Here is a 72,089-nt window from a genome sequence, read left to right on the forward strand (position 1 = left end):
AATTTAATTCATAAAACACAGGGTTCTATTCATAGAACACAGGGTTACATTTGTAGAACACAGGGTTCTATTCATAGAACACAAGGTTTTATTCATAGAACAGATGGTTATATTTATAGATCACGGGTGGTTTCCATTCAGAGAACACATAATTTCATTCATAAAACACAGGGTTATATTCATAGAACCCAGGGTTCCATTTATAGTACACAGGGTTCTATTCATAGAACACAAGGTTTTATTCATAGAACACATGGTTATATTTATAGATCACGGGTGGTTTCCATTCAGAGAACACATGGTTTCATTTATAAAACACAGGGTTCTATTCATAGAACACAGGGTTCCATTCATAGAACACAGGGTTCTATTAATAGAACACAAGGTTTTATTCATAGAACACATGGTTATATTTATAGATCATGGGTGGTTTCCATTCAGAGAACACATAATTTCATTCATAAAACACAGGGTTCTATTCATAGAACACAGGGTTCCATTCATAGAACACAGGGTTCAATTCATAGAACACAAGGTTTTATTCATAAAACAGATGGTTATATTTATAGATCACGGGTGGTTTCCATTCAGAGAACACATGGTTTCATTCATAAAACACAGGGTTCTATTCATAGAACACAGGGTTCCATTCATAGAACACAGGGTTCTATTAATAGAACACAAGGTTTTATTCATAGAACACATGGTTATATTTATAGATCACGGGTGGTTTCCATTCAGAGAACACATAATTTCATTCCTAAAACACAGTGTTCTATTCATAGAACACAGGGTTCCATTTATAGAACACAGGGTTCTATTGATAGAACACAAGGTTTTATTCATAGAACAGATGGTTATATTTATAGATCACGGGTGGTTTCCATTCAGAGAACACATGGTTTCATTCATAAAACACATGGTTCTATTCATAGAACACAGGGTTCCATTCATAGAACACAGGGTTCTATTAATAGAACACAAGGTTTTATTCATAGAACACATGGATATATTTATAGATCACGGGTGGTTTCCATTCAGAGAACACATAATTTCATTCCTAAAACACAGTGTTCTATTCATAGAACACAGGGTTCCATTTATAGAACAAAGGTTCTATTCATAGAACACAAGGTTTTATTCATAGAACAGATGGTTATATTTATAGATCACGGGTTGTTTCCATTCAGAGAACACATGGTTTCATTCATAAAACACAGGGTTCCATTCATAGAACACAGGGTTCTATTAATAGAACACAAGGTTTTATTCATAGAACACATGGTTATATTTATAGATCACGGGTGGTTTCCATTCAGAGAACACATAATTTCATCCATAAAACACAGGGTTCTATTCATAGAACACAGGGTTCCATTCATAGAACACAGGGTTCTATTCATAGAACACAAGGTTTTATTCATAGAACAGATGGTTATTTTTAAAGATCACGGGTGGTTTCCATTCAGAGAACACATGGTTTCATTCATAAAACACAGGGTTCTATTCATAGAACACAGGGTTCCATTCATAGAACACAGGGTTCTATTAATAGAACACAAGGTTTTATTCATAGAACACATGGTTATATTTATAGATCACGGGTGGTTTCCATTCAGAGAACACATAATTTCATTCCTAAAACACAGTGTTCTATTCATAGAACACAGGGTTCCATTTATAGAACACAGGGTTCTATTCATAGAACACAAGGTTTTATTCATAGAACAGATGGTTATATTTATAGATCACGGGTGGTTTCCATTCAGAGAACACATAATTTCATTCATAAAACACAGGGTTATATTCATAGAACACAGGGTTCCATTTATAGTACACAGGGTTCTATTCATAGAACACAAGGTTTTATTCATAGAACAGATGGTTATATTTATAGATCACGGGTGGTTTCCATTCAGAGAACACATGGTTTCATTCTTAAAACACTGGGTTCTATTCATAGAACACAGGGTTCCATTCATAGAACACAGGGTTCTATACATAGAACACAAGGTTTTATTCATAGAACACATGGTTATATTCATAGATCACGGGTGGTTTTCATTTAGTGAACACATGGTTTAATTAATAAAACACAGGGTTCTATTCATAGAACACAGGGTTCCATTCATAGAACACAGGGTTCTATTAATAGAACACAAGGTTTTATTCATAGAACACATGATTATATTTATAGATCATGGGTGGTTTCCATTCAGAGAACACATAATTTCATTCAGAAAACACAGGGTTATATTCATAGAACACAGGGTTCCATTCATAGAACACAGGGTTCCATTCATAGAACACAAGGTTTTATTCATAGAACAGATGGTTATATTTATAGATCACGGGTGGTTTCCATTCAGAGAACACATGGTTTCATTCATAAAACACAGGGTTCTATTCATAGAACACAGGGTTCCATTCATAGAACACAGAGTTCTATTAATAGAACACAAGGTTTTATTTATAGAACACATGGTTATATTTATAGATCACGGGTGGTTTCCATTCAGAGAACACATAATTTCATTCCTAAAACACAGTGTTCTATTCATAGAACACAGGGTTCCATTTATAGAACACAGGGTTCTATTCATAGAACACAAGGTTTTATTCATAGAACAGATGGTTATATTTATAGATCACGGGTGGTTTCCATTCAGAGAACACATGGTTTCATTCATAAAACACAGGGTTCTATTCATAGAACACAGGGTTCCATTCATTGAACACAGGGTTCTATTCATAGAACACAAGGTTTTATTCATAGAACAGATGGTTATATTTATAGATCACGGGTGGTTTCCATTCAGAGAACACATGGTTTCATTCATAAAAAACAGGGTTCTATTCATAGAACACAGGGTTCTATTCATAGAACACAGGGTTCTATTAATAGAACACAAGGTTTTATTTATAGAACACATGGTTATATTTATAGATCATGGGTTGTTTCCATTCAGAGAACACATAATTTCATTCATTAAACACAGGGTTATATTCATAGAACACAGGGTTCCATTTATAGTACACAGGGTTCTATTCATAGAACACAAGGTTTTATTCATAGAACAGATGGTTATATTTATAGATCACGGGTGGTTTCCATTCAGAGAACACATGGTTTCATTCATAAAACACAGGGTTCTATTCATAGAACACAGGGTTCCATTCATAGAACACAGGGTTCTATTAATAGAACACAAGGTTTTATTCATAGAACACATGGTTATATTTATAGATCATGGGTGGTTTCCATTCAGAGAACACATAATTTCATTCATAAAACACAGGGTTCTATTCATAGAACACAGGGTTCCATTCATAGAACACAGGGTTCAATTCATAGAACACAAGGTTTTATTCATAAAACAGATGGTTATATTTATAGATCACGGGTGGTTTCCATTCAGAGAACACATGGTTTCATTCATAAAACACAGGGTTCTATTCATAGAACACAGGGTTCCATTCATAGAACACAGGGTTCTATTAATAGAACACAAGGTTTTATTCATAGAACACATGGTTATATTTATAGATCACGGGTGGTTTCCATTCAGAGAACACATAATTTCATTCCTAAAACACAGTGTTCTATTCATAGAACACAAGGTTCCATTTATAGAACACAGGGTTCTATTGATAGAACACAAGGTTTTATTCATAGAACAGATGGTTATATTTATAGATCACGGGTGGTTTCCATTCAGAGAACACATGGTTTCATTCATAAAACACAGGGTTCTATTCATAGAACACAGGGTTCCATTCATAGAACACAGGGTTCTATTAATAGAACACAAGGTTTTATTCATAGAACACATGGTTATATTTATAGATCACGGGTGGTTTCCATTCAGAGAACACATAATTTCATTCCTAAAACACAGTGTTCTATTCATAGAACACAGGGTTCCATTTATAGAACACAGAGTTCTATTCATAGAACACAAGGTTTTATTCATAGAACAGATGGTTATATTTATAGATCACGGGTTGTTTACATTCAGAGAACACATGGTTTCATTCATAAAACACAGGGTTCCATTCATAGAACACAGGGTTCTATTAATAGAACACAAGGTTTTATGCATAGAACACATGGTTATATTTATAGATCACGGGTGGTTTCCATTCAGAGAACACATAATTTCATCCATAAAACACAGGGTTCTATTCATAGAACACAGGGTTCCATTCATAGAACACAGGGTTCTATTCATAGAACACAAGGTTTTATTCATAGAACAGATGGTTATTTTTATAGATCACGGGTGGTTTCCATTCAGAAAACACATGGTTTCATTCATAAAACACAGGGTTCTATTCATAGAACACAGGGTTCCATTCATAGAATACAGGGTTCTATTAATAGAACACAAGGTTTTATTCATAGAACACATGGTTATATTTATAGATCACGGGTGGTTTCCATTCAGAGAACACATAATTTCATTCCTAAAACACAGTGTTCTATTCATAGAACACAGGGTTCCATTTATAGAACACAGGGTTCTATTCATAGAACACAAGGTTTTATTCATAGAACAGATGGTTATATTTATAGATCACGGGTGGTTTCCATTCAGAGAACACATAATTTCATTCATAAAACACAGGGTTATATTCATAGAACACAGGGTTCCATTTATAGTACACAGGGTTCTATTCATAGAACACAAGGTTTTATTCATAGAACAGATGGTTATATTTATAGATCACGGGTGGTTTCCATTCAGAGAACACATGGTTTCATTCATAAAACACTGGGTTCTATTCATAGAACACAGGGTTCCATTCATAGAACACAGGGTTCTATACATAGAACACAAGGTTTTATTCATAGAACACATGGTTATATTCATAGATCACGGGTGGTTTTCATTCAGTGAACACATGGTTTAATTAATAAAACACAGGGTTCTATTCATAGAACACAGGGTTCCATTCATAGAACACAGGGTTCTATTAATAGAACACAAGGTTTTATTCATAGAACACATGGTTATATTTATAGATCATGGGTGGTTTCCATTCAGAGAACACATAATTTCATTCATAAAACACAGGGTTCTATTCATAGAACACAGGGTTCCATTCATAGAACACAGGGTTCAATTCATAGAACACAAGGTTTTATTCATAGAACAGATGGTTATATTTATAGATCACGGGTGGTTTCCATTCAGAGAACACATGGTTCCATTCATAAAACACAGGGTTCTATTCATAGAACACAGGGTTCCATTCATAGAACACAGGGTTCTATTAATAGAACACAAGGTTTTATTTATAGAACACATGGTTATATTTATAGATCACGGGTGGTTTCCATTCAGAGAACACATAATTTCATTCCTAAAACACAGTGTTCTATTCATAGAACACAGGGTTCCATTTATAGAACACAGGGTTCTATTCATAGAACACAAGGTTTTATTCATAGAACAGATGGTTATATTTATAGATCACGGGTGGTTTCCATTCAGAGAACACATGGTTTCATTCATAAAACACAGGGTTCTATTCATAGAACACAGGGTTCCATTCATTGAACACAGGGTTCTATTCATAGAACACAAGGTTTTATTCATAGAACAGATGGTTATATGTATAGATCACGGGTGGTTTCCATTCAGAGAACACATGGTTTCATTCATAAAAAACAGGGTTCTATTCATAGAACACAGGGTTCTATTCAAATAGCACAAGGTTTTATTCATAGAACAGATGGTTATATTTATAGATCACGGGTGGTTTCCATTCAGAGAACACATGGTTTCATTCATAAAACACAGGGTTCTATTCATAGAACACAGGGTTCCATTCATAGAACACAGGGTTATATTAATAGAACACAAGGTTTTATTCATAGAACACATGGTTATATTTATAGATCACGGGTGGTTTCCATTCAGAGAACACATAATTTCATTCCTAAAACACAGTGTTCTATTCATAGAACACAGGGTTCCATTCATAGAACACAGGGTTCTATACATAGAACACAAGGTTTTATTCATAGAACACATGGTTATATTTATAGATCACGGGTGGTTTTCATTCAGTGAACACATGGTTTAATTAATAAAACACAGGGTTCTATTCATAGAACACAGGGTTCCATTCATAGAACACAGGGTTCTATTAATAGAACACAAGGTTTTATTCATAGAACACATGGTTATATTTATAGATCATGGGTGCTTTCCATTCAGAGAACACATAATTTCATTCATAAAACACAGGGTTCGGTACTTGTGAGTTATCTGGGCGTCCGATTTTGGATCCGATATCGTATGCGATATCGTATGCGATATCGCATGCAAATCGCATGCAAATCGTAAGTACAAAATCGGGAGCCTCACAAGTACCGATTTGCTATTCATTTCATTACCCCACTATCCCCAAAGTGTGTCTATCAACGTGAACCCGAAGCGTAGCGAGCGCAGCGAGCCCGCGAGGGGCGGCGGTACGCGTCCTCCGACCTTTTCATGCCCTACTATCCACTAGGGCGTGGAGTGAGAATAGAATAGTGTGGCGAGCGCAGCGAGCCACCGAGCCCGAAGCGTGGCGAGCGCAGCGAGCCCCGCGAGGGGACGCGGACACCTTCACAGGTATACGCGTGCCCTTGCGGGCTTCACAGGTGTCCGCGTCCCCTCGCGGGGCTCGCTGCGCTCGCCACGCTTCGGGCTCGGTGGCTCGCTGCGCTCGCCACACTATTCTATTCTCACTCCACGCCCTAGTGGATAGTAGGGCATGAAAAGGTCGGAGGACGCGTACCGCCGCCCCTCGCGGGCTCGCTGCGCTCGCCACGCTTCGGGTTCACGTTGATAGACACACTTCGGGGATAGTGGGGTAATGAAATGAATAGCAAATCTTATGCAAATCGCATGCTAAATCGCATGTAAATCGCATGTAAATCGCAAATCGGATCCGATATCGTATGCGATATCGGATGCGATATCGCATGCAAATCGCATGCAAATCGTAAGTACAAAATCGGACGCCCGGATAACTCACAAGTACCCAGGGTTCTATTCATAGAACACAGGGTTCCATTTATAGAACACAGGGTTCAATTCATAGAACACAAGGTTTTATTCATAGAACAGATGGTTATATTTATAGATCACGGGTGGTTTCCATTCAGAGAACACATGGTTTCATTCATAAAACACAGGGTTCTATTCATAGAACACAGGGTTCCATTTATAGAACACAGGGTTCTATTCATAGAACACAAGGTTTTATTCATAGAACAGATGGTTATATTTATAGATCACGGGTGGTTTCCATTCAGAGAACACATAATTTAATTCATAAAACACAGGGTTCTATTCATAGAACACAGGGTTCCATTTGTAGAACACAGGGTTCTATTCATAGAACACAAGGTTTTATTCATAGAAAAGATGGTTATATTTATAGATCACGGGTGGTTTTCATTCAGAGAACACATGGTTTCATTCATAAAACACAAGGTTCTATTCATATAACACAGGGTTCCATTCATAGAACACAGGGTTCTATTAATAGAACACAAGGTTTTATTCATAGAACACATAGTTATATTTATAGATCACGGTTGGTTTCCATTCAGAGAACACATAAATTCATTCCTAAAACACAGTGTTCTATTCATAGAACACAGGGTTCCATTTATAGAACACAGGGTTCTATTCATAGAACACAAGGTTTTATTCATAGAACAGATGGTTATATTTATAGATCACGGGTGGTTTCCATTCAGAGAACACATGGTTTCATTCATAAAAAACAGGGTTCTATTCATAGAAAACAGGGTTCCATTCATAGAACACAGGGTTCTATTAATAGAACACAAAGTTTTATTCATAGAACACATTGTTGTATTTATAGATCACGGGTGGTTTCCATTCAGAGAACACATAATTTCATTCATAAAACACAGGGTTCTATTCATAGAACACAGGGTTCCATTTATAGAACACAGGGTTCTATTCATAGAAGACAAGATTTTATTCATAGAACAGATGGTTATAATTATAGATCACGGGTGGTTTCCATTCAGAGAACTCATGGTTTCATTCATAAAACACAGGGTTCTATTCATAGAACACAGGGTTCCATTCATAGAACACAGGGTTCTATTAATAGAACACAAGGTTTTATTCATAGAACACATGGTTATATTTATAGATCATGGGTTGTTTCAATTCAGAGAACACATAATTTCATTCCTAAAACACAGTGTTCTATTCATAGAACACAGGGTTCCATTTATAGAACACAGGGTTCTGTTCATAGAACACAAGGTTTTATTCATAGAACAGATGGTTATATTTAAAGATCACGGGTGGTTTCCATTCAGAGAACACATGGTTTCATTCATAAAACACAGGGTTCTATTCATAGAACACAGGGTTCCATTCATAGAACACAGGGTTCTATTAATAGAACACAAGTTTTTATTCATAGAACACATGGTTATATTTATAGATCACGGGTGGTTTCCATTCAGAGAACACATCATTTCATTCATAAAACACAGGGTTCTATTCATAGAACACAGGGTTCCATTTATAGAACACAGGGTTCCATTTATAGAACACAGGGTTCTGTTCATAGAACAGAAGGTTTTATTCATAGAACAGATGGTTATATTTAAAGATCACGGGTGGTTTCCATTCAGAGAACACATGGTTTCATTCATAAAACACAGGGTTCTATTCATAGAACACAGGGTTCCATTCATAGAACACAGGGTTCTATTAATAGAACACAAGGTTTTATTCATAGAACACATGGTTATATTTATAGATCACGGGTGCTTTCCATTCAGAGAACACATAATTTCATTCATAAAACACAGGGTTCTATTCATAGAACACAGGGTTCCATTTATAGAACACAGGGTTCTATTCATAGAACACAAGGTTTTATTCATAGAACAGATGGTTATATTTATAGATCACGGGTGGTTTCCATTCAGAGAACACATGGTTTCATTCATAAAACACAGGGTTCTATTCATAGAACACAGGGTTCCATTCATAGAACACAGGGTTCTATACATAGAACACAAGGTTTTATTCATAGTACACATGGTTATATTTATAGATCACGGTTGGTTTTCATTCAGAGAACACATAATTTCATTAATAAAACAGAGGGTTTTATTCATAGAACACACGGTTCCATTTATAGAACACAGGGTTCTATTCATAGAACACAAGGTTTTATTCATAGAACAGATGGTTATATTTATAGATCACGGGTGGTTTCCATTCAGAGAACACATGGTTTCATTCATAAAACACAGGGTTCTATTCATAGAACACATAGTTCTATTCATAGAACACAAGGTTTTATTTATAGAACACATGGTTATATTTATAGATCATGGGTTGTTTCCATTCAGAGAACACATAATTTCATTCATAAAACACAGGGTTCTTTTCATAGAACACAGGGTTCCATTCATAGAACACAGGGTTCTATTCAAATAGCACAAGGTTTTATTCATAGAACAGATGGTTATATTTATAGATCACGGGTGGTTTCCATTCAGAGAACACATGGTTTCATTCATAAAACACAGGGTTCTATTCATAGAACACAGGGTTCCATTCATAGAACACAGGGTTCTATTAATAGAACACAAGGTTTTATTCATAGAACACATGGTTATATTTATAGATCACGGGTGGTTTCCATTCAGAGAACACATAATTTAATTCCTAAAACACAGTGTTCTATTCATAGAACACAGGGTTTCATTTATAGAACACAGGGTTCTATTCATAGAACACAAGGTTTTATTCATAGAACAGATGGTTATATTTATAGATCACGGGTGGTTTCCATTCAGAGAACACATGGTTTAATTCATAAAACACACGGTTCTATTCATAGAACACAGGGTTCCATTCATAGAACACAGGGTTCTATTCATAGAACACAAGGTTTTATTCATAGAACAGATGGTTATATTTATAGATCACGGGTGGTTTCCATTCAGAGAACACATGGTTTCATTCATAAAACACAGGGTTCTATTCATAGAACACATAGTTCTATTCATAGAACACAGGGTTCTATTATTAGAACACAAGGTTTTATTTATAGAACACATGGTTATATTTATAGATCATGGGTTGTTTCCATTCAGAGAACACATAATTTCATTCATAAAACACAGGGTTCTTTTCATAGAACACAGGGTTCCATTCATAGAACACAGGGTTCTATTCAAATAGCACAAGGTTTTATTCATAGAACAGATGGTTATATTTATAGATCATGGGTGGTTTCCATTCAGAGAACACATGGTTTCATTCATAAAACACAGGGTTCTATTCATAGAACACAGGGTTCCATTCATAGAACACAGGGTTCTATTAATAGAACACAATTTTTTATTTATAGAACACATGGTTATATTTATAGATCACGGGTGGTTTCCATTCAGAGAACACATAATTTCATTCCTAAAACACAGTGTTCTATTCATAGAACACAGGGTTCCATTTATAGAACACAGGGTTCTATTCATAGAAAACAAGGTTTTATTCATAGAACAGATGGTTATATTTATAGATCACGGGTGGTTTCCATTCAGAGAACACATGGTTTCATTCATAAAATACAGGGTTCTCTTCATAGAACACAGGATTCCATTCATAGAACACAGGGTTCTATTAATAGAACACAAGGTTTTATTCATAGAACACATGGTTATATTTATAGATCACGGGTGGTTTCCATTCAGAGAACACATAATTTCATTCATAAAACACAGGGTTATATTCATAGAACACAGGGTTCCATTTATAGTACACAGGGTTCTATTCATAGAACACAAGGTTTTATTCATAGAACAGATGGTTATATTTATAGATCACAGGTGGTTTCCATTCAGAGAACACATGGTTTCATTCATAAAACACAGGGTTCTATTCATAGAACACAGGGTTCCATTCATAGAACACAGGGTTCTATTAATAGAACACAAGGTTTTATTCATAGAACACATGGTTATATTTATAGATCATGGGTGGTTTCCATTCAGAGAACACATAATTTCATTCATAAAACACAGGGTTCTATTCATAGAACACAGGGTTCCATTCATAGAACACAGGGTTCAATTCATAGAACACAAGGTTTTATTCATAAAACAGATGGTTATATTTATAGATCACGGGTGGTTTCCATTCAGAGAACACATGGTTTCATTCATAAAACACAGGGTTCTATTCATAGAACACAGGGTTCCATTCATAGAACACAGGGTTCTATTAATAGAACACAAGGTTTTATTCATAGAACACATGGTTATATTTATAGATCACGGGTGGTTTCCATTCAGAGAACACATAATTTCATTCCTAAAACACAGTGTTCTATTCATAGAACACAGGGTTCCATTTATAGAACACAGGGTTCTATTGATAGAACACAAGGTTTTATTCATAGAACAGATGGTTATATTTATAGATCACGGGTGGTTTCCATTCAGAGAACACATGGTTTCATTCATAAAACACAGGGTTCTATTCATAGAACACAGGGTTCCATTCATAGAACACAGGGTTCTATTAATAGAACACAAGGTTTTATTCATAGAACACATGGTTATATTTATAGATCACGGGTGGTTTCCATTCAGAGAACACATAATTTCATTCCTAAAACACAGTGTTCTATTCATAGAACACAGGGTTCCATTTATAGAGCACAGGGTTCTATTCATAGAACACAAGGTTTTATTCATAGAACAGATGGTTATATTTATAGATCACGGGTGGTTTCCATTCAGAGAACACATGATTTCATTCATAAAACACAGGGTTCTATTCATAGAACACAGGGTTCCATTCATAGAACACAGGGTTCTATTAATAGAACACAAGGTTTTATTCATAGAACACATGGTTATATTTATAGATCACGGGTGGTTTCCATTCAGAGAACACATAATTTCATTCCTAAAACACAGTGTTCTATTCATAGAACACAGGGTTCCATTTATAGAACACAGGGTTCTATTCATAGAACACAAGGTTTTATTCATAGAACAGATGGTTATATTTATAGATCACGGGTTGTTTCCATTCAGAGAACACATGGTTTCATTCATAAAACACAGGGTTCCATTCATAGAACACAGGGTTCTATTAATAGAACACAAGGTTTATTCATAGAACACATGGTTATATTTATAGATCACGGGTGGTTTCCATTCAGAGAACACATAATTTCATCCATAAAACACAGGGTTCTATTCATAGAACACAGGGTTCTATTCATAGAACACAAGGTTTTATTCATAGAACAGATGGTTATTTTTATAGATCACGGGTGGTTTCCATTCAGAGAACACATGGTTTCATTCATAAAACACAGGGTTCTATTCATAGAACACAGGGTTCCATTCATAGAACACAGGGTTCTATTAATAGAACACAAGGTTTTATTCATAGAACACATGGTTATATTTATAGATCACGGGTGGTTTCCATTCAGAGAACACATAATTTCATTCCTAAAACACAGTGTTCTATTCATAGAACACAGGGTTCCATTTATAGAACACAGGATTCTATTCATAGAACACAAGGTTTTATTCATAGAACAGATGGTTATATTTATAGATCACGGGTGGTTTCCATTCAGAGAACACATAATTTCATTCATAAAACACAGGGTTATATTCATAGAACACAGGGTTCTATTTATAGTACACAGGGTTCTATTCATAGAACACAAGGTTTTATTCATAGAACAGATGGTTATATTTATAGATCACGGGTGGTTTCCATTCAGAGAACACATGGTTTCATTCATAAAACACTGGGTTCTATTCATAGAACACAGGGTTCCATTCATAGAACACAGGGTTCTATACATAGAACACAAGGTTTTATTCATAGAACACATGGTTATATTCATAGATCACGGGTGGTTTTCATTCAGTGAACACATGGTTTAATTAATAAAACACAGGGTTCTATTCATAGAACACAGGGTTCCATTCATAGAACACAGGGTTCTATTAATAGAACACAAGGTTTTATTCATAGAACACATGGTTATATTTATAGATCATGGGTGGTTTCCATTCAGAGAACACATAATTTCATTCATAAAACACAGGGTTCTATTCATAGAACACAGGGTTCCATTCATAGAACACAGGGTTCAATTCATAGAACACAAGGTTTTATTCATAGAACAGATGGTTATATTTATAGATCACGGGTGGTTTCCATTCAGAGAACACATGGTTTCATTCATAAAACACAGGGTTCTATTCATAGAACACAGGGTTCCATTCATAGAACACAGGGTTCTATTAATAGAACACAAGGTTTTATTTATAGAACACATGGTTATATTTATAGATCACGGGTGGTTTCCATTCAGAGAACACATAATTTCATTCCTAAAACACAGTGTTCTATTCATAGAACACAGGGTTCCATTTATAGAACACAGGGTTCTATTCATAGAACACAAGGTTTTATTCATAGAACAGATGGTTATATTTATAGATCACGGGTGGTTTCCATTCAGAGAACACATGGTTTCATTCATAAAACACTGGGTTCTATTCATAGAACACAGGGTTCCATTCATTGAACACAGGGTTCTATTCATAGAACACAAGGTTTTATTCATAGAACAGATGGTTATATTTATAGATCACGGGTGGTTTCCATTCAGAGAACACATGGTTTCATTCATAAAACACAGGGTTCTATTCATAGAACACAGGGTTCCATTCATAGAACACAGGGTTCTATTAATAGAACACAAGGTTTTATTCATAGAACACATGGTTATATTTATAGATTACGGGTGGTTTCCATTCAGAGAACACATAATTTAATTCATAAAACACAGGGTTCTATTCATAGAACACAGGGATCCATTTGTAGAACACAGGGTTCTATTCATAGAACACAAGGTTTTATTCATAGAAAAGATGGTTATATTTATAGATCACGGGTGGTTTTCATTCAGAGAACACATGGTTTCATTCATAAAACAAAAGGTTCTATTCATATAACACAGGGTTCCATTCATAGAACACAGGGTTCTATTAATAGAACACAAGGTTTTATTCATAGAACACATAGTTATATTTATAGATCACGGTTGGTTTCCATTCAGAGAACACATAAATTCATTCCTAAAACACAGTGTTCTATTTATAGAACACAGGGTTCCATTTATAGAACACAGGGTTCTATTCATAGAACACAAGGTTTTATTCATAGAACAGATGGTTATATTTATAGATCACGGGTGGTTTCCATTCAGAGAACACATGGTTTCATTCATAAAAAACAGGGTTCTATTCATAGAAAACAGGGTTCCATTCATAAAACACAGGGTTCTATTATTAGAACACAAAGTTTTATTCATAGAACACATTGTTATATTTATAGATCACGGGTGGTTTCCATTCAGAGAACACATCATTTCATTCATAAAACACAGGGTTCTATTCATAGAAAACAGGGTTCCATTCATAGAACACAGGGTTCTATTAATAGAAGACAAGATTTTATTCATAGAACAGATGGTTATATTTATAGATCACGGGTGGTTTCCATTCAGAGAACACATGGTTTCATTCATAAAACACAAGGTTCTATTCATAGAACACAGGGTTCCATTCATAGAACACAGGGTTCTATTAATAGAACACAAGGTTTTATTCATAGAACACATGGTTATATTTATAGATTACGGGTGGTTTCCATTCAGAGAACACATAATTTAATTCATAAAACACAGGGTTCTATTCATAGAACACAGGGATCCATTTGTAAAACACAGGGTTCTATTCATAGAACACAAGGTTTTATTCATAGAAAAGATGGTTATATTTATAGATCACGGGTGGTTTTCATTCAGAGAACACATGGTTTCATTCATAAAACACAAGGTTCTATTCATATAACACAGGGTTCCATTCATAGAACACAGGGTTCTATTAATAGAACACAAGGTTTTATTCATAGAACACATAGTTATATTTATAGATCACGGTTGGTTTCCATTCAGAGAACACATAAATTCATTCCTAAAACACAGTGTTCTATTCATAGAACACAGGGTTCCATTTATAGAACACAGGGTTCTATTCATAGAACACAAGGTTTTATTCATAGAACAGATGGTTATATTTATAGATCACGGGTGGTTTCCATTCAGAGAACACATGGTTTCATTCATAAAAAACAGGGTTCTATTCATAGAAAACAGGGTTCCATTCATAGAACACAGGGTTCTATTAATAGAACACAAAGTTTTATTCATAGAACACATTGTTATATTTATAGATCACGGGTGGTTTCCATTCAGAGAACACATAATTTCATTCATAAAACACAGGGTTCTATTCATAGAAAACAGGGTTCCATTCATAGAACACAGGGTTCTATTAATAGAATACAAGATTTTATTCATAGTACAGATGGTTATAATTATAGATCATGGGTGGTTTCCATTCAGAGAACTCATGGTTTCATTCATAAAACACAGGGTTCTATTCATAGAACACAGGGTTCCATTCATAGAACACAGGGTTCTATTAATAGAACACAAGGTTTTATTCATAGAACACATGGTTATATTTATAGATCATGGGTTGTTTCCATTCAGAGAACACATAATTTCATTCCTAAAACACAGCGTTCTATTCATAGAACACAGGGTTCCATTTATAGAACACAGGGTTCTGTTCATAGAACACAAGGTTTTATTCATATAACAGATGGTTATATTTAAAGATCACGGGTGGTTTCCATTCAGAGAACACATGGTTTCATTCATAAAACACAGGGTTCTATTCATAGAACACAGGGTTCCATTCATAGAACACAGGGTTCTATTAATAGAACACAAGGTTTTATTCATAGAACACATGGTTATATTTATAGATCACGGGTGGTTTCCATTCAGAGAACACATAATTTCATTCATAAAAAACAGGGTTCTATTCATAGAACACAGGGTTCCATTTATAGAACACAGGGTTCTATTAATAGAACACAAGGTTTTTTTCATAGAACACATGGTTATATTTATAGATCACGGGTGGTTTCCATTCAGAGAACACATAATTTCATTCATAAAACACAGGGTTCTATTCATAGAACACAGGGTTCCATTTATAGAACACAGGGTTCTATTCATAGAACACAAGGTTTTATTCATAGAACAGATGGTTATATTTATAGATCACGGGTGGTTTCCATTCAGAGAACACATGGTTTCATTCATAAAACACAGGGTTCTATTCATAGAACACAGGGTTCCATTCATAGAACACAGGGTTCTATACATAGAACACAAGGTTTTATTCATAGTACACATGGTTATATTTATAGATCACGGTTGGTTTTCATTCAGAGAACACATAATTTCATTAATAAAACACAGGGTTTTATTCATAGAACACAGGGTTCCATTTATAGAACACAGGGTTCTATTCATAGAACACAAGGTTTTATTCATAGAACAGATGGTTATATTTATAGATCACGGGTGGTTTCCATTCAGAGAACACATGGTTTCATTCATAAAACACAGGGTTCTATTCATAGAACACATAGTTCTATTCATAGAACACAGGGTTCTATTAATAGAACACAAGGTTTTATTTATAGAACACATGGTTATATTTATAGATCATGGGTTGTTTCCATTCAGAGAACACATAATTTCATTCATAAAACACAGGGTTCTTTTCATAGAACACAGGGTTCCATTCATAGAACACAGGGTTCTATTCAAATAGCACAAGGTTTTATTCATAGAACAGATGGTTATATTTATAGATCACGGGTGGTTTCCATTCAGAGAACACATGGTTTCATTCATAAAACACAGGGTTCTATTCATAGAACACAGGGTTCCATTCATAGAACACAGGGTTCTATTAATAGAACACAAGGTTTTATTCATAGAACACATGGTTATATTTATAGATCACGGGTGGTTTCCATTCAGAGAACACATAATTTCATTCCTAAAACACAGTGTTCTATTCATAGAACACAGGGTTTCATTTATAGAACACAGGGTTCTATTCATAGAACACAAGGTTTTATTCATAGAACAGATGGTTATATTTATAGATCACGGGTGGTTTCCATTCAGAGAACACATGGTTTAATTCATAAAACACACGGTTCTATTCATAGAACACAGGGTTCCATTCATAGAACACAGGGTTCTATTCATAGAACACAAGGTTTTATTCATAGAACAGATGGTTATATTTATAGATCACGGGTGGTTTCCATTCAGAGAACACATGGTTTCATTCATAAAACACAGGGTTCTATTCATAGAACACATAGTTCTATTCATAGAACACAGGGTTCTATTAATAGAACACAAGGTTTTATTTATAGAACACATGGTTATATTTATAGATCATGGGTTGTTTCCATTCAGAGAACACATAATTTCATTTATAAAACACAGGGTTCTTTTCATAGAACACAGGGTTCCATTCATAGAACACAGGGTTCTATTCAAATAGCACAAGGTTTTATTCATAGAACAGATGGTTATATTTATAGATCATGGGTGGTTTCCATTCAGAGAACACATGGTTTCATTCATAAAACACAGGGTTCTATTCATAGAACACAGGGTTCCATTCATAGAACACAGGGTTCTATTAATAGAACACAAGGTTTTATTTATAGAACACATGGTTATATTTATAGATCACGGGTGGTTTCCATTCAGAGAACACATAATTTCATTCCTAAAACACAGTGTTCTATTCATAGAACACAGGGTTCCATTTATAGAACACAGGGTTCTATTCATAGAAAACAAGGTTTTATTCATAGAACAGATGGTTATATTTATAGATCACGGGTGGTTTCCATTCAGAGAACACATGGTTTCATTCATAAAACACAGGGTTCTATTCATAGAACACAGGGTTCCATTCATAGAACACAGGGTTCTATTAATAGAACACAAGGTTTTATTCATAGAACACATGGTTATATTTATAGATCACGGGTGGTTTCCATTCAGAGAACACATAATTTCATTCATAAAACACAGGGTTCTATTCATAGAACACAGGGTTCCATTTATAGAACACAGGGTTCTATTCATAGAACACAAGGTTTTATTCATAGAACAGATGGTTATATTTATAGATCATGGTTGGTTTCCATTCAGAGAACACATGGTTTCATTCATAAAACACAGGGTTCTATTCATAGAACACAGGGTTCCATTCATAGAACACAGGGTACTATACATAGAACACAAGGTTTTATTCATAGAACACATGGTTATATTTATAGATCACGGGTGGTTTTCATTCAGAGAACACATAATTTCATTAATAAAACATAGGGTTTTATTCATAGAACACAGGGTTCCATTTATAGAACACAGGGTTCTATTCATAGAACACAAGGTTTTATTCATAGAACAGATGGTTATATTTATAGATCACGGGTGGTTTCCATTCAGAGAACACATGGTTTCATTCATAAAACACAGGGTTCTATTCATAGAACACAGGGTTCCATTTATAGAACACAGGGTTCTATTTATAGAACACAAGTTTTTATTCATAGAAAAGATGGTTATATTTATAGATCACGGGTGGTTTTCATTCAGAGAACACATGGTTTCATTCATAAAACACAAGGTTCTATTCATATAACACAGGGTTCCATTCATAGAACACAGGGTTCTATTAATAGAACACAAGGTTTTATTCATAGAACACATGGTTATATTTATAGATCACGGTTGGTTTCCATTCAGAGAACACATAAATTCATTCCTAAAACACAGTGTTCTATTCATAGAACACAGGGTTCCATTTATAGAACACAGGGTTCTATTCATAGAACACAAGGTTTTATTCATAGAACAGATGGTTATATTTATAGATCACGGGTGGTTTCCATTCAGAGAACACATGGTTTCATTCATAAAACACAGGGTTCTATTCATAGAACACAGGGTTCCATTCATAGAACACAGGGTTCTATTAATAGAACACAAGGTTTTATTCATAGAACACATGGTTATATTTATAGATCACGGGTGGTTTCCATTCAGAGAACACATAATTTCATTAATAAAACACAGGGTTCTGTTAATAGAAGACAAGATTTTATTCATAGAACATTAGGTTATAATTATAGATCACGGGTGGTTTCCATTCAGAGAACTCATGGTTTCATTCATAAAACACAGGGTTCTATTCATAGAACACAGGGTTCCATTCATAGAACACAGGGTTCTATTAATAGAACACAAGGTTTTATTCATAGAACACATGGTTATATTTATAGATCACGGGTGGTTTCCATTCAGAGAACACATAATTTCATTCCTAAAACACAGTGTTCTATTCATAGAACACAGGGTTCCATTTATAGAACACAGGGTTCTGTTCATAGAAGACAAGATTTTATTCATAGAACAGATGGTTATAATTATAGATCACGGGTGGTTTCCATTCAGAGAACTCATGGTTTCATTCATAAAACACAGGGTTCTATTCATAGAACACAGGGTTCCATTCATAGAACACAGGGTTCTATTAATAGAACACAATGTTTTATTCATAGTACACATGGTTATATTTATAGATCACGGGTTGTTTCCATTCAGAGAACACATAATTTCATTCCTAAAACACAGTGTTCTATTCATAGAACACAGGGTTCCATTTATAGAACACAGGGTTCTATTCATAGAACACAAGGTTTTATTCATAGAACAGATGTTTATATTTATAGATCACGGGTGGTTTCCATTCAGAGAACACATGGTTTCATTCATAAAACACAGGGTTCTATTTATAGAACACAGGGTTCCATTCATAGAACACAGGATTCTATTAATAGAACACAAGGTTTTATTCATAGAACACATGGTTATATTTATAGATCACGGGTGGTTTCCATTCAGAGAACACATAATTTCATTCATAAAACACAGGGTTCTATTCATAGAACACAGGGTTCCATTTATAGAACATAGGGTTCTATTCATAGAACACAAGGTTTTATTCATAGAACAGATGGTTATATTTATAGATCACGGGTGGTTTCCATTCAGAGAACACATGGTTTCATTCATAAAACACAGGGTTCTATTCATAGAACACAGGGTTCCATTCATAGAACACAGGGTTCTATACATAGAACACAAGGTTTTATTCATAGAACACATGGTTATATTTATAGATCACGGTTGGTTTTCATTCAGAGAACACATAATTTCATTAATAAAACACAGGGTTTTATTCATAGAACACAGGGTTCCATTTATAGAACACAGGGTTCTATTCATAGAACACAAGGTTTTATTCATAGAACAGATGGTTATATTTATAGATCACGGGTGGTTTCCATTCAGAGAACACATGGTTTCATTCATAAAACACAGGGTTCTATTCATAGAACACAGGGTTCTATTAATAGAACACAAGGTTTTATTCATAGAACACATGGTTATATTTATAGATTACGGGTGGTTTCCATTCAGAGAACACATAATTTAATTCATAAAACACAGGGTTCTATTCATAGAACACAGGGTTCCATTTGTAGAACACAGGGTTCTATTCATAGAACACAAGGTTTTATTCATAGAAAAGATGGTTATATTTATAGATCACGGGTGGTTTTCATTCAGAGAACATATGGTTTCATTCATAAAACACAGGGTTCTATTCATAGAACACAGGGTTCCATTCATAGAACACAGGGTTCTATTAATAGAACACAAGGTTTTATTTATAGAACACATGGTTATATTTATAGATCATGGGTGGTTTCCATTCAGAGAACACATAATTTCATTCATAAAACACAGGGTTCTATTCATAGAACACAGGGTTCCATTTATAGAACACAGTGTTCTATTCATAGAACACAAGGTTTTATTCATAGAACAGATGGTTATATTTATAGATCACGGGTGGTTTCCATTCAGAGAACACATGGTTTCATTCATAAAACACAGGGTTCTATTCATAGAACACAGGGTTCCATTCATAGAACACAGGGTTATATTAATAGAACACAAGGTTTTATTCATAGAACACATGGTTATATTAATAGATCACGGGTGGTTTCCATTCAGAGAACACATGGTTTAATTAATAAAACACAGGGTTCTATTCATAGAACATAGGGTTTCATTCATAGAACACAGGGTTCTATCAATAGAACACAAGGTTTTATTCATAGAACACATGGTTATATTTATAGATCATGGGTGGTTTCCATTCAGAGAACACATAATTTCATTCATAAAACACAGGGTTCTATTCATAGAACACAGGGTTCTATTCATAGAACACAAGGTTTTATTCATAGAACAGATGGTTATTTTTATAGATCACGGGTGGTTTCCATTCAGAGAACACATGGTTTCATTCATAAAACACAGGGTTCTATTCATAGAACACAGGGTTCCATTCATAGAACACAGGGTTCTATTAATAGAACACAAGGTTTTATTCATAGAACACATGGTTATATTTATAGATCATGGGTGGTTTCCATTCAGAGAACACATAATTTCATTCCTAAAACACAGTGTTCTATTCATAGAACACAGGGTTCCATTTATAGAACACAGGGTTCTATTCATAGAACACAAGGTTTTATTCATAGAACAGATGGTTATATTTATAGATCACGGGTGGTTTCCATTCAGAGAACACATAATTTCATTCATAAAACACAGGGTTATATTCATAGAACACAGGGTTCCATTTATAGTACACAGGGTTCTATACATAGAACACAAGGTTTTATTCATAGAACAGATGGTTATATTTATAGATCACGGGTGGTTTCCATTCAGAGAACACATGGTTTCATTCATAAAACACTGGGTTCTATTCATAGAACACAGGGTTCCATTCATAGAACACAGGGTTCTATACATAGAACACAAGGTTTTATTCATAGAACACATGGTTATATTTATAGATCACGGGTGGTTTTCATTCAGTGAACACATGGTTTAATTAATAAAACAAAGGGTTCTATTCATAGAACACAGGGTTCCATTCATAGAACACAGGGTTCAATTCATAGAACACAAGGTTTTATTCATAGAACACATGGTTATATTTATAGATCACGGGTGGTTTCCATTCAGAGAACACATGGTTTCATTCATAAAACACAGGGTTCTATTCATAGAACACAGGGTTCCATTCATAGAACACAGGGTTCTATTAATAGAACACAAGGTTTTATTCATAGAACACATGGTTATATTTATAGATCATGGGTGGTTTCCATTCAGAGAACACATAATTTCATTCATAAAACACAGGGTTCTATTCATAGAACACAGGGTTCCATTCATAGAACACAGGGTTCAATTCATAGAACACAAGGTTTTATTCATAGAACAGATGGTTATATTTATAGATCACGGGTGGTTTCCATTCAGAGAACACATGGTTTCATTCATAAAACACAGGGTTCTATTCATAGAACACAGGGTTCCATTTATAGAACACAGGGTTCTATTCATAGAACACAAGATTTTATTCATAGAACAGATGGTTATATTTATAGATCACGAGTGGTTTCCATTCAGAGAACACATGGTTTCATTCATAAAACACAGGGTTCTATTCATAAAACACAGGGTTCTATTCATAGAACACAGGGTTCTATGAATAGAACACAAGGTTTTATTCATAGAACACATGGTTATATTTATAGATCACGGGTGGTTTCCATTCAGAGAACACATAATTTCATTCCTAAAACACAGTGTTCTATTCATAGAACACAGGGTTCCATTTATAGAACACAGGGTTCTATTCATAGAACACAAGGTTTTATTCATAGAAAAGATGGTTATATTTATAGATCACGGGTGGTTTCCATTCAGAGAACACATGGTTTCATTCATAAAACACAGGGTTCTATTCATAGAACACAGGGTTCTATTCATAAAACACAGGGTTCTATTAATAGAACACAAGGTTTTATTTATAGAACACATGGTTATATTTATAGATCATGGGTTGTTTCCATTCAGAGAACACATAATTTCATTCATTAAACACAGGGTTATATTCATAGAACACAGGGTTCCATTCATAGAACACAGGGTTCTATTCAAATAGCACAAGGTTTTATTCATAGAACAGATGGTTATATTTATAGATCACGGGTGGTTTCCATTCAGAGAACACATGGTTTCATTCATAAAACACAGGGTTCTATTCATAGAACACAGGGTTCCATTCATAGAACACAGGGTTCTATTCATAGAACACAAGGTTTTATTCATAGAACACATGGTTATATTTATAGATCACGGGTGGTTTCCATTCAGAGAACACAAAATGTCATTCCTAAAACACAGTGTTCTATTCATAGAACACAGGGTTCCATTTATAGAACACAGGGTTCTATTCATAGAACACAAGGTTTTATTCATAGAACAGATGGTTATATTTATAGATCACGGGTGGTTTCCATTCAGAGAACACATGGTTTCATTCATAAAACACAGGGTTCTATTTATAGAACACAGGGTTCCATTCATAGAACACAGGGTTCTATACATAGAACACAAGGTTTTATTCATAGAACACATAGTTATATTTATAGATCACGGCTGGTTTTCATTCAGTGAACACATGGTTTAATTAATAAAACACAGGGTTCTATTCATAGAACACAGGGTTCCATTCATAGAACACAGGGTTCTATTCATAGAACACAAGGTTTTATTCATAGAACACATGGTTATATTTATAGATCACGGGTGGTTTCCATTCAGAGAACACAAAATTTCATTCCTAAAACACAGTGTTCTATTCATAGAACACAGGGTTCCATTTATAGAACACAGGGTTCTATTCATAGAACACAAGGTTTTATTCATAGAACAGATGGTTATATTTATAGATCACGGGTGGTTTCCATTCAGAGAACACATGGTTTCATTCATAAAACACAGGGTTCTATTTATAGAACACAGGGTTCCATTCATAGAACACAGGGTTCTATACATTGAACACAAGGTTTTATTCATAGAACACATGGTTATATTTATAGATCACGGGTGGTTTCCATTCAGAGAACACAAAATTTCATTCCTAAAACACAGTGTTCTATTCATAGAACACAGGGTTCCATTTATAGAACACAGGGTTCTATTCATAGAACACAAGGTTTTATTCATAGAACAGATGGTTATATTTATAGATCACGGGTGGTTTCCATTCAGAGAACACATGGTTTCATTCATAAAACACAGGGTTCTATTTATAGAACACAGGGTTCCATTCATAGAACACAGGGTTCTATACATAGAACACAAGGTTTTATTCATAGAACACATGGTTATATTTATAGATCACGGGTGGTTTTCATTCAGTGAACACATGGTTTAATTAATAAAACACAGGGTTCTATTCATAGAACACAGGGTTCCATTCATAGAACACAGGGTTCTATTAATAGAACACAAGGTTTTATTCATAGAGCACATGGTTATATTTATAGATCACGGTTGGTTTCCATTCAGAGAACACATAAATTCATTCCTAAAACACAGTGTTCTATTCATAGAACACAGGGTTCCATTTATAGAACACAGGGTTCTATTCATAGAACACAAGGTTTTATTCATAGAACAGATGGTTATATTTATAGATCACGGGTGGTTTCCATTCAGAGAACACATGGTTTCATTCATAAAACACAGGGTTCTATTCATAGAACACAGGGTTCCATTCATAGAACACAGGGTTCTATTAATAGAACACAAGGTTTTATTCATAGAACACATGGTTATATTTATAGATCACGGGTGGTTTCCATTCAGAGAACACATAATTTCATTAATAAAACACAGGGTTCTGTTAAAAGAAGACAAGATTTTATTCATAGAACATTAGGTTATAATTATAGATCACGGGTGGTTTCCATTCAGAGAACTCATGGTTTCATTCATAAAACACAGGGTTCTATTCATAGAACACAGGGTTCCATTCATAGAACACAGGGTTCTATTAATAGAACACAAGGTTTTATTCATAGAACACATGGTTATATTTATAGATCACGGGTGGTTTCCATTCAGAGAACACATAATTTCATTCCTAAAACACAGTGTTCTATTCATAGAACACAGGGTTCCATTTATAGAACACAGGGTTCTGTTCATAGAAGACAAGATTTTATTCATAGAACAGATGGTTATAATTATAGATCACGGGTGGTTTCCATTCAGAGAACTCATGGTTTCATTCATAAAACACAGGGTTCTATTAATAGAACACAAGGTTTTATTTATAGAACACATGGTTATATTTATAGATCATGGGTTGTTTCCATTCAGAGAACACATAATTTCATTCATAAAACACAGGGTTCTATTCATAGAACACAGGGTTCCATTCATAGAACACAGGGTTCTATTCAAATAGCACAAGGTTTTATTCATAGAACAGATGGTTATATTTATAGATCACGGGTGGTTTCCATTCAGAGAACACATGGTTTCATTCATAAAACACAGGGTTCTATTCATAGAACACAGGGTTCCATTCATAGAACACAGGGTTCTATTAATAGAACACAAGGTTTTATTCATAGAACACATGGTTATATTTATAGATCACGGGTGGTTTCCATTCAGAGAACACATCATTTAATTCCTAAAACACAGTGTTCTATTCATAGAACACAGGGTTCCATTCATAGAACACAGGGTTCTATACATAGAACACAAGGTTTTATTCATAGAACACATGGTTATATTTATAGATCACGGGTGGTTTTCATTCAGTGAACAAATGGTTTAATTAATAAAACACAGGGTTCTATTCATAGAACATAGGGTTCCATTCATAGAACACAGGGTTCTATTAATAGAACACAAGGTTTTATTCATAGAACACATGGTTATATTTATAGATCATGGGTGGTTTCCATTCAGAGAACACATAATTTCATTCATAAAACACAGGGTTCTATTCATAGAACACAGGGTTCCATTCATAGAACACAGGGTTCAATTCATAGAACACAAGGTTTTATTCATAGAACAGATGGTTATATTTATAGATCACGGGTGGTTTCCATTCAGAGAACACATGGTTTCATTCATAAAACACAGGGTTCTATTCATAGAACACAGGGTTCCATTTATAGAACACAGGGTTCTATTCATAGAACACAAGATTTTATTCATAGAACAGATGGTTATATTTATAGATCACGAGTGGTTTCCATTCAGAGAACACATGGTTTCATTCATAAAACACAGGGTTCTATTCATAAAACACAGGGTTCTATTCATAGAACATAGGGTTCTATGAATAGAACACAAGGTTTTATTCATAGAACACATGGTTATATTTATAGATCACGGGTGGTTTCCATTCAGAGAACACATAATTTCATTCCTAAAACACAGTGTTCTATTCATAGAACACAGGGTTCCATTTATAGAACACAGGGTTCTATTCATAGAACACAAGGTTTTATTCATAGAAAAGATGGTTATATTTATAGATCACGGATGGTTTCCATTCAGAGAACACATGGTTTCATTCATAAAACACAGGGTTCTATTCATAGAACACAGGGTTCTATTCATAAAACACAGGGTTCTATTAATAGAACACAAGGTTTTATTTATAGAACACATGGTTATATTTATAGATCATGGGTTGTTTCCATTCAGAGAACACATAATTTCATTCATTAAACACAGGGTTATATTCATAGAACACAGGGTTCCATTCATAGAACACAGGGTTCTATTCAAATAGCACAAGGTTTTATTCATAGAACAGATGGTTATATTTATAGATCACGGGTGGTTTCCATTCAGAGAACACATGGTTTCATTCATAAAACACAGGGTTCTATTCATAGAACACAGGGTTCCATTCATAGAACACAGGGTTCTATTCATAGAACACAAGGTTTTATTCATAGAACACATGGTTATATTTATAGATCACGGGTGGTTTCCATTCAGAGAACACAAAATTTCATTCCTAAAACACAGTGTTCTATTCATAGAACACAGGGTTCCATTTATAGAACACAGGGTTCTATTCATAGAACACAAGGTTTTATTCATAGAACAGATGGTTATATTTATAGATCACGGGTGGTTTCCATTCAGAGAACACATGGTTTCATTCATAAAACACAGGGTTCTATTCATAGAACACAGGGTTCCATTCATAGAACACAGGGTTCTATTCATAGAACACAAGGTTTTATTCATAGAACACATGGTTATATTTATAGATCACGGGTGGTTTCCATTCAGAGAACACAAAATTTCATTCCTAAAACACAGTGTTCTATTCATAGAACACAGGGTTCCATTTATAGAACACAGGGTTCTATTCATAGAACACAAGGTTTTATTCATAGAACAGATGGTTATATTTATAGATCACGGGTGGTTTCCATTCAGAGAACACATGGTTTCATTCATAAAACACAGGGTTCTATTTATAGAACACAGGGTTCCATTCATAGAACACAGGGTTCTATACATTGAACACAAGGTTTTATTCATAGAACACATGGTTATATTTATAGATCACGGGTGGTTTCCATTCAGAGAACACAAAATTTCATTCCTAAAACACAGTGTTCTATTCATAGAACACAGGGTTCCATTTATAGAACACAGGGTTCTATTCATAGAACACAAGGTTTTATTCATAGAACAGATGGTTATATTTATAGATCACGGGTGGTTTCCATTCAGAGAACACATGGTTTCATTCATAAAACACAGGGTTCTATTTATAGAACACAGGGTTCCATTCATAGAACACAGGGTTCTATACATAGAACACAAGGTTTTATTCATAGAACACATGGTTATATTTATAGATCACGGGTGGTTTTCATTCAGTGAACACATGGTTTAATTAATAAAACACAGGGTTCTATTCATAGAACACAGGGTTCCATTCATAGAACACAGGGTTCTATTAATAGAACACAAGGTTTTATTCATAGAGCACATGGTTATATTTATAGATCACGGTTGGTTTCCATTCAGAGAACACATAAATTCATTCCTAAAACACAGTGTTCTATTCATAGAACACAGGGTTCCATTTATAGAACACAGGGTTCTATTCATAGAACACAAGGTTTTATTCATAGAACAGATGGTTATATTTATAGATCACGGGTGGTTTCCATTCAGAGAACACATGGTTTCATTCATAAAACACAGGGTTCTATTCATAGAACACAGGGTTCCATTCATAGAACACAGGGTTCTATTAATAGAACACAAGGTTTTATTCATAGAACACATGGTTATATTTATAGATCACGGGTGGTTTCCATTCAGAGAACACATAATTTCATTAATAAAACACAGGGTTCTGTTAATAGAAGACAAGATTTTATTCATAGAACATTAGGTTATAATTATAGATCACGGGTGGTTTCCATTCAGAGAACTCATGGTTTCATTCATAAAACACAGGGTTCTATTCATAGAACACAGGGTTCCATTCATAGAACACAGGGTTCTATTAATAGAACACAAGGTTTTATTCATAGAACACATGGTTATATTTATAGATCACGGGTGGTTTCCATTCAGAGAACACATAATTTCATTCCTAAAACACAGTGTTCTATTCATAGAACACAGGGTTCCATTTATAGAACACAGGGTTCTGTTCATAGAAGACAAGATTTTATTCATAGAACAGATGGTTATAATTATAGATCACGGGTGGTTTCCATTCAGAGAACTCATGGTTTCATTCATAAAACACAGGGTTCTATTCATAGAACACAGGGTTCCATTCATAGAACACAGGGTTCTATTAATAGAACACAATGTTTTATTCATAGTACACATGGTTATATTTATAGATCACGGGTTGTTTCCATTCAGAGAACACATAATTTCATTCCTAAAACACAGTGTTCTATTCATAGAACACAGGGTTCCATTTATAGAACACAGGGTTCTATTCATAGAACACAAGGTTTTATTCATAGAACAGATGTTTATATTTATAGATCACGGGTGGTTTCCATTCAGAGAACACATGGTTTCATTCATAAAACACAGGGTTCTATTCATAGAACACAGGGTTCCATTCATAGAACACAGGATTCTATTAATAGAACACAAGGTTTTATTCATAGAACACATGGTTATATTTATAGATCACGGGTGGTTTCCATTCAGAGAACACATAATTTCATTCATAAAACACAGGGTTCTATTCATAGAACACAGGGTTCCATTTATAGAACATAGGGTTCTATTCATAGAACACAAGGTTTTATTCATAGAACAGATGGTTATATTTATAGATCACGGGTGGTTTCCATTCAGAGAACACATGGTTTCATTCATAAAACACAGGGTTCTATTCATAGAACACAGGGTTCCATTCATAGAACACAGGGTTCTATACATAGAACACAAGGTTTTATTCATAGAACACATGGTTATATTTATAGATCACGGTTGGTTTTCATTCAGAGAACACATAATTTCATTAATAAAACACAGGGTTTTATTCATAGAACACAGGGTTCCATTTATAGAACACAGGGTTCTATTCATAGAACACAAGGTTTTATTCATAGAACAGATGGTTATATTTATAGATCACGGGTGGTTTCCATTCAGAGAACACATGGTTTCATTCATAAAACACAGGGTTCTATTCATAGAACACAGGGTTCTATTAATAGAACACAAGGTTTTATTCATAGAACACATGGTTATATTTATAGATTACGGGTGGTTTCCATTCAGAGAACACATAATTTAATTCATAAAACACAGGGTTCTATTCATAGAACACAGGGTTCCATTTGTAGAACACAGGGTTCTATTCATAGAACACAAGGTTTTATTCATAGAAAAGATGGTTATATTTATAGATCACGGGTGGTTTTCATTCAGAGAACATATGGTTTCATTCATAAAACACAGGGTTCTATTCATAGAACACAGGGTTCCATTCATAGAACACAGGGTTCTATTAATAGAACACAAGGTTTTATTTATAGAACACATGGTTATATTTATAGATCATGGGTGGTTTCCATTCAGAGAACACATAATTTCATTCATAAAACACAGGGTTCTATTCATAGAACACAGGGTTCCATTTATAGAACACAGTGTTCTATTCATAGAACACAAGGTTTTATTCATAGAACAGATGGTTATATTTATAGATCACGGGTGGTTTCCATTCAGAGAACACATGGTTTCATTCATAAAACGCAGGGTTCTATTCATAGAACACAGGGTTCCATTCATAGAACACAGGGTTCTATTAATAGAACACAAGGTTTTATTCATAGAACACATGGTTATATTTATAGATCACGGGTGGTTTCCATTCAGAGAACACATAATTTCATTCCTAAAACACAGTGTTCTATTCATAGAACACAGGGTTCCATTTATAGAACACAGGGTTCTATTCATAGAACACAAGGTTTTATTCATAGAACAGATGGTTATATTTATAGATAACGGGTGGTTTCCATTCAGAGAACACATGGTTTCATTCATAAAACACAGGGTTCTATTCATAGAACACAGGGTTCCATTCATAGAACACAGGGTTCTATTAATAGAACACAAGGTTTTATTCATAGAACACATGGTTATATTTATAGATCACGGGTGGTTTCCATTCAGAGAACACATGGTTTAATTAATAAAACACAGGGTTCTATTCATAGAACATAGGGTTTCATTCATAGAACACAGGGTTCTATCAATAGAACACAAGGTTTTATTCATAGAACACATGGTTATATTTATAGATCATGGGTGGTTTCCATTCAGAGAACACATAATTTCATTCATAAAACACAGGGTTCTATTCATAGAACACAGGGTTCTATTCATAGAACACAAGGTTTTATTCATAGAACAGATGGTTATTTTTATAGATCACGGGTGGTTTCCATTCAGAGAACACATGGTTTCATTCATAAAACACAGGGTTCTATTCATAGAACACAGGGTTCCATTCATAGAACACAGGGTTCTATTAATAGAACACAAGGTTTTATTCATAGAACACATGGTTATATTTATAGATCACGGGTGGTTTCCATTCAGAGAACACATAATTTCATTCCTAAAACACAGTGTTCTATTCATAGAACACAGGGTTCCATTTATAGAACACAGGGTTCTATTCATAGAACACAAGGTTTTATTCATAGAACAGATGGTTATATTTATAGATCACGGGTGGTTTCCATTCAAAGAACACATAATTTCATTCATAAAACACAGGGTTATATTCATAGAACACAGGGTTCCATTTATAGTACACAGGGTTCTATACATAGAACACAAGGTTTTATTCATAGAACAGATGGTTATATTTATAGATCACGGGTGGTTTCCATTCAGAGAACACATGGTTTCATTCATAAAACACTGGGTTCTATTCATAGAACACAGGGTTCCATTCATAGAACACAGGGTTCTATACATAGAACACAAGGTTTTATTCATAGAACACATGGTTATATTTATAGATCACGGGTGGTTTTCATTCAGTGAACACATGGTTTAATTAATAAAACACAGGGTTCTATTCATAGAACACAGGGTTCCATTCATAGAACACAGGGTTCAATTCATAGAACACAAGGTTTTATTCATAGAACAGATGGTTATATTTATAGATCACGGGTGGTTTCCATTCAGAGAACACATGGTTTCATTCATAAAACACAGGGTTCTATTCATAGAACACAGGGTTCCATTCATAGAACACAGGGTTCTATTAATAGAACACAAGGTTTTATTTATAGAACACATGGTTATATTTATAGATCACGGTTGGTTTCCATTCAGAGAACACATAATTTCATTCCTAAAACACAGTGTTCTATTCACAGAACACAGGGTTCCATTTATAGAACACAGGGTTCTATTCATAGAACACAAGGTTTTATTCATAGAACAGATGGTTATATTTATAGATCACGGGTGGTTTCCATTCAGAGAACACATGGTTTCATTCATAAAACACAGGGTTCTATTCATAGAACACAGGGTTCCATTCATTGAACACAGGGTTCTATTCATAGAACACAAGGTTTTATTCATAGAACAGATGGTTATATTTATAGATCACGGGTGGTTTCCATTCAGAGAACACATGGTTTCATTCATAAAAAACAGGGTTCTATTCATAGAACACAGGGTTCTATTCATAGAACACAGGGTTCTATTAATAGAACACAAGGTTTTATTTATAGAACACATGGTTATATTTATAGATCATGGGTTGTTTCCATTCAGAGAACACATAATTTCATTCATAAAACACAGGGTTCTATTCATAGAACACAGGGTTCCATTCATAGAACACAGGGTTCTATTCAAATAGCACAAGGTTTTATTCATAGAACAGATGGTTATATTTATAGATCACGGGTGGTTTCCATTCAGAGAACACATGGTTTCATTCATAAAACACAGGGTTCTATTCATAGAACACAGGGTTCCATTCATAGAACACAGGGTTCTATTAATAGAACACAAGGTTTTATTCATAGAACACATGGTTATATTTATAGATCACGGGTGGTTTCCATTCAGAGAACACATAATTTAATTCCTAAAACACAGTGTTCTATTCATAGAACACAGGGTTCCATTCATAGAACACAGGGTTCTATACATAGAACACAAGGTTTTATTCATAGAACACATGGTTATATTTATAGATCACGGGTGGTTTTCATTCAGTGAACAAATGGTTTAATTAATAAAACACAGGGTTCTATTCATAGAACATAGGGTTCCATTCATAGAACACAGGGTTCTATTAATAGAACACAAGGTTTTATTCATAGAACACATGGTTATATTTATAGATCATGGGTGGTTTCCATTCAGAGAACACATAATTTCATTCATAAAACACAGGGTTCTATTCATAGAACACAGGGTTCCATTTATAGAACACAGGGTTCAATTCATAGAACACAAGGTTTTATTCATAGAACAGATGGTTATATTTATAGATCACGGGTGGTTTCCATTCAGAGAACACATGGTTTCATTCATAAAACACAGGGTTCTATTCATAGAACACAGGGTTCCATTTATAGAACACAGGGTTCTATTCATAGAACACAAGATTTTATTCATAGAACAGATGGTTATATTTATAGATCACGAGTGGTTTCCATTCAGAGAACACATGGTTTCATTCATAAAACACAGGGTTCTATTCATAAAACACAGGGTTCTATTCATAGAACACAGGGTTCTATGAATAGAACACAAGGTTTTATTCATAGAACACATGGTTATATTTATAGATCACGGGTGGTTTCCATTCAGAGAACACATAATTTCATTCCTAAAACACAGTGTTCTATTCATAGAACACAGGGTTCCATTTATAGAACACAGGGTTCTATTCATAGAACACAAGGTTTTATTCATAGAAAAGATGGTTATATTTATAGATCACGGGTGGTTTCCATTCAGAGAACACATGGTTTCATTCATAAAACACAGGGTTCTATTCATAGAACACAGGGTTCTATTCATAAAACACAGGGTTCTATTAATAGAACACAAGGTTTTATTTATAGAACACATGGTTATATTTATAGATCATGGGTTGTTTCCATTCAGAGAACACATAATTTCATTCATTAAACACAGGGTTATATTCATAGAACACAGGGTTCCATTCATAGAACACAGGGTTCTATTCAAATAGCACAAGGTTTTATTCATAGAACAGATGGTTATATTTATAGATCACGGGTGGTTTCCATTCAGAGAACACATGGTTTCATTCATAAAACACAGGGTTCTATTCATAGAACACAGGGTTCCATTCATAGAACACAGGGTTCTATTCATAGAACACAAGGTTTTATTCATAGAACACATGGTTATATTTATAGATCACGGGTGGTTTCCATTCAGAGAACACAAAATTTCATTCCTAAAACACAGTGTTCTATTCATAGAACACAGGGTTCCATTTATAGAACACAGGGTTCTATTCATAGAACACAAGGTTTTATTCATAGAACAGATGGTTATATTTATAGATCACGGGTGGTTTCCATTCAGAGAACACATGGTTTCATTCATAAAACACAGGGTTCTATTTATAGAACACAGGGTTCCATTCATAGAACACAGGGTTCTATACATAGAACACAAGGTTTTATTCATAGAACACATGGTTATATTTATAGATCACGGGTGGTTTCCATTCAGAGAACACAAAATTTCATTCCTAAAACACAGTGTTCTATTCATAGAACACAGGGTTCCATTTATAGAACACAGGGTTCTATTCATAGAACACAAGGTTTTATTCATAGAACAGATGGTTATATTTATAGATCACGGGTGGTTTCCATTCAGAGAACACATGGTTTCATTCATAAAACACAGGGTTCTATTTATAGAACACAGGGTTCCATTCATAGAACACAGGGTTCTATACATAGAACACAAGGTTTTATTCATAGAACACATAGTTATATTTATAGATCACGGCTGGTTTTCATTTAGTGAACACATGGTTTAATTAATAAAACACAGGGTTCTATTCATAGAACACAGGGTTCCATTCATAGAACACAGGGTTCTATTCATAGAACACAAGGTTTTATTCATAGAACACATGGTTATATTTATAGATCACGGGTGGTTTCCATTCAGAGAACACAAAATTTCATTCCTAAAACACAGTGTTCTATTCATAGAACACAGGGTTCCATTTATAGAACACAGGGTTCTATTCATAGAACACAAGGTTTTATTCATAGAACAGATGGTTATATTTATAGATCACGGGTGGTTTCCATTCAGAGAACACATGGTTTCATTCATAAAACACAGGGTTCTATTTATAGAACACAGGGTTCCATTCATAGAACACAGGGTTCTATACATTGAACACAAGGTTTTATTCATAGAACACATGGTTATATTTATAGATCACGGGTGGTTTCCATTCAGAGAACACAAAATTTCATTCCTAAAACACAGTGTTCTATTCATAGAACACAGGGTTCCATTTATAGAACACAGGGTTCTATTCATAGAACACAAGGTTTTATTCATAGAACAGATGGTTATATTTATAGATCACGGGTGGTTTCCATTCAGAGAACACATGGTTTCATTCATAAAACACAGGGTTCTATTTATAGAACACAGGGTTCCATTCATAGAACACAGGGTTCTATACATAGAACACAAGGTTTTATTCATAGAACACATGGTTATATTTATAGATCACGGGTGGTTTTCATTCAGTGAACACATGGTTTAATTAATAAAACACAGGGTTCTATTCATAGAACACAGGGTTCCATTCATAGAACACAGGGTTCTATTAATAGAACACAAGGTTTTATTCATAGAACACATGGTTATATTTATAGATCATGGGTGGTTTCCATTCAGAGAACACATAATTTAATTCATAAAACACAGGGTTCTATTCATAGAACACAGGGTTCCATTCATAGAACACAGGGTTCCATTCATAGAACACAAGGTTTTATTCATAGAACAGATGGTTATATTTATAGATCACGGGTGGTTTCTATTCAGAGAACACATGGTTTCATTCATAAAACACAGGGTTCTATTCATAGAACACAGGGTTCCATTTATAGAACACAGGGTTCTATTCATAGAACACAAGATTTTATTCATAGAACAGATGGTTATATTTATAGATCACGAGTGGTTTCCATTCAGAGAACACATGGTTTCATTCATAAAACACAGGGTTCTATTCATAGAACACAGGGTTCCATTCATAGAACACAGGGTTCTATTCATAGAACACAAGGTTTTATTCATAGAACACATGGTTATATTTATAGATCACGGGTGGTTTCCATTCAGAGAACACAAAATTTCATTCCTAAAACACAGTGTTCTATTCATAGAACACAGGGTTCCATTTATAGAACACAGGGTTCTATTCATAGAACACAAGGTTTTATTCATAGAACACATGGTTATATTTATAGATCACGGGTGGTTTCCATTCAGAGAACACATGGTTTCATTCATAAAACACAGGGTTCTATTCATAGAACACAGGGTTCTATTCATAGAACACAGGGTTCTATTCATAAAACACAGGGTTCTATTAATAGAACACAAGGTTTTATTTATAGAACACATGGTTATATTTATAGATCATGGGTTGTTTCCATTCAGAGAACACATAATTTCATTCATTAAACACAGGGTTATATTCATAGAACACAGGGTTCCATTCATAGAACACAGGGTTCTATTCAAATAGCACAAGGTTTTATTCATAGAACAGATGGTTATATTTATAGATCACGGGTGGTTTCCATTCAGAGAACACATGGTTTCATTCATAAAACACAGGGTTCTATTCATAGAACACAGGGTTCCATTCATAGAACACAGGGTTCTATTCATAGAACACAAGGTTTTATTCATAGAACACATGGTTATATTTATAGATCACGGGTGGTTTCCATTCAGAGAACACAAAATTTCATTCCTAAAACACAGTGTTCTATTCATAGAACACAGGGTTCCATTTATAGAACACAGGGTTCTATTCATAGAACACAAGGTTTTATTCATAGAACACATGGTTATATTTATAGATCACGGGTGGTTTCCATTCAGAGAACACATGGTTTCATTCATAAAACACAGGGTTCTATTTATAGAACACAGGGTTCCATTCATAGAACACAGGGTTCTATACATAGAACACAAGGTTTTATTCATAGAACACATGGTTATATTTATAGATCACGGGTGGTTTCCATTCAGAGAACACAAAATTTCATTCCTAAAACACAGTGTTCTATTCATAGAACACAGGGTTCCATTTATAGAACACAGGGTTCTATTCATAGAACACAAGGTTTTATTCATAGAACAGATGGTTATATTTATAGATCACGGGTGGTTTCCATTCAGAGAACACATGGTTTCATTCATAAAACACAGGGTTCTATTTATAGAACACAGGGTTCCATTCAAAGAACACAGGGTTCTATACATAGAACACAAGGTTTTATTCATAGAACACATAGTTATATTTATAGATCACGGCTGGTTTTCATTCAGTGAACACATGGTTTAATTAATAAAACACAGGGTTCTATTCATAGAACACAGGGTTCCATTCATAGAACACAGGGTTCTATTCATAGAACACAAGGTTTTATTCATAGAACACATGGTTATATTTATAGATCACGGGTGGTTTCCATTCAGAGAACACAAAATTTCATTCCTAAAACACAGTGTTCTATTCATAGAACACAGGGTTCCATTTATAGAACACAGGGTTCTATTCATAGAACACAAGGTTTTATTCATAGAACAGATGGTTATATTTATAGATCACGGGTGGTTTCCATTCAGAGAACACATGGTTTCATTCATAAAACACAGGGTTCTATTTATAGAACACAGGGTTCCATTCATAGAACACAGGGTTCTATACATTGAACACAAGGTTTTATTCATAGAACACATGGTTATATTTATAGATCACGGGTGGTTTCCATTCAGAGAACACAAAATTTCATTCCTAAAACACAGTGTTCTATTCATAGAACACAGGGTTCCATTTATAGAACACAGGGTTCTATTCATAGAACACAAGGTTTTATTCATAGAACAGATGGTTATATTTATAGATCACGGGTGGTTTCCATTCAGAGAACACATGGTTTCATTCATAAAACACAGGGTTCTATTTATAGAACACAGGGTTCCATTCATAGAACACAGGGTTCTATACATAGAACACAAGGTTTTATTCATAGAACACATGGTTATATTTATAGATCACGGGTGGTTTTCATTCAGTGAACACATGGTTTAATTAATAAAACACAGGGTTCTATTCATAGAACACAGGGTTCCATTCATAGAACACAGGGTTCTATTAATAGAACACAAGGTTTTATTCATAGAACACATGGTTATATTTATAGATCATGGGTGGTTTCCATTCAGAGAACACATAATTTAATTCATAAAACACAGGGTTCTATTCATAGAACACAGGGTTCCATTCATAGAACACAGGGTTCCATTCATAGAACACAAGGTTTTATTCATAGAACAGATGGTTATATTTATAGATCACGGGTGGTTTCTATTCAGAGAACACATGGTTTCATTCATAAAACACAGGGTTCTATTCATAGAACACAGGGTTCCATTTATAGAACACAGGGTTCTATTCATAGAACACAAGATTTTATTCATAGAACAGATGGTTATATTTATAGATCACGAGTGGTTTCCATTCAGAGAACACATGGTTTCATTCATAAAACACAGGGTTCTATTCATAGAACACAGGGTTCTATTCATAGAACACAGGGTTCTATTAATAGTACACAAGGTTTTATTCATAGAACACATGGTTATATTTATAGATCACGGGTGGTTTCCATTCAGAGAACACATAATTTCATTCCTAAAACACAGTGTTCTATTCATAGAACACAGGGTTCCATTTATAGAACACAGGGTTCTATTCATAGAACACAAGGTTTTATTCATAGAAAAGATGGTTATATTTATAGATCACGGGTGGTTTCCATTCAGAGAACACATGGTTTCATTCATAAAACACAGGGTTCTATTCATAGAACACAGGGTTCTATTCATAAAACACAGGGTTCTATTAATAGAACACAAGGTTTTATTTATAGAACACATGGTTATATTTATAGATCATGGGTTGTTTCCATTCAGAGAACACATAATTTCATTCATTAAACACAGGGTTATATTCATAGAACACAGGGTTCCATTCATAGAACACAGGGTTCTATTCAAATAGCACAAGGTTTTATTCATAGAACAGATGGTTATATTTATAGATCACGGGTGGTTTCCATTCAGAGAACACATGGTTTCATTCATAAAACACAGGGTTCTATTCATAGAACACAGGGTTCCATTCATAGAACACAGGGTTCTATTCATAGAACACAAGGTTTTATTCATAGAACACATGGTTATATTTATAGATCACGGGTGGTTTCCATTCAGAGAACACAAAATTTCATTCCTAAAACACAGTGTTCTATTCATAGAACACAGGGTTCCATTTATAGAACACAGGGTTCTATTCATAGAACACAAGGTTTTATTCATAGAACACATGGTTATATTTATAGATCACGGGTGGTTTCCATTCAGAGAACACATGGTTTCATTCATAAAACACAGGGTTCTATTTATAGAACACAGGGTTCCATTCATAGAACACAGGGTTCTATACATAGAACACAAGGTTTTATTCATAGAACACATGGTTATATTTATAGATCACGGGTGGTTTTCATTCAGTGAACACATGGTTTAATTAATAAAACACAGGGTTCTATTCATAGAACACAGGGTTCCATTCATAGAACACAGGGTTCTATTAATAGAACACAAGGTTTTATTCATAGAACACATGGTTATATTTATAGATCACGGGTGGTTTCCATTCAGAGAACACATAATTTCATTCCTAAAACACAGTGTTCTATTCATAGAACACAGGGTTCCATTTACAGAACACAGGGTTCTATTCATAGAACACAAGGTTTTATTCATAGAACAGATGGTTATATTTATAGATCACGGGTGGTTTCCATTCAGAGAACACATGGTTTCATTCATAAAACACAGGGTTTTATTTATAGAACACAGGGTTCCATTCATAGAGCACAGGGTTCTATTCATAGAACACAAGGTTTTATTCATAGAACAGATGGTTATATTTATAGATCACGGGTGGTTTCCATTCAGAGAACACATGGTTTCATTCATAAAACACAGGGTTCTATTCATAGAACACAGGGTTCCATTCATAGAACACAGGGTTCTATTAATAGAACACAAGGTTTTATTCATAGAACACATGGTTATATTTATAGATCACGGGTGGTTTCCATTCAGAGAACACATAATTTCATTCCTAAAACACAGTGTTCTATTCATAGAACACAGGGTTCCATTTATAGAACACAGGGTTCTATTCATAGAACACAAGGCTTTATTCATAGAACAGATGGTTATATTTATAGATAACGGGTGGTTTCCATTCAGAGAACACATGGTTTCATTCATAAAACACAGGGTTCTATTCATAGAACACAGGGTTCCATTCATAGAACACAGGGTTCTATTAATAGAACACAAGGTTTTATTCATAGAACACATGGTTATATTTATAGATCACGGGTGGTTTCCATTCAGAGAACACATGGTTTAATTAATAAAACACAGGGTTCTATTCATAGAACACAGGGTTCCATTCATAGAACACAGGGTTCTATTCAAATAGCACAAGGTTTTATTCATAGAACAGATGGTTATATTTATAGATCACGGGTGGTTTCCATTCAGAGAACACATGGTTTCATTCATAAAACACAGGGTTCTATTCATAGAACATAGGGTTCCATTCATAGAACACAGGGTTCTATTAATAGAACACAAGGTTTTATTCATAGAACACATGGTTATATTTATAGATCACGGGTGGTTTCCATTCAGAGAACACATAATTTCATTCCTAAAACACAGTGTTCTATTCATAGAACACAGGGTTCCATTCATAGAACACAGGGTTCTATACATAGAACACAAGGTTTTATTCATAGAACACATGGTTATATTTATAGATCAAGGGTGGTTTTCATTCAGTGAACACATGGTTTAATTAATAAAACACAGGGTTCTATTCATAGAACACAGGGTTCCATTCATAGAACACAGGGTTCTATTAATAGAACACAAGGTTTTATTCATAGAACACATGGTTATATTTATAGATCACGGGTGGTTTCCATTCAGAGAACACATAATTTAATTCCTAAAACACAGTGTTCTATTCATAGAACACAGGGTTCCATTCATAGAACACAGGGTTCTATACATAGAACACAAGGTTTTATTCATAGAACACATGGTTATATTTATAGATCACGGGTGGTTTTCATTCAGTGAACACATGGTTTAATTAATAAAACACAGGGTTCTATTCATAGAACACAGGGTTCCATTCATAGAACAGAGGGTTCTATTAATAGAACACAAGGTTTTATTCATAGAACACATGGTTATATTTATAGATCATGGGTGGTTTCCATTCAGAGAACACATAATTTCATTCATAAAACACAGGGTTCTATTCATAGAACACAGGGTTCCATTTATAGAACACAGGGTTCTATACATAGAACACAAGGTTTTATTCATATAACACATGGTTATATTTATAGATCACGGGTGGTTTTCATTCAGTGAACACATGGTTTAATTATTAAAACACAGGGTTCTATTCATATAACACAGGGTTCCATTCATAGAACACAGGGTTCTATTAATAGAACACAATGTTTTATTCATAGAACACATGGTTATATTTATAGATCACGGGTGGTTTCCATTCAGAGAACACATAATTTCATTCCTAAAACACAGTGTTCTATTCATAGAACACAGGGTTCCATTCATAGAACACAGGGTTCTATACATAGAACACAAGGTTTTATTCATAGAACACATGGTTATATTTATAGATCAAGGGTGGTTTTCATTCAGTGAACACATGGTTTAATTAATAAAACACAGGGTTCTATTCATAGAACACAGGGTTCCATTCATAGAACACAGGGTTCTATTAATAGAACACAAGGTTTTATTCATAGAACACATGGTTATATTTATAGATCACGGGTGGTTTCCATTCAGAGAACACATAATTTAATTCCTAAAACACAGTGTTCTATTCATAGAACACAGGGTTCCATTCATAGAACACAGGGTTCTATACATAGAACACAAGGTTTTATTCATAGAACACATGGTTATATTTATAGATCACGGGTGGTTTTCATTCAGTGAACACATGGTTTAATTAATAAAACACAGGGTTCTATTCATAGAACACAGGGTTCCATTCATAGAACACAGGGTTCTATTAATAGAACACAAGGTTTTATTCATAGAACAAATGGTTATATTTATAGATCATGGGTGGTTTCCATTCAGAGAACACATAATTTCATTCATAAAACACAGGGTTCTATTCATAGAACACAGGGTTCCATTCATAGAACACAGGGTTCAATTCATAGAACACAAGGTTTTATTCATAGAACAGATGGTTATATTTATAGATCACGGGTGGTTTCCATTCAGAGAACACATGGTTTCATTCATAAAACACAGGGTTCTATTCATAGAACACAGGGTTCCATTTATAGAACACAGGGTTCTATTCATAGAACACAAGGTTTTATTCATAGAACAGATGGTTATATTTATAGATCACGAGTGGTTTCCATTCAGAGAACACATGGTTTCATTCATAAAACACAGGGTTCTATTCATAGAACACAGGGTTCTATTCATAGAACACAGGGTTCTATTAATAGAACACAAGGTTTTATTCATAGAACACATGGTTATATTTATAGATCACGGGTGGTTTCCATTCAGAGAACACATAATGTCATTCCTAAAACACAGTGTTCTATTCATAGAACACAGGGTTCCATTTATAGAACACAGGGTTCTATTCATAGAACACAAGGTTTTATTCATAGAAAAGATGGTTATATTTATAGATCACGGGTGGTTTCCATTCAGAGAACACATGGTTTCATTCATAAAACACAGGGTTCTATTCATAGAACACAGGGTTTTATTCATAAAACACAGGGTTCTATTTATAGAACACAAGGTTTTATTTATAGAACACATGGTTATATTTATAGATCATGGGTTGTTTCCATTCAGAGAAAACATAATTTCATTCATTAAACACAAGGTTCTATTCATAGAACACAGGGTTCCATTCATAGAACACACGGTTCTATTCAAATAGCACAAGGTTTTATTCATAGAACAGATGGTTATATTTATAGATCACGGCTGGTTTCCATTCAGAGAACACATGGTTTCATTCATAAAACACAGGGTTCTATTCATAGAACACAGGGTTCCATTCATAGAACACAGGGTTCTATTCATAGAACACAAGGTTTTATTCATAGAACACATGGTTATATTTATAGATCACGGGTGGTTTCCATTCAGAGAACACAAAATTTCATTCCTAAAACACAGTGTTCTATTCATAGAACACAGGGTTCCATTTATAGAACACAGGGTTCTATTCATAGAACACAAGGTTTTATTCATAGAACAGATGGTTATATTTATAGATCACGGGTGGTTTCCATTCAGAGAACACATGGTTTCATTCATAAAACACAGGGTTCTATTTATAGAACACAGGGTTCCATTCATAGAACACAGGGTTCTATACATAGAACACAAGGTTTTATTCATAGAACACATAGTTATATTTATAGATCACGGCTGGTTTTCATTCAGAGAACACAAAATTTCATTCCTAAAACACAGTGTTCTATTCATAGAACACAGGGTTCCATTTATAGAACACAGGGTTCTATTCATAGAACACAAGGTTTTATTCATAGAACACATGGTTATATTTATAGATCACGGGTGGTTTCCATTCAGAGAACACAAAATTTCATTCCTAAAACACAGTGTTCTATTCATAGAACACAGGGTTCCATTTATAGAACACAGGGTTCTATTCATAGAACACAAGGTTTTATTCAAAGAACAGATGGTTATATTTATAGATCACGGGTGGTTTCCATTCAGAGAACACATGGTTTCATTCATAAAACACAGGGTTCTATTTATAGAACACAGGGTTCCATTCATAGAACACAGGGTTCTATACATAGAACACAAGGTTTTATTCATAGAACACATGGTTATATTTATAGATCACGGGTGGTTTCCATTCAGAGAACACAAAATTTCATTCCTAAAACACAGTGTTCTATTCATAGAACACAGGGTTCCATTTATAGAACACAGGGTTCTATTCATAGAACACAAGGTTTTATTCATAGAACAGATGGTTATATTTATAGATCACGGGTGGTTTCCATTCAGAGAACACATGGTTTCATTCATAAAACACAGGGTTCTATTTATAGAACACAGGGTTCCATTCATAGAACACAGGGTTCTATACATAGAACACAAGGTTTTATTCATAGAACACATAGTTATATTTATAGATCACGGCTGGTTTTCATTCAGTGAACACATGGTTTAATTAATAAAACACAGGGTTCTATTCATAGAACACAGGGTTCCATTCATAGAACACAGGGTTCTATTCATAGAACACAAGGTTTTATTCATAGAACACATGGTTATATTTATAGATCACGGGTGGTTTCCATTCAGAGAACACAAAATTTCATTCCTAAAACACAGTGTTCTATACATAGAACACAGGGTTCCATTTATAGAACACAGGGTTCTATTCATAGAACACAAGGTTTTATTCATAGAACAGATGGTTATATTTATAGATCACGGGTGGTTTCCATTCAGAGAACACATGGTTTCATTCATAAAACACAGGGTTCTATTTATAGAACACAGGGTTCCATTCATAGAACACAGGGTTCTATACATTGAACACAAGGTTTTATTCATAGAACACATGGTTATATTTATAGATCACGGGTGGTTTCCATTCAGAGAACACAAAATTTCATTCCTAAAACACAGTGTTCTATTCATAGAACACAGGGTTCCATTTATAGAACACAGGGTTCTATTCATAGAACACAAGGTTTTATTCATAGAACAGATGGTTATATTTATAGATCACGGGTGGTTTCCATTCAGAGAACACATGGTTTCATTCATAAAACACAGGGTTCTATTTATAGAACACAGGGTTCCATTCATAGAACACAGGGTTCTATACATAGAACACAAGGTTTTATTCATAGAACACATGGTTATATTTATAGATCACGGGTGGTTTTCATTCAGTGAACACATGGTTTAATTAATAAAACACAGGGTTCTATTCATAGAACACAGGGTTCCATTCATAGAACACAGGGTTCTATTAATAGAACACAAGGTTTTATTCATAGAACACATGGTTATATTTATAGATCATGGGTGGTTTCCATTCAGAGAACACATAATTTAATTCATAAAACACAGGGTTCTATTCATAGAACACAGGGTTCCATTCATAGAACACAGGGTTCCATTCATAGAACACAAGGTTTTATTCATAGAACAGATGGTTATATTTATAGATCACGGGTGGTTTCTATTCAGAGAACACATGGTTTCATTCATAAAACACAGGGTTCTATTCATAGAACACAGGGTTCCATTTATAGAACACAGGGTTCTATTCATAGAACACAAGATTTTATTCATAGAACAGATGGTTATATTTATAGATCACGAGTGGTTTCCATTCAGAGAACACATGGTTTCATTCATAAAACACAGGGTTCTATTCATAGAACACAGGGTTCTATTCATAGAACACAGGGTTCTATTAATAGTACACAAGGTTTTATTCATAGAACACATGGTTATATTTATAGATCACGGGTGGTTTCCATTCAGAGAACACATAATTTCATTCCTAAAACACAGTGTTCTATTCATAGAACACAGGGTTCCATTTATAGAACACAGGGTTCTATTCATAGAACACAAGGTTTTATTCATAGAAAAGATGGTTATATTTATAGATCACGGGTGGTTTCCATTCAGAGAACACATGGTTTCATTCATAAAACACAGGGTTCTATTCATAGAACACAGTTTTCTATTCATAAAACACAGGGTTCTATTAATAGAACACAAGGTTTTATTTATAGAACACATGGTTATATTTATAGATCATGGGTTGTTTCCATTCAGAGAACACATAATTTCATTCATTAAACACAGGGTTATATTCATAGAACACAGGGTTCCATTCATAGAACACAGGGTTCTATTCAAATAGCACAAGGTTTTATTCATAGAACAGATGGTTATATTTATAGATCACGGCTGGTTTCCATTCAGAGAACACATGGTTTCATTCATAAAACACAGGGTTCTATTCATAGAACACAGGGTTCCATTCATAGAACACAGGGTTCTATTCATAGAACACAAGGTTTTATTCATAGAACACATGGTTATATTTATAGATCACGGGTGGTTTCCATTCAGAGAACACAAAATTTCATTCCTAAAACACAGTGTTCTATTCATAGAACACAGGGTTCCATTTATAGAACACAGGGTTCTATTCATAGAACACAAGGTTTTATTCATAGAACACATGGTTATATTTATAGATCACGGGTGGTTTCCATTCAGAGAACACATGGTTTCATTCATAAAACACAGGGTTCTATTTATAGAACACAGGGTTCCATTCATAGAACACAGGGTTCTATACATAGAACACAAGGTTTTATTCATAGAACACATGGTTATATTTATAGATCACGGGTGGTTTTCATTCAGTGAACACATGGTTTAATTAATAAAACACAGGGTTCTATTCATAGAACACAGGGTTCCATTCATAGAACACAGGGTTCTATTAATAGAACACAAGGTTTTATTCATAGAACACATGGTTATATTTATAGATCACGGGTGGTTTCCATTCAGAGAACACATAATTTCATTCCTAAAACACAGTGTTCTATTCATAGAACACAGGGTTCCATTTACAGAACACAGGGTTCTATTCATAGAACACAAGGTTTTATTCATAGAACAGATGGTTATATTTATAGATCACGGGTGGTTTCCATTCAGAGAACACATGGTTTCATTCATAAAACACAGGGTTTTATTTATAGAACACAGGGTTCCATTCATAGAGCACAGGGTTCTATTCATAGAACACAAGGTTTTATTCATAGAACAGATGGTTATATTTATAGATCACGGGTGGTTTCCATTCAGAGAACACATGGTTTCATTCATAAAACACAGGGTTCTATTCATAGAACACAGGGTTCCATTCATAGAACACAGGGTTCTATTAATAGAACACAAGGTTTTATTCATAGAACACATGGTTATATTTATAGATCACGGGTGGTTTCCATTCAGAGAACACATAATTTCATTCCTAAAACACAGTGTTCTATTCATAGAACACAGGGTTCCATTTATAGAACACAGGGTTCTATTCATAGAACACAAGGTTTTATTCATAGAACAGATGGTTATATTTATAGATAACGGGTGGTTTCCATTCAGAGAACACATGGTTTCATTCATAAAACACAGGGTTCTATTCATAGAACACAGGGTTCCATTCATAGAACACAGGGTTCTATTAATAGAACACAAGGTTTTATTCATAGAACACATGGTTATATTTATAGATCACGGGTGGTTTCCATTCAGAGAACACATGGTTTAATTAATAAAACACAGGGTTCTATTCATAGAACACAGGGTTCCATTCATAGAACACAGGGTTCTATTCAAATAGCACAAGGTTTTATTCATAGAACAGATGGTTATATTTATAGATCACGGGTGGTTTCCATTCAGAGAACACATGGTTTCATTCATAAAACACAGGGTTCTATTCATAGAACATAGGGTTCCATTCATAGAACACAGGGTTCTATTAATAGAACACAAGGTTTTATTCATAGAACACATGGTTATATTTATAGATCACGGGTGGTTTCCATTCAGAGAACACATAATTTCATTCCTAAAACACAGTGTTCTATTCATAGAACACAGGGTTCCATTCATAGAACACAGGGTTCTATACATAGAACACAAGGTTTTATTCATAGAACACATGGTTATATTTATAGATCAAGGGTGGTTTTCATTCAGTGAACACATGGTTTAATTAATAAAACACAGGGTTCTATTCATAGAACACAGGGTTCCATTCATAGAACACAGGGTTCTATTAATAGAACACAAGGTTTTATTCATAGAACACATGGTTATATTTATAGATCACGGGTGGTTTCCATTCAGAGAACACATAATTTAATTCCTAAAACACAGTGTTCTATTCATAGAACACAGGGTTCCATTCATAGAACACAGGGTTCTATACATAGAACACAAGGTTTTATTCATAGAACACATGGTTATATTTATAGATCACGGGTGGTTTTCATTCAGTGAACACATGGTTTAATTAATAAAACACAGGGTTCTATTCATAGAACACAGGGTTCCATTCATAGAACAGAGGGTTCTATTAATAGAACACAAGGTTTTATTCATAGAACACATGGTTATATTTATAGATCATGGGTGGTTTCCATTCAGAGAACACATAATTTCATTCATAAAACACAGGGTTCTATTCATAGAACACAGGGTTCCATTCATAGAACACAGGGTTCTATACATAGAACACAAGGTTTTATTCATATAACACATGGTTATATTTATAGATCACGGGTGGTTTTCATTCAGTGAACACATGGTTTAATTAATAAAACACAGGGTTCTATTCATATAACACAGGGTTCCATTCATAGAACACAGGGTTCTATTAATAGAACACAATGTTTTATTCATAGAACACATGGTTATATTTATAGATCACGGGTGGTTTCCATTCAGAGAACACATAATTTCATTCCTAAAACACAGTGTTCTATTCATAGAACACAGGGTTCCATTCATAGAACACAGGGTTCTATACATAGAACACAAGGTTTTATTCATAGAACACATGGTTATATTTATAGATCAAGGGTGGTTTTCATTCAGTGAACACATGGTTTAATTAATAAAACACAGGGTTCTATTCATAGAACACAGGGTTCCATTCATAGAACACAGGGTTCTATTAATAGAACACAAGGTTTTATTCATAGAACACATGGTTATATTTATAGATCACGGGTGGTTTCCATTCAGAGAACACATAATTTCATTCCTAAAACACAGTGTTCTATTCATAGAACACAGGGTTCCATTCATAGAACACAGGGTTCTATACATAGAACACAAGGTTTTATTCATAGAACACATGGTTATATTTATAGATCACGGGTGGTTTTCATTCAGTGAACACATGGTTTAATTAATAAAACACAGGGTTCTATTCATAGAACACAGGGTTCCATTCATAGAACACAGGGTTCTATTAATAGAACACAAGGTTTTATTCATAGAACACATGGTTATATTTATAGATCATGGGTGGTTTCCATTCAGAGAACACATAATTTCATTCATAAAACACAGGGTTCTATTCATAGAACACAGGGTTCCATTCATAGAACACAGGGTTCAATTCATAGAACACAAGGTTTTATTCATAGAACAGATGGTTATATTTATAGATCACGGGTGGTTTCCATTCAGAGAACACATGGTTTCATTCATAAAACACAGGGTTCTATTCATAGAACACAGGGTTCCATTTATAGAACACAGGGTTCTATTCATAGAACACAAGGTTTTATTCATAGAACAGATGGTTATATTTATAGATCACGAGTGGTTTCCATTCAGAGAACACATGGTTTCATTCATAAAACACAGGGTTCTATTCATAGAACACAGGGTTCTATTCATAGAACACAGGGTTCCATTCATAGAACACAGGGTTCTATTAATAGAACACAAGGTTTTATTCATAGAACACATGGTTATATTTATAGATCACGGGTGGTTTCCATTCAGAGAACACATAATTTAATTCCTAAAACACAGTGTTCTATTCATAGAACACAGGGTTCCATTCATAGAACACAGGGTTCTATACATAGAACACAAGGTTTTATTCATAGAACACATGGTTATATTTATAGATCACGGGTGGTTTTCATTCAGTGAACACATGGTTTAATTAATAAAACACAGGGTTCTATTCATAGAACACAGGGTTCCATTCATAGAACAGAGGGTTCTATTAATAGAACACAAGGTTTTATTCATAGAACACATGGTTATATTTATAGATCATGGGTGGTTTCCATTCAGAGAACACATAATTTCATTCATAAAACACAGGGTTCTATTCATAGAACACAGGGTTCCATTCATAGAACACAGGGTTCTATACATAGAACACAAGGTTTTATTCATATAACACATGGTTATATTTATAGATCACGGGTGGTTTTCATTCAGTGAACACATGGTTTAATTAATAAAACACAGGGTTCTATTCATATAACACAGGGTTCCATTCATAGAACACAGGGTTCTATTAATAGAACACAATGTTTTATTCATAGAACACATGGTTATATTTATAGATCACGGGTGGTTTCCATTCAGAGAACACATAATTTCATTCCTAAAACACAGTGTTCTATTCATAGAACACAGGGTTCCATTCATAGAACACAGGGTTCTATACATAGAACACAAGGTTTTATTCATAGAACACATGGTTATATTTATAGATCAAGGGTGGTTTTCATTCAGTGAACACATGGTTTAATTAATAAAACACAGGGTTCTATTCATAGAACACAGGGTTCCATTCATAGAACACAGGGTTCTATTAATAGAACACAAGGTTTTATTCATAGAACACATGGTTATATTTATAGATCACGGGTGGTTTCCATTCAGAGAACACATAATTTCATTCCTAAAACACAGTGTTCTATTCATAGAACACAGGGTTCCATTCATAGAACACAGGGTTCTATACATAGAACACAAGGTTTTATTCATAGAACACATGGTTATATTTATAGATCACGGGTGGTTTTCATTCAGTGAACACATGGTTTAATTAATAAAACACAGGGTTCTATTCATAGAACACAGGGTTCCATTCATAGAACACAGGGTTCTATTAATAGAACACAAGGTTTTATTCATAGAACACATGGTTATATTTATAGATCATGGGTGGTTTCCATTCAGAGAACACATAATTTCATTCATAAAACACAGGGTTCTATTCATAGAACACAGGGTTCCATTCATAGAACACAGGGTTCAATTCATAGAACACAAGGTTTTATTCATAGAACAGATGGTTATATTTATAGATCACGGGTGGTTTCCATTCAGAGAACACATGGTTTCATTCATAAAACACAGGGTTCTATTCATAGAACACAGGGTTCCATTTATAGAACACAGGGTTCTATTCATAGAACACAAGGTTTTATTCATAGAACAGATGGTTATATTTATAGATCACGAGTGGTTTCCATTCAGAGAACACATGGTTTCATTCATAAAACACAGGGTTCTATTCATAGAACACAGGGTTCTATTCATAGAACACAGGGTTCTATTAATAGAACACAAGGTTTTATTCATAGAACACATGGTTATATTTATAGATCACGGGTGGTTTCCATTCAGAGAACACATAATGTCATTCCTAAAACACAGTGTTCTATTCATAGAACACAGGGTTCCATTTATAGAACACAGGGTTCTATTCATAGAACACAAGGTTTTATTCATAGAAAAGATGGTTATATTTATAGATCACGGGTGGTTTCCATTCAGAGAACACATGGTTTCATTCATAAAACACAGGGTTCTATTCATAGAACACAGGGTTTTATTCATAAAACACAGGGTTCTATTTATAGAACACAAGGTTTTATTTATAGAACACATGGTTATATTTATAGATCATGGGTTGTTTCCATTCAGAGAAAACATAATTTCATTCATTAAACACAAGGTTCTATTCATAGAACACAGGGTTTCATTCATAGAACACACGGTTCTATTCAAATAGCACAAGGTTTTATTCATAGAACAGATGGTTATATTTATAGATCACGGCTGGTTTCCATTCAGAGAACACATGGTTTCATTCATAAAACACAGGGTTCTATTCATAGAACACAGGGTTCCATTCATAGAACACAGGGTTCTATTCATAGAACACAAGGTTTTATTCATAGAACACATGGTTATATTTATAGATCACGGGTGGTTTCCATTCAGAGAACACAAAATTTCATTCCTAAAACACAGTGTTCTATTCATAGAACACAGGGTTCCATTTATAGAACACAGGGTTCTATTCATAGAACACAAGGTTTTATTCAAAGAACAGATGGTTATATTTATAGATCACGGGTGGTTTCCATTCAGAGAACACATGGTTTCATTCATAAAACACAGGGTTCTATTCATAGAACACAGGGTTCTATTCATAGAACACAGGGTTCTATTAATAGAACACAAGGTTTTATTCATAGAACACATGGTTATATTTATAGATCACAGGTGGTTTCCATTCAGAGAACACATAATTTCATTCCTAAAACACAGTGTTCTATTCATAGAACACAGGGTTCCATTTATAGAACACAGGGTTCTATTCATAGAACATAAGGTTTTATTCATAGAACAGATGTTTATATTTATAGATCACGGGTGGTTTCCATTCAGAGAACACATGGTTTCATTCATAAAACACAGGGTTCTATTCATAGAACACAGGGTTCCATTCATAGAACACAGGGTTCTATTAATAGAACACAAGGTTTTATTCATAGAACACATGGTTATATTTATAGATCATGGGTGGTTTCCATTCAGAGAACACATAATTTCATTCATAAAACACAGGGTTCTATTCATAGAACACAGGGTTCTATACATAGAACACAAGGTTTTATTCATAGAACACATGGTTATATTTATAGATCACGGGTGGTTTTCATTCAGTGAACACATGGTTTAATTAATAAAACACAGGGTTCTATTCATAGAACACAGGGTTCCATTCATAGAACACATGGTTCTATTAATAGAACACAAGGTTTTATTCATAGAACACATGGTTATATTTATAGATCATGGGTGGTTTCCATTCAGAGAACACATAATTTCATTCATAAAACACAGGGTTCTATTCATAGAACACAGGGTTCCATTCATAGAACACAGGGTTCAATTCATAGAACACAAGGTTTTATTCATAGAACAGATGGTTATATTTATAGATCACGAGTGGTTTCCATTCAGAGAACACATGGTTTCATTCATAAAACACAGGGTTCTATTCATAGAACACAGGGTTCTATTCATAGAACACAGGGTTCTATTAATAGAACACAAGGTTTTATTCATAGAACACATGGTTATATTTATAGATCACAGGTGGTTTCCATTCAGAGAACACATAATTTCATTCCTAAAACACAGTGTTCTATTCATAGAACACAGGGTTCCATTTATAGAACACAGGGTTCTATTCATAGAACATAAGGTTTTATTCATAGAACAGATGTTTATATTTATAGATCACGGGTGGTTTCCATTCAGAGAACACATGGTTTCATTCATAAAACACAGGGTTCTATTCATAGAACACAGGGTTCCATTCATAGAACACAGGGTTCTATTAATAGAACACAAGGTTTTATTCATAGAACACATGGTTATATTTATAGATCACGGGTGGTTTCCATTCAGAGAACACATAATTTCATTCCTAAAACACAGTGTTCTATTCATAGAACACAGGGTTCCATTCATAGAACACAGGGTTCTATACATAGAACACAAGGTTTTATTCATAGAACACATGGTTATATTTATAGATCAAGGGTGGTTTTCATTCAGTGAACACATGGTTTAATTAATAAAACACAGGGTTCTATTCATAGAACACAGGGTTCCATTCATAGAACAGAGGGTTCTATTAATAGAACACAAGGTTTTATTCATAGAACACATGGTTATATTTATAGATCATGGGTGGTTTCCATTCAGAGAACACATAATTTCATTCATAAAACACAGGGTTCTATTCATAGAACACAGGGTTCCATTCATAGAACACAGGGTTCTATACATAGAACACAAGGTTTTATTCATATAACACATGGTTATATTTATAGATCACGGGTGGTTTTCATTCAGTGAACACATGGTTTAATTAATAAAACACAGGGTTCTATTCATATAACACAGGGTTCCATTCATAGAACACAGGGTTCTATTAATAGAACACAATGTTTTATTCATAGAACACATGGTTATATTTATAGATCACGGGTGGTTTCCATTCAGAGAACACATAATTTCATTCCTAAAACACAGTGTTCTATTCATAGAACACAGGGTTCCATTCATAGAACACAGGGTTCTATACATAGAACACAAGGTTTTATTCATAGAACACATGGTTATATTTATAGATCAAGGGTGGTTTTCATTCAGTGAACACATGGTTTAATTAATAAAACACAGGGTTCTATTCATAGAACACAGGGTTCCATTCATAGAACACAGGGTTCTATTAATAGAACACAAGGTTTTATTCATAGAACACATGGTTATATTTATAGATCACGGGTGGTTTCCATTCAGAGAACACATAATTTCATTCCTAAAACACAGTGTTCTATTCATAGAACACAGGGTTCCATTCATAGAACACAGGGTTCTATACATAGAACACAAGGTTTTATTCATAGAACACATGGTTATATTTATAGATCACGGGTGGTTTTCATTCAGTGAACACATGGTTTAATTAATAAAACACAGGGTTCTATTCATAGAACACAGGGTTCCATTCATAGAACACAGGGTTCTATTAATAGAACACAAGGTTTTATTCATAGAACACATGGTTATATTTATAGATCATGGGTGGTTTCCATTCAGAGAACACATAATTTCATTCATAAAACACAGGGTTCTATTCATAGAACACAGGGTTCCATTCATAGAACACAGGGTTCAATTCATAGAACACAAGGTTTTATTCATAGAACAGATGGTTATATTTATAGATCACGGGTGGTTTCCATTCAGAGAACACATGGTTTCATTCATAAAACACAGGGTTCTATTCATAGAACACAGGGTTCCATTTATAGAACACAGGGTTCTATTCATAGAACACAAGGTTTTATTCATAGAACAGATGGTTATATTTATAGATCACGAGTGGTTTCCATTCAGAGAACACATGGTTTCATTCATAAAACACAGGGTTCTATTCATAGAACACAGGGTTCTATTCATAGAACACAGGGTTTCATTCATAGAACACAGGGTTCTATTAATAGAACACAAGGTTTTATTCATAGAACACATGGTTATATTTATAGATCACGGGTGGTTTCCATTCAGAGAACACATAATTTAATTCCTAAAACACAGTGTTCTATTCATAGAACACAGGGTTCCATTCATAGAACACAGGGTTCTATACATAGAACACAAGGTTTTATTCATAGAACACATGGTTATATTTATAGATCACGGGTGGTTTTCATTCAGTGAACACATGGTTTAATTAATAAAACACAGGGTTCTATTCATAGAACACAGGGTTCCATTCATAGAACAGAGGGTTCTATTAATAGAACACAAGGTTTTATTCATAGAACACATGGTTATATTTATAGATCATGGGTGGTTTCCATTCAGAGAACACATAATTTCATTCATAAAACACAGGGTTCTATTCATAGAACACAGGGTTCCATTCATAGAACACAGGGTTCTATACATAGAACACAAGGTTTTATTCATATAACACATGGTTATATTTATAGATCACGGGTGGTTTTCATTCAGTGAACACATGGTTTAATTAATAAAACACAGGGTTCTATTCATATAACACAGGGTTCCATTCATAGAACACAGGGTTCTATTAATAGAACACAATGTTTTATTCATAGAACACATGGTTATATTTATAGATCACGGGTGGTTTCCATTCAGAGAACACATAATTTCATTCCTAAAACACAGTGTTCTATTCATAGAACACAGGGTTCCATTCATAGAACACAGGGTTCTATACATAGAACACAAGGTTTTATTCATAGAACACATGGTTATATTTATAGATCAAGGGTGGTTTTCATTCAGTGAACACATGGTTTAATTAATAAAACACAGGGTTCTATTCATAGAACACAGGGTTCCATTCATAGAACACAGGGTTCTATTAATAGAACACAAGGTTTTATTCATAGAACACATGGTTATATTTATAGATCACGGGTGGTTTCCATTCAGAGAACACATAATTTCATTCCTAAAACACAGTGTTCTATTCATAGAACACAGGGTTCCATTCATAGAACACAGGGTTCTATACATAGAACACAAGGTTTTATTCATAGAACACATGGTTATATTTATAGATCACGGGTGGTTTTCATTCAGTGAACACATGGTTTAATTAATAAAACACAGGGTTCTATTCATAGAACACAGGGTTCCATTCATAGAACACAGGGTTCTATTAATAGAACACAAGGTTTTATTCATAGAACACATGGTTATATTTATAGATCATGGGTGGTTTCCATTCAGAGAACACATAATTTCATTCATAAAACACAGGGTTCTATTCATAGAACACAGGGTTCCATTCATAGAACACAGGGTTCAATTCATAGAACACAAGGTTTTATTCATAGAACAGATGGTTATATTTATAGATCACGGGTGGTTTCCATTCAGAGAACACATGGTTTCATTCATAAAACACAGGGTTCTATTCATAGAACACAGGGTTCCATTTATAGAACACAGGGTTCTATTCATAGAACACAAGGTTTTATTCATAGAACAGATGGTTATATTTATAGATCACGAGTGGTTTCCATTCAGAGAACACATGGTTTCATTCATAAAACACAGGGTTCTATTCATAGAACACAGGGTTCTATTCATAGAACACAGGGTTCTATTAATAGAACACAAGGTTTTATTCATAGAACACATGGTTATATTTATAGATCACGGGTGGTTTCCATTCAGAGAACACATAATGTCATTCCTAAAACACAGTGTTCTATTCATAGAACACAGGGTTCCATTTATAGAACACAGGGTTCTATTCATAGAACACAAGGTTTTATTCATAGAAAAGATGGTTATATTTATAGATCACGGGTGGTTTCCATTCAGAGAACACATGGTTTCATTCATAAAACACAGGGTTCTATTCATAGAACACAGGGTTTTATTCATAAAACACAGGGTTCTATTTATAGAACACAAGGTTTTATTTATAGAACACATGGTTATATTTATAGATCATGGGTTGTTTCCATTCAGAGAAAACATAATTTCATTCATTAAACACAAGGTTCTATTCATAGAACACAGGGTTTCATTCATAGAACACACGGTTCTATTCAAATAGCACAAGGTTTTATTCATAGAACAGATGGTTATATTTATAGATCACGGCTGGTTTCCATTCAGAGAACACATGGTTTCATTCATAAAACACAGGGTTCTATTCATAGAACACAGGGTTCCATTCATAGAACACAGGGTTCTATTCATAGAACACAAGGTTTTATTCATAGAACACATGGTTATATTTATAGATCACGGGTGGTTTCCATTCAGAGAACACAAAATTTCATTCCTAAAACACAGTGTTCTATTCATAGAACACAGGGTTCCATTTATAGAACACAGGGTTCTATTCATAGAACACAAGGTTTTATTCAAAGAACAGATGGTTATATTTATAGATCACGGGTGGTTTCCATTCAGAGAACACATGGTTTCATTCATAAAACACAGGGTTCTATTCATAGAACACAGGGTTCTATTCATAGAACACAGGGTTCTATTAATAGAACACAAGGTTTTATTCATAGAACACATGGTTATATTTATAGATCACAGGTGGTTTCCATTCAGAGAACACATAATTTCATTCCTAAAACACAGTGTTCTATTCATAGAACACAGGGTTCCATTTATAGAACACAGGGTTCTATTCATAGAACATAAGGTTTTATTCATAGAACAGATGTTTATATTTATAGATCACGGGTGGTTTCCATTCAGAGAACACATGGTTTCATTCATAAAACACAGGGTTCTATTCATAGAACACAGGGTTCCATTCATAGAACACAGGGTTCTATTAATAGAACACAAGGTTTTATTCATAGAACACATGGTTATATTTATAGATCATGGGTGGTTTCCATTCAGAGAACACATAATTTCATTCATAAAACACAGGGTTCTATTCATAGAACACAGGGTTCTATACATAGAACACAAGGTTTTATTCATAGAACACATGGTTATATTTATAGATCACGGGTGGTTTTCATTCAGTGAACACATGGTTTAATTAATAAAACACAGGGTTCTATTCATAGAACACAGGGTTCCATTCATAGAACACATGGTTCTATTAATAGAACACAAGGTTTTATTCATAGAACACATGGTTATATTTATAGATCATGGGTGGTTTCCATTCAGAGAACACATAATTTCATTCATAAAACACAGGGTTCTATTCATAGAACACAGGGTTCCATTCATAGAACACAGGGTTCAATTCATAGAACACAAGGTTTTATTCATAGAACAGATGGTTATATTTATAGATCACGAGTGGTTTCCATTCAGAGAACACATGGTTTCATTCATAAAACACAGGGTTCTATTCATAGAACACAGGGTTCTATTCATAGAACACAGGGTTCTATTAATAGAACACAAGGTTTTATTCATAGAACACATGGTTATATTTATAGATCACAGGTGGTTTCCATTCAGAGAACACATAATTTCATTCCTAAAACACAGTGTTCTATTCATAGAACACAGGGTTCCATTTATAGAACACAGGGTTCTATTCATAGAACATAAGGTTTTATTCATAGAACAGATGTTTATATTTATAGATCACGGGTGGTTTCCATTCAGAGAACACATGGTTTCATTCATAAAACACAGGGTTCTATTCATAGAACACAGGGTTCCATTCATAGAACACAGGGTTCTATTAATAGAACACAAGGTTTTATTCATAGAACACATGGTTATATTTATAGATCACGGGTGGTTTCCATTCAGAGAACACATAATTTCATTCCTAAAACACAGTGTTCTATTCATAGAACACAGGGTTCCATTCATAGAACACAGGGTTCTATACATAGAACACAAGGTTTTATTCATAGAACACATGGTTATATTTATAGATCAAGGGTGGTTTTCATTCAGTGAACACATGGTTTAATTAATAAAACACAGGGTTCTATTCATAGAACACAGGGTTCCATTCATAGAACAGAGGGTTCTATTAATAGAACACAAGGTTTTATTCATAGAACACATGGTTATATTTATAGATCATGGGTGGTTTCCATTCAGAGAACACATAATTTCATTCATAAAACACAGGGTTCTATTCATAGAACACAGGGTTCCATTCATAGAACACAGGGTTCTATACATAGAACACAAGGTTTTATTCATATAACACATGGTTATATTTATAGATCACGGGTGGTTTTCATTCAGTGAACACATGGTTTAATTAATAAAACACAGGGTTCTATTCATATAACACAGGGTTCCATTCATAGAACACAGGGTTCTATTAATAGAACACAATGTTTTATTCATAGAACACATGGTTATATTTATAGATCACGGGTGGTTTCCATTCAGAGAACACATAATTTCATTCCTAAAACACAGTGTTCTATTCATAGAACACAGGGTTCCATTCATAGAACACAGGGTTCTATACATAGAACACAAGGTTTTATTCATAGAACACATGGTTATATTTATAGATCAAGGGTGGTTTTCATTCAGTGAACACATGGTTTAATTAATAAAACACAGGGTTCTATTCATAGAACACAGGGTTCCATTCATAGAACACAGGGTTCTATTAATAGAACACAAGGTTTTATTCATAGAACACATGGTTATATTTATAGATCACGGGTGGTTTCCATTCAGAGAACACATAATTTCATTCCTAAAACACAGTGTTCTATTCATAGAACACAGGGTTCCATTCATAGAACACAGGGTTCTATACATAGAACACAAGGTTTTATTCATAGAACACATGGTTATATTTATAGATCACGGGTGGTTTTCATTCAGTGAACACATGGTTTAATTAATAAAACACAGGGTTCTATTCATAGAACACAGGGTTCCATTCATAGAACACAGGGTTCTATTAATAGAACACAAGGTTTTATTCATAGAACACATGGTTATATTTATAGATCATGGGTGGTTTCCATTCAGAGAACACATAATTTCATTCATAAAACACAGGGTTCTATTCATAGAACACAGGGTTCCATTCATAGAACACAGGGTTCAATTCATAGAACACAAGGTTTTATTCATAGAACAGATGGTTATATTTATAGATCACGGGTGGTTTCCATTCAGAGAACACATGGTTTCATTCATAAAACACAGGGTTCTATTCATAGAACACAGGGTTCCATTTATAGAACACAGGGTTCTATTCATAGAACACAAGGTTTTATTCATAGAACAGATGGTTATATTTATAGATCACGAGTGGTTTCCATTCAGAGAACACATGGTTTCATTCATAAAACACAGGGTTCTATTCATAGAACACAGGGTTCTATTCATAGAACACAGGGTTCTATTAATAGAACACAAGGTTTTATTCATAGAACACATGGTTATATTTATAGATCACGGGTGGTTTCCATTCAGAGAACACATAATGTCATTCCTAAAACACAGTGTTCTATTCATAGAACACAGGGTTCCATTTATAGAACACAGGGTTCTATTCATAGAACACAAGGTTTTATTCATAGAAAAGATGGTTATATTTATAGATCACGGGTGGTTTCCATTCAGAGAACACATGGTTTCATTCATAAAACACAGGGTTCTATTCATAGAACACAGGGTTTTATTCATAAAACACAGGGTTCTATTTATAGAACACAAGGTTTTATTTATAGAACACATGGTTATATTTATAGATCATGGGTTGTTTCCATTCAGAGAAAACATAATTTCATTCATTAAACACAAGGTTCTATTCATAGAACACAGGGTTCCATTCATAGAACACACGGTTCTATTCAAATAGCACAAGGTTTTATTCATAGAACAGATGGTTATATTTATAGATCACGGCTGGTTTCCATTCAGAGAACACATGGTTTCATTCATAAAACACAGGGTTCTATTCATAGAACACAGGGTTCCATTCATAGAACACAGGGTTCTATTCATAGAACACAAGGTTTTATTCATAGAACACATGGTTATATTTATAGATCACGGGTGGTTTCCATTCAGAGAACACAAAATTTCATTCCTAAAACACAGTGTTCTATTCATAGAACACAGGGTTCCATTTATAGAACACAGGGTTCTATTCATAGAACACAAGGTTTTATTCAAAGAACAGATGGTTATATTTATAGATCACGGGTGGTTTCCATTCAGAGAACACATGGTTTCATTCATAAAACACAGGGTTCTATTTATAGAACACAGGGTTCCATTCATAGAACACAGGGTTCTATACATAGAACACAAGGTTTTATTCATAGAACACATGGTTATATTTATAGATCACGGGTGGTTTTCATTCAGTGAACACATGGTTTAATTAATAAAACACAGGGTTCTATTCATAGAACACAGGGTTCCATTCATAGAACACAGGGTTCTATTAATAGAACACAAGGTTTTATTCATAGAACACATGGTTATATTTATAGATCATGGGTGGTTTCCATTCAGAGAACACATAATTTCATTCATAAAACACAGGGTTCTATTCATAGAACACAGGGTTCCATTCATAGAACACAGGGTTCAATTCATAGAACACAAGGTTTTATTCATAGAACAGATGGTTATATTTATAGATCACGAGTGGTTTCCATTCAGAGAACACATGGTTTCATTCATAAAACACAGGGTTCTATTCATAGAACACAGGGTTCTATTCATAGAACACAGGGTTCTATTAATAGAACACAAGGTTTTATTCATAGAACACATGGTTATATTTATAGATCACAGGTGGTTTCCATTCAGAGAACACATAATTTCATTCCTAAAACACAGTGTTCTATTCATAGAACACAGGGTTCCATTTATAGAACACAGGGTTCTATTCATAGAACATAAGGTTTTATTCATAGAACAGATGTTTATATTTATAGATCACGGGTGGTTTCCATTCAGAGAACACATGGTTTCATTCATAAAACACAGGGTTCTATTCATAGAACACAGGGTTCCATTCATAGAACACAGGGTTCTATTAATAGAACACAAGGTTTTATTCATAGAACACATGGTTATATTTATAGATCACGGGTGGTTTCCATTCAGATAACACATAATTTCATTCATAAAACACAGGGTTCTATTCATAGAACACAGGGTTCCATTTATAGAACATAGGGTTCTATTCATAGAACACAAGGTTTTATTCATAGAACAGATGGTTATATTTATAGATCACGGGTGGTTTCCATTCAGAGAACACATGGTTTCATTCATAAAACACAGGGTTCTATTCATAGAACACAGGGTTCCATTCATAGAACACAGGGTTCTATACATAGAACACAAGGTTTTATTCATAGAACACATGGTTATATTTATAGATTACGGGTGGTTTCTATTCAGAGAACACATAAATTAATTCATAAAACACAGGGTTCTATTCATAGAACACAGGGTTCCATTTGTAGAACACAGGGTTCTATTCATAGAACACAAGGTTTTATTCATAGAAAAGATGGTTATATTTATAGATCACGGGTGGTTTTCATTCAGAGAACATATGGTTTCATTCATAAAACACAGGGTTATATTCATAGAACACAGGGTTCCATTTATAGTACACAGGGTTCTATTCATAGAACACACGGTTTTATTCATAGAACAGATGGTTATATTTATAGATCACGGGTGGTTTCCATTCAGAGAACACATGGTTTCATTCATAAAACACTGGGTTCTATTCATAGAACACAGGGTTCCATTCATAGAACACAGGGTTCTATACATAGAACACAAGGTTTTATTCATAGAACACATGGTTATATTTATAGATCACGGGTGGTTTTCATTCAGTGAACACATGGTTTAATAAATAAAACACATGGTTCTATTTATAGAACACAGGGTTCCAATCATAGAACACAGGGTTCAATTCATAGAACACAAGGTTTTATTCATAGAACACATGGTTATATTTATAGATCACGGGTGGTTTCCATTCAGAGAACACATGGTTTCATTCATAAAACACAGGGTTCTATTCATAGAACACAGGGTTCCATTCATAGAACACAGGGTTCTATTAATAGAACACAAGGTTTTATTTATAGAACACATGGTTATATTTATAGATCACGGGTGGTTTCGATTCAGAGAACACATAATTTCATTCCTAAAACACAGTGTTCTATTCACAGAACACAGGGTTCCATTTATAGAACACAGGGTTCTATTCATAGAACACAAGGTTTTATTCATAGAACAGATGGTTATATTTATAGATCACGGGTGGTTTCCATTCAGAGAACACATGGTTTCATTCATAAAACACAGGGTTCTATTCATAGAACACAGGGTTCCATTCATTGAACACAGGGTTCTATTCATAGAACACAAGGTTTTATTCATAGAACAGATGGTTATATTTAGAGATCACGGGTGGTTTCCATTCAGAGAACACATGGTTTCATTCATAAAAAACAGGGTTCTATTCATAGAACACAGGGTTCTATTCATAGAACACAGGGTTCTATTCATAGAACACAAGGTTTTATTTATAGAACACATGGTTATATTTATAGATCATGGGTTGTTTCCATTCAGAGAACACATAATTTCATTCATAAAACACAGGGTTCTATTCATAGAACACAGGGTTCCATTCATAGAACACAGGGTTCTATTCAAATAGCACAAGGTTTTATTCATAGAACAGATGGTTATATTTATAGATCACGGGTGGTTTCCATTCAGAGAACACATGGTTTCATTCATAAAACACAGGGTTCTATTCATAGAACACAGGGTTCCATTCATAGAACACAGGGTTCTATTAATAGAACACAAGGTTTTATTCATAGAACACATGGTTATATTTAATGATCACGGGTGGTTTCCATTCAGAGAACACATAATTTAATTCCTAAAACACAGTGTTCTATTCATAGAACACAGGGTTCCATTCATAGAACACAGGGTTCTATACATAGAACACAAGGTTTTATTCATAGAACACATGGTTATATTTATAGATCACGGGTGGTTTTCATTCAGTGAACAAATGGTTTAATTAATAAAACACAGGGTTCTATTCATAGAACATAGGGTTCCATTCATAGAACACAGGGTTCTATTAATAGAACACAAGGTTTTATTCATAGAACACATGGTTATATTTATAGATCATGGGTGGTTTCCATTCAGAGAACACATAATTTCATTCATAAAACACAGGGTTCTATTCATAGAACACAGGGTTCCATTCATAGAACACAGGGTTCAATTCATAGAACACAAGGTTTTATTCATAGAACAGATGGTTATATTTATAGATCACGGGTGGTTTCCATTCAGAGAACACATGGTTTCATTCATAAAACACAGGGTTCTATTCATAGAACACAGGGTTCCATTTATAGAACACAGGGTTCTATTCATAGAACACAAGATTTTATTCATAGAACAGATGGTTATATTTATAGATCACGAGTGGTTTCCATTCAGAGAACACATGGTTTCATTCATAAAACACAGGGTTCTATTCATAAAACACAGGGTTCTATTCATAGAACACAGGGTTCTATTAATAGAACACAAGGTTTTATTCATAGAACACATGGTTATATTTATAGATCACGGGTGGTTTCCATTCAGAGAACACATAATTTCATTCATAAAACACAGGGTTCTATTCATAGAACACAGGGTTCCATTCATAGAACACAGGGTTCAATTCATAGAACACAAGGTTTTATTCATAGAACAGATGGTTATATTTATAGATCACGGGTGGTTTCCATTCAGAGAACACATGGTTTCATTCATAAAACACAGGGTTCTATTCATAGAACACAGGGTTCCATTCATAGAACACAGGGTTCTATTAATAGAACACAAGGTTTTATTTATAGAACACATGGTTATATTTATAGATCACGGGTGGTTTCGATTCAGAGAACACATAATTTCATTCCTAAAACACAGTGTTCTATTCACAGAACACAGGGTTCCATTTATAGAACACAGGGTTCTATTCATAGAACACAAGGTTTTATTCATAGAACAGATGGTTATATTTATAGATCACGGGTGGTTTCCATTCAGAGAACACATGGTTTCATTCATAAAACACAGGGTTCTATTCATAGAACACAGGGTTCCATTCATTGAACACAGGGTTCTATTCATAGAACACAAGGTTTTATTCATAGAACAGATGGTTATATTTAGAGATCACGGGTGGTTTCCATTCAGAGAACACATGGTTTCATTCATAAAAAACAGGGTTCTATTCATAGAACACAGGGTTCTATTCATAGAACACAGGGTTCTATTCATAGAACACAAGGTTTTATTTATAGAACACATGGTTATATTTATAGATCATGGGTTGTTTCCATTCAGAGAACACATAATTTCATTCATAAAACACAGGGTTCTATTCATAGAACACAGGGTTCCATTCATAGAACACAGGGTTCTATTCAAATAGCACAAGGTTTTATTCATAGAACAGATGGTTATATTTATAGATCACGGGTGGTTTCCATTCAGAGAACACATGGTTTCATTCATAAAACACAGGGTTCTATTCATAGAACACAGGGTTCCATTCATAGAACACAGGGTTCTATTAATAGAACACAAGGTTTTATTCATAGAACACATGGTTATATTTAATGATCACGGGTGGTTTCCATTCAGAGAACACATAATTTAATTCCTAAAACACAGTGTTCTATTCATAGAACACAGGGTTCCATTCATAGAACACAGGGTTCTATACATAGAACACAAGGTTTTATTCATAGAACACATGGTTATATTTATAGATCACGGGTGGTTTTCATTCAGTGAACAAATGGTTTAATTAATAAAACACAGGGTTCTATTCATAGAACATAGGGTTCCATTCATAGAACACAGGGTTCTATTAATAGAACACAAGGTTTTATTCATAGAACACATGGTTATATTTATAGATCATGGGTGGTTTCCATTCAGAGAACACATAATTTCATTCATAAAACACAGGGTTCTATTCATAGAACACAGGGTTCCATTCATAGAACACAGGGTTCAATTCATAGAACACAAGGTTTTATTCATAGAACAGATGGTTATATTTATAGATCACGGGTGGTTTCCATTCAGAGAACACATGGTTTCATTCATAAAACACAGGGTTCTATTCATAGAACACAGGGTTCCATTTATAGAACACAGGGTTCTATTCATAGAACACAAGATTTTATTCATAGAACAGATGGTTATATTTATAGATCACGAGTGGTTTCCATTCAGAGAACACATGGTTTCATTCATAAAACACAGGGTTCTATTCATAAAACACAGGGTTCTATTCATAGAACACAGGGTTCTATTAATAGAACACAAGGTTTTATTCATAGAACACATGGTTATATTTATAGATCACGGGTGGTTTCCATTCAGAGAACACATAATTTCATTCCTAAAACACAGTGTTCTATTCATAGAACACAGGGTTCCATTTATAGAACACAGGGTTCTATTCATAGAACACAAGGTTTTATTCATAGAAAAGATGGTTATATTTATAGATCACGGGTGGTTTCCATTCAGAGAACACATGGTTTCATTCATAAAACACAGGGTTCTATTCATAGAACACAGGGTTCTATTCATAAAACACAGGGTTCTATTAATAGAACACAAGGTTTTATTTATAGAACACATGGTTATATTTATAGATCATGGGTTGTTTCCATTCAGAGAACACATAATTTCATTCATTAAACACAGGGTTATATTCATAGAACACAGGGTTCCATTCATAGAACACAGGGTTCTATTCAAATAGCACAAGGTTTTATTCATAGAACAGATGGTTATATTTATAGATCACGGGTGGTTTCCATTCAGAGAACACATGGTTTCATTCATAAAACACAGGGTTCTATTCATAAAACACATGGTTCCATTCATAGAACACAGGGTTCTATTCATAGAACACAAGGTTTTATTCATAGAACACATGGTTATATTTATAGATCACGGGTGGTTTCCATTCAGAGAACACAAAATTTCATTCCTAAAACACAGTGTTCTATTCATAGAACACAGGGTTCCATTTATAGAACACAGGGTTCTATTCATAGAACACAAGGTTTTATTCATAGAACAGATGGTTATATTTATAGATCACGGGTGGTTTCCATTCAGAGAACACATGGTTTCATTCATAAAACACAGGGTTCTATTTATAGAACACAGGGTTCCATTCATAGAACACAGGGTTCTATACATAGAACACAAGGTTTTATTCATAGAACACATGGTTATTGTTAGGATCCGCCTCCAGCGGATCTGTGTTTATGCGCAGATTCACATATTCTGTGTGTAGTTCATGTTCTCCCTGGGTTTATCTCAGCCTGTGTGTGTGTGTGTACTCGCTAGTGGCATCCAGTGGTCAGCCTGGGCCATTGCAGGTTACTTTCAGTACTGTGTGTTCTGGACTCAAGTGTCTTGATTAGGCTCCTAGCCTGCAGTGCACACCTTTAGGCCATGTGTAATCAGCACCTCATTGTGCTCTCTATATAAACCCTCTGGTTGTTCAGTCCCATGCCGGTTATAGCTTCAGTCTTTGCTAAAGAAGTGTTCCTGTGCTCCCATCCTGTCCCTGTGTCCGTGTCCAGTATCCAGCCCGTCCTTGTGTCCATGTGCAGCTTCCAGTTTGTTCCCAGTGTCCGCATCCAGTATCTAGCCCATCTGTGTGTCCATGTGCAGCTTCCAGTTTGTTCCCAGTGTCCGCTCTAGTATCTAGCCCATCTGTGTGTCCGTGTGCAGCTTCCAGCTTGTTCCTGAGTCCGCATCCAGTATCCAGCCCGTCCTTGTGTCCATGAGCAGCTTCCAGTTTGTTCCCAGTGTCTGTAGCCAGTATCCAGCCATTCCGGTGTCGGTGTGCAGTCTCCTGTCCCTCCTTGGTTCCAGCTGACCTGTCCTGCTGCGCACAGATAAGTGGGGTATTCCCCCAAACCTCCGTTACTGTGCTTTCTGTTATATTGAGTCATCTTTCTGTATTGTTACATTCAGCTTATTGTGTCATCTTTTGTGTATTGTTACACCCGTGGGGTGGTCTCATCCAGACACTCTTTTTACACCAGGCACCAAGGGTCACTTACGGGAGTTCCGTGGGTCCCCTCGCCAGCAGGTATCAGTTAGAGGTTCCCCTTGCTTATCGCTGGCCTTGGCGTGTGGGTTGTCATTTACATAAGACCAGGTGGCATCGAGGTGGGAGCCTGACTAACGGGCTCCCACGAACGCGGCTATTAGTGGTGAAGCTTAGCACCCCGCACTCACATGCCAACTTCATCCGGTAGCAACGGAGTCAGGTTGGCGAGGTTATCCTCCAGTCCCGATCGTATCTCCTCCCAGCCAGTGCCACGTAGTGCCTCGCCAGGCAGCATGGCACAGGAGATCCTAACATTATAACCGGCCATACAGCACTCTGGAGCTGAGTTCTGCCCTCTCAGTCCAGAGATTTCCACCCGTGTCAGTTTTTTGCCCGTGTCAGTTTTTTGCCCGTGTCAGTTTTTTGCCCGTGTCAGTTTTTTGCCCGTGTCAGTTTTTTGCCCGTGTCAGTTTTTTGCCCGTGTCAGTTTATTCTTGTATCAGTTTTTTCTTGCTGGTGTATAAACTTGCATGGCCATATCATGCAGGCCATGCAAGAGTCATTAGCGGCTCTAAATTTGGCATTCAATGCCGTAAAACCTGGGCAGTGGGAGATTTTGCAGCAGTCTCTTCTGCAGCTGCAAAGACTCATCACTGATATTTTTCTGATCCTCCCAGAGGTCACTGGGGTTCGTTCAGCCCCTAATGAGGCCCTGCCTAGGGAAGTATTAGGCAGCAAGTCCTCAGACCCAGAGGGTCAGGTAAAGCATAGAAGTTATCTACGGCCGAAGCTTCCGTTAGAGGAGCGTCAGCGGCGTAGAAACCTTAATCTATGCTTATACTGTGGAGATTCTGGCCACTTCTTGCAGATGTGTGGCTTGCGTAATTCCGGTGGTGCCGACAGGGTATCTCCTCTGGCCAGGTCTGAGCAGGTTGTCAGATCTAAGCCTGTCTCCACTGTGGCAGAGGAGCTCTCTGCCGAGTCTCCCAGTAAAAGCACTCTGCCTTTTTCTACTGGTTCCAGTGCTGATGTTTTAATGACCAGGGAGTCAGAGTTGCAAACCCTTGAAGGGAAAACCCAGGTGATTGACTCAGATATCGGGGGCCCGCCGAGTCAGTCAGATGCCGGGGGCCCGCCGAGTCAGTCAGATGCCGGGGGCCCGCCGAGTCAGTCAGATGCCGGGGGCCCGCCGAGTCAGTCAGATGCCGGGGGCCCGCCGAGTCAGTCAGATGCCGGGGGCCCGCCGAGTCAGTCAGATGCCGGGGGCCCGCCGAGTCAGTCAGATGCCGGGGGCCCGCCGAGTCAGTCAGATGCCGGGGGCCCGCCGAGTCAGTCAGATGCCGGGGGCCCGCCGAGTCGGTCAGATGCCGGGGGCCCGCCGAGTCAGTCAGATGCCGGGGGCCCGCCGAGCTGGTCTGATGCCGGGGGCCCGCCGAGCTGGTCTGACGCCGGGGGCCCGCCGAGTTGGTCAGACGCCGGGGGCCCGGTGAGCCGGTCTGACGCCGGGGGCCCGGAGAGCCGGTCTGACGCCGGGGGCCCGCCGAGCCGGTCAGATGCCGGGGGCCCGGAGGCCGCAGCCCCGAGTGGGGGCCCGGAGGCCGCAGCCCCGAGTGGGGGCCCGGAGGCCGCAGCCCCGAGTGGGGGCCCGGAGGCCGCAGCCCCGAGTGGGGGCCCGGAGGCCGCAGCCCCGAGTGGGGGCCCGGAGGCCGCAGCCCCGAGTGGGGGCCCGAAGCCTCAGTTTGTAGCCCCGAGTGGGGGCCCGAAGCCTCAGTTTGTAGCCCCGAGTGGGGGCCCGAAGCCTCAGTTTGTAGCCCCAAGTGGGGGCCCGAAGCCTCAGTTTGTAGCCCCAAGTGGGGGCCCGAAGCCTCAGTTTGTAGCCCCAAGTGGGGGCCCGAAGCCTCAGTTTGTAGCCCCAAGTGGGGGCCCGAAGCCTCAGTTTGTAGCCCCAAGTGGGGGCCCGAAGCCTCAGTTTGTAGCCCAAAGTGGGGGCCCGAAGCCTCAGTTTGTAGCCCCAAGTGGGGGCCCGAAGCCTCAGTTTGTAGCCCCAAGTGGGGGCCCACAGCCACAGTTTGTAGCCCCAAGTGGGGGCCCACAGCCACAGTTGGTAGCCCCAAGTGGGGGCCCACAGCCACAGTTGGTAGCCCCAAGTGGGGGCCCACAGCCACAGTTGGTAGCCCCAAGTGGGGGCCCACAGCCACAGTTGGTAGCCCCAAGTGGGGGCCCACAGCCACAGTTGGTAGCCCCAAGTGGGGGCCCACAGCCTCAGTTGGTAGCCCCAAGTGGGGGCCCACAACCACAGTTGGTAGCCCCAAGTGGGGGCCCACAGCCACAGTTAGTCACTGCCTCTGCCGAGGTTCCTAAGGCCACTGTTTCAGGGGGGCTCTCACTGGTCTTGGAGCTACAGGAGATGCTGAAGGCCATAACCTCTAAGGGGGTCCCTAAAGTCACAGCCTCAAGGTTCTCATGTGAGGTCAATGGTGCCACTACCCCATTGAAGCCCTCGAGCCAGTCAGTGCAAAAGGCCCAGCCCATAGCTATTTCCGCTGGGTGTGCCTTTTTGTCTCCCTCTTACAAAGGTCTTCCTGAATTATTACCACCTAGAGCGCTGGTATCCAGGTTTGATGCTTTCTCAGATTCAGACTCAGAATTTGTGTCTGAGATTGATGGGTATCCGGTGTATACAGGCCCTATGGTTTATGAAGAAGCCTGTTTAAGACCAGGGACATCTTCTCGTACCAAACATTCTAAGAGAAGGAAAAAGAAGTATATGCACTGACCTTTTGCTTGTCCTGTTTGTCATATCTGTTTGTCTGGTCTTGTGGTGTCCGAAGGCCACCTTTGAGAGGGGGGCAGTGTTACAAGCTGCAGTCACAGCTTGTTCTTGTTTGTTGGTTGATACCCCCATTCCAGGGTTTGGTATTCTCCATGCAGTGGAGAACCTGGTATTGGGGTCCCTTGACCCCTCTTCAAGGGGGGGGTACTGTTAGGATCCGCCTCCAGCGGATCTGTGTTTATGCGCAGATTCACATATTCTGTGTGTAGTTCATGTTCTCCCTGGGTTTATCTCAGCCTGTGTGTGTGTGTGTACTCGCTAGTGGCATCCAGTGGTCAGCCTGGGCCATTGCAGGTTACTTTCAGTACTGTGTGTTCTGGACTCAAGTGTCTTGATTAGGCTCCTAGCCTGCAGTGCACACCTTTAGGCCATGTGTAATCAGCACCTCATTGTGCTCTCTATATAAACCCTCTGGTTGTTCAGTCCCATGCCGGTTATAGCTTCAGTCTTTGCTAAAGAAGTGTTCCTGTGCTCCCATCCTGTCCCTGTGTCCGTGTCCAGTATCCAGCCCGTCCTTGTGTCCATGTGCAGCTTCCAGTTTGTTCCCAGTGTCCGCATCCAGTATCTAGCCCATCTGTGTGTCCATGTGCAGCTTCCAGTTTGTTCCCAGTGTCCGCATCCAGTATCTAGCCCATCTGTGTGTCCGTGTGCAGCTTCCAGCTTGTTCCTGAGTCCGCATCCAGTATCCAGCCCGTCCTTGTGTCCATGAGCAGCTTCCAGTTTGTTCCCAGTGTCTGTAGCCAGTATCCAGCCATTCCGGTGTCGGTGTGCAGTCTCCTGTCCCTCCTTGGTTCCAGCTGACCTGTCCTGCTGCGCACAGATAAGTGGGGTATTCCCCCAAACCTCCGTTACTGTGCTTTCTGTTATATTGAGTCATCTTTCTGTATTGTTACATTCAGCTTATTGTGTCATCTTTTGTGTATTGTTACACCCGTGGGGTGGTCTCATCCAGACACTCTTTTTACACCAGGCACCAAGGGTCACTTACGGGAGTTCCGTGGGTCCCCTCGCCAGCAGGTATCAGTTAGAGGTTCCCCTTGCTTATCGCTGGCCTTGGCGTGTGGGTTGTCATTTACATAAGACCAGGTGGCATCGAGGTGGGAGCCTGACTAACGGGCT

Source organism: Crinia signifera, chromosome 4, assembly GCF_055691185.1.
Source record: "Crinia signifera chromosome 4, ASM5569118v1, whole genome shotgun sequence".
NCBI lineage: Eukaryota > Metazoa > Chordata > Amphibia > Anura > Myobatrachidae > Crinia > Crinia signifera.